Below are 68,706 nucleotides of genomic sequence, written 5' to 3'. Positions count from 1 at the left end.
TTTCACTTAAAAGCTCCAGTTTCATCATTGGCAACAAATACTGTCAGTTGATTTCTCTGAAGTGACAAGCTCACTTCATTGATTTTCAAAAAATTGTCTGCCAGTCCTTAAGTCTGAATCACCATAGTTTCAAGTAAATGTGGCGTTCCGTGAAAAAAAAAAAAACACAACTAGTTGAGCTGGCAAAGCAAGCAATGGCACAATTGCTCTTCCCAGAGGCAAACACTACAGTGTAATATCCAGCAGAAGTGTTTTATACATTATTATGGTTTTGTCATGTCTGCTCATTTTGTCATGTAGGATATTAAAAATTCGGGTACATTAGAAATGTGATTTAATCATGTTAATCATTTTAATTGCTTCCTCAAAGACATGCTTAAGTAAAATTAGCAAATTTTTTTTTTTTTTACTCTGGGTGCATATGGGGGTGAAGAATTCAATGGCTACTAGTAAACTTTAATGCCCCCCTCTGATTCATGCTCAGACACCAGCAGTTTTACCCATCACTGCTTTTGTACCAAGCAAATTGTGTCAGTAAAAAGGCAAATTATGTCTTCATACTTCAACATTTTAATTTCATTTTTATTTTAGATTAGAGTGTAGTTGATTTACAATGTTGTACTAGTTTCAGGTGCATAGCAAAGAGATTCAGTTATACGTATACCTATATCCACACTTTTTCAGATTCTTTTCCCATATAAGTTATTACAGAATACTGAGTAGAGTTCCCGGTGCTATACAGTAGGTCCTTGTTGGTTATCTCAAAATTACTTTCTTTATGAAAATAGTTTTGCCCTCCTAGATTCCTGAAAGGGTCTCAGGGACCCACTAGGGTTCCACAGACCTCACTTTGAGAACTGCTGGTTCAGTGGGAAGGGCTATGGTACTTAGAGCTGAAAACCAGCATTTTGAATATCCTGTTCTTCTCCCAAGCATTGCCAGTGACACGTAAGCCCTCTTGAAGGAGCAGCCTTGTGGAGATTTGACAACAGGGACAGGATGCCCAGGTGTCTTTCCTCTCCCATGGACAGGATTTCGAGTCCTCGCCCCCTCCTGATCACCCCCCACTGAAATTTTAATGTGGTACCTGCTGAACCCAACACTCCATGTTGGGTCTGATCAGCCTGGAGTAGAGCAGAATGATACCCCTGATACCAAATGTGACCTTTGTGAACAATCAAAGCCTTAGAAGCACAGTAGAGCAACTCTGAAAATTAAGAAAAGAAAAAAATCACTCTAATCTCATCACCTTGACAACCACTGTTAGGTTGTGGCCAAGGGTGACCTCAAACCATGTTGATTCATCCTGAATTTACCATTGATGAAAATCCCTGAGGCTTTTTTTGTCCTACTAGTGCTAAGCCATGTCATCCTGGCCCTTTCTAGCTGGGTCTGGGGCCCCAAGAAGAGGGCCTGACATTCAAATCTGTATACTTCATCCATATAGAGCTGCCCTGTAGACATCTTTTGGTGTCTGGAGTCCACTGGCTAAAGTTTTTACAGCTCTGTGTGATCTGCAGATGGGGGTCCCCATCATCCACGTCAACGACCTCTTTCATCAATTCTCCTATGGAAATGTGAATCTTGGATTATAACGTTTAACGGTGAAACCACACTCACGGATGACATATCTCTTCTAGATTTACTTCCTGTGGCTGATGTAATAAGTTACGAAGGATTTGGTGACTTCAACCATAGAAATTTATTTTCTCACAGTTCTGGAGGCCAGAAATCTGACATCGAGGTGTCGGCAGGGCTGCAGAGGCTCTTTGGGAGAATCTGTCCCTTGCCTTTTTTTGTGACAACAGGAGTTCCTTGGCATTTCCCCAATCTCTGCCTCTGTCTTCTCAGTGCCTTATCCTCTGTATGGGTCTGTCTAATCTCCCTCTGCCTTTCTGCCTTTCTCTCTTTCTCAAAAAAATAAATTTATTTATTTATTTATATTTTTGGCTGCTTTTGGTCTTTGTTGCTGTGCACGGGCTTTTCTCTAGTTGTGGCGAGCGGGGGCTACTCTTCATTGCAGTGCGTAGGCTTCTCATTGGGTGGCTTCCTTTCTGGCAGAGCACGGGCTCCAGGTGCCTGGGCTTCAGGAGTTGTGGCACTCGGGCTCAGTAGTTGTGGTGCATGGGTTTAGTCACTCTGCGGCATGTAGGATCTTCCCGGACCAGGGCTCGGACCCGTGTCCCCTGCATTGGCAGGCGGATTCTTAACCACTGCGCCACCAGGGAAGCCCTCTCTCCCTTTGTAAATTGACCCTCTTCGCCCATTTCCCCACTCCCCATCCCCTGCCTCTGACAACCACCAGTCTAGTCTCGGTTTCTATGAATTCATTTTTTTTAGATTCCACATATATGTGAAATCATAGAGTATTTGCCTTTCTCTGTCTGACTTATCTCACTTAGCATAATGCCCTCAAGGTCCATCCGTGTTGCTGCAAATGGCAGAATTTCCTTCCTTTTTATGGCTGACTAATACTCCACTGTGTATATACACCACATTTTCTTTATCCATTCACCCCTCAGTGAACATTTAGGTTGCTTCCATGTCTTGAATAATGTTGCAGTGAACATGGGGGTGCAGATAACTCTTCAAGATAGTTATTGCATTTCCTTCAGATAGATACCCAGAAGTGGAGTTGCTGGATCCTCTGATAGTTCTATTTTTTACTTTTCTGAGAATCCTCCATACTGCTCTCCATACTGGCTGTACCAATTTACATTCCCACCAACAGTGCGTGAGGGTTCCCTTTCTCCACAGCCTCACCAATACTTGTTACCTCTTGTCTTTGCCTTTCTCTTATAAAGATACTTGTGATGGCATTTAGGACCCCAAAAGATAATCCAGGATAAGCTCCTCCTCTGAAGATTTTTAATTTAATCACATCCTTTGTCCTATCAGATAATATCCACAGGTTCCAGGAATTAGGATGTGGACATATCTTTTCGGGGGCCACCATTCAGCCCACGATACCCTCTCACAGCAGATACTTATTTATGGCCGTAGTTCTCAACCACGGATGATTTTACCCCCCAGGGACATTTTGCTAGTGTCTGGAGACATTTTTGTTGTCACACGGAGGTGGAGGGATGCAGCTAGCATTTTGTTAATAGAAGCCAAGGATATTGCTAAATGCCCTACAACACACAGGACAGCCCTATAACAAAGAATTAGCCGGTCTGAAGTGTCACTAGTGTTGAGGTTGAGAAATTCTGATTTATAATAAATTATTATTATTATATTATACTCTCTCTAAGAAACCTCCACTGTCATCTCCATCTCTTTATCCAACTTTCTCATTATAGCCTTTATTATATGTGACACTAAATACATCTTATTCTCTTTTATTTTATTCTCTTCTCTTCTATTCATTTGTTTATCTCCCCCAACATGTCAACTCAATGAAAACAAAGATTTGTGCTCGTTTTGTTCACTGTTGTATCCTCAGCCCCTTGAACAGCACTCAGCACATAGTAAGCAATCTCAAAACATGTATTAATTAATTTATTAGTTAAATAAAGTGCAGGTATTTCCTTTACTGTACACCAGCCACAGTGCTGGGTTATCTCAGTTTGATGCTCACAAAAAACCCGTAAGATAAGGAGTATTATTCTCCCCCGTTTTTCAGATAAAGGTTAAGTAGCTTACTGAAGATCGCACAGCTCTTAAGAGGTCAAGACAGAGCCTTTTCTCAGGTGTCCAACCCCAGGGTATATTCCCTTGTGGAGGCAGGGTGCCAGGCTCTGGAACACAGAGATGAAGAAGACACAATCCCTGTCCCCAGAAGTCTCTAGTCCAGTGGGAGAAACAGACGAGTAAGCAGACAACTATGACATGAGTCATGCAGGGGGCTCTGAGGGCTAACACAACCTTGGGAAATCAGGGGAGACTTCTCGGAAGAGGTGACATCTCAGTCAAGTCCTGAGGGACCAGGATTCATTAGTCATGGCAGGTTCTAGGCTGGGGAGGCTGGGGCAACATGTGCCAATTTCTAGATGAGAGACAGGACTGGAAGCTGAAGGCAGAGTGGGGGCAGGGGCCACGGAGAAGGAGCTGCGAGGGATGAGACTCAGACGTTGGCAGGGGATGGGAGGAGACCTTGCAGGGTTTCGAGCACACCAACTGCAATGCTGACCATGAACTAGAAGGCATCACTGCAGTGGTCCAGGCAGGGAAGGACGCAGCCTGAATGGGCCAAGTGCCACGGGACAGAGAGAGGTGGGTGGAGATGAGACAGGGTTGTCTGGCAAAATCACTGGGACTTGGGGGCAGGACTCTTGGAAATTCTGAAAGAGGGGCAGACTTGCTGGCCCCTCAGTTTTGAGAATGGACATTTAGTAGAAGGAAATAATATGTAACAACCATCAGCCACGTGTTGCCGCTCCACCCGAACCCCAATCCACGGATGTTCACACTCACGGACACTAACGGGACAGGAAGACAATGCGAGGACGCATCCTCTACTGCCATCTGCGCCCTGGGGGCCACGGCCTTCCACAGGCCAGTCCGCATCCATGCCAGACCTTCAGCCCTGGGAATGTCTTGCTTTCATTCATCGCCTTGCAAAAGCGTCTACTCTGTTCCATTCCTTTAAAGGCCCCTGGCTCTCCTGGTGGTCATGGGAACGGAATAAACCAGCAGTTCTCAACCTTGTCCTACAACAACCCAACTAGGAACTAGGGTCTTCCATGTGCTGCTACCCACCTCGTGGAGAATGTGAGTCCTGCACAGACACGTCAGCTGCAGGTTACATGCCATTCCTGGTGCGCCTGCTACACCCCAGGACGTGCTGGGATTGACCACCCCTGGCATAGGAAGCTGCTGTGGGTGGACACCTGCACAGCCGTCCAGGAACTGCCCCAGGCTGTCGCTGTCCTTCCCTCCACTCTGCCCCTCCTCACTCCACCGCTGCTATGCTTTCAGCCAGCTCTGTTTTTTGTTTTTTGCAGTACGCGGGCCTCTCACTGTTGTGGCCTCTCCCGTTGCGAAGCACAGGCTCCAGACGCGCAGGCTCAGCGGCCATGGCTCACGGACCCAGCCGTTCCGCGGCATGTGGGATTCTGCCGGACCGGGACACGAACCCGTGTCCCCTGCATCGGCAGGCGGACTCTCAACCACTGCGCCACCAGGGAAGCCCTCCAGCTCTGTTTTTGATTCCTACCTATCCTCTAACCCAGGATCCCCTACAGGTACAGAGAATAGGTTGGCCCGGTATAAGAAAAATCCAAATTGTCCTGCACGTGTGTGGCAGGCCTTGGGTGGGCCTGGGAGACAAACTTGGCTCCACTTCAGGGGCTGCATCCTGGTCATCCTTACAGAGTTGCAGTGAGTCTGTGCATAGATGATGCTTACCAGGGTCTGTATCACCTGCGGGTGATGTAGCAGGACAGCACTGGGGGTGTTGCTAAGAAACGGTACCTGCAAGCTAGAAGTTAGATCTAGGTGTCACCGTTTCCTTTTCTCAACCACATAAAGTAACTGTGCTGGGTTTTAGAAGGTGGGGCTGGAGGGCTAAGACGTAAGGCAAACCCCACTTTGGGACTTCCCACAACCTGGCGCCTCTCACCTGGCCTGGCAGAGGCTGTCAGGAGGACCTAGGTGAAGCCACTTCCACCAAACATCCCCAGCTTGCAGACAGTACTGTCCTTGCCTTTCTCACGTTCACCAGTAGCTGCCGCTCGGTGTGAATGTGCAAAGGCTCCTTCACCAGCCTCCGACTGAGACATCTGCAGAGCCACTTCAGTGATTCAGTGATGGCCTCTCTAGACCGGGGTAGAGTTGCAGACCATCCCCAATTTCCGGAGCAGCCAGAAAGCCTGATTTTCATGTGAACATTTCTGAATTTTTAAGGACATAATTTAAACATATTTTTAAATTAAAAAAGGAAACAAGAACTAAAATTACACACCATGGGGCCAAAGGCTGTTTGGGCCAAACCACATATGTTTATGGGTCACGGTCATGGGCCACCGGCTCTGCATCTCCTTTGACCAAAATTCTGCTCTCTAGCCCATTACGTGGCTAATCGATGTCAACTCGTGCCTGGGTGGTAGTCACAAGTATCTCCAGAACATGACTTCCGCTGTCTGCAGGACACAAATCACCCCTACCCAGCAAAGCAGGTCTCCAGGACTTTCCCCAGTCACCCCGCCTTAGTTCCTGGTCACCACACAGCTCCGGGGACGGAGACCGGTCAGCAAGGAGGAAACTGCACTTATTTTTTCTTGGCTGCTTTCCTCTCCTGGTTTTTCTCCGCTGGCTACATTGTTATTAGGACCTCTCCTTTCGTTCACCACCCCATGAAGGTCACTGGTGGCAGGTCACCACTCTCATTGGCAAGGCTCAGGTCTCTGGGATGGCATTTGTCACCTCTGCCACCTTAGTGACCTTGTCAAGAGAGGACAGAGTGGAGTCTGAATGAGATGTGCAGTTTGTCACCACACCCTGGTGATCCTGAGCTTCTACCAATTAGAGGTAGAGGCAGATTAGTTCAAGTATCTGGGAGGGACTGGGAGACTCCAGTCTCTGCCCACCTCATCCACAGCACTGTCCCTGACTGACGTGACTGAAACAGAATCCAGGGTGGAGAGCTCTGCCTTCTCTCCATCACCCTGTGTTACCCCTGCCCTCGCATGGGCTCGTCCCATCCATCACCGCTTGGCTTCTTACCCGATAGAAAATTTTAACAACCCAGATTTTGGTGGCATCTACAGCTTTTGCAAGACTCCATTTATTTTAGCTTTTAGCCTTCCTGAGGCTATTCTTACAAATCCTGGCTTGGGACAGTCTTTCATTTATTTATTCAACCAAAAGTTTATTGAGCAACTACTATTTGCCAAGCACTGGGCAGTCATTAAGTTAAAACAGTGAAAAGTTACAGAAGCCTCTTCTACAAATAGTGCTGGAACAGCTGGACATCTGATCCAGCAATCACACTCCTTGATATTTACCCAAAGGATTTGAAAACGCACGTCCACACAAAAACCTGCACACGGAGGTTTACAGCAGCTTTATTCATAATTGCCAAAACTTGGGATCAACCAAGGTATCCTTCAGTAGGTGAATGGATAAATAAACTGTGGTCCATCAGACAACAGAGTATTATTCAGCGCTAAAAATAAATGAGATATCAAGCCATGAAAAGGCATAGAGGCATCTTGAATGTATAATCCTAAGTGAAAGAAGCCAATCTGAGAAGGCTACATACTTTATGATTCCAACTCTATGACATTCTGGCAAAGGCAAAACTATGGAGACAATAAAAAGATCAGTGGTTGCCGGGGGAAGGGAGGGTGGGGGAATGAATAGGCAAAGCACAGAGGAAATTTAAGGCAGTGAAAATACTCTGTATGATACTGTAATGATGGATACATGTCATTATACATTCGTCCGAACCCACAGAACATACTGTAAGGTCCGTTGGCCCGGGTGCAAGGAGGCCCGGGGGGGGGGGGGGGGTAAGAGAAAACATCGACCAGTATGAGGTAGGAGAGGCATTGGGACATAACGACCTCACCTGTTCTGGGAATCAACAAGAGACTCTAACTTCCTGCCCAGAAAACAATGGGGCTGACGGGAAGGGAAAGTGGGCTTACGCCCCACAACAGACCAACCAACACCTGGCCCTGCTGTATCCTCACCAAATAAGGAATTACCCTGTATAGCAAACCACCCCCTCCCCTTGCAAGCCGCCTTCTGCTTTTACCCCAATAAAAATTCCCCTCATCCAGTACTGGACGCGACTTCTCTGGCCCTTTTCTCGCCCGGGAGCGCTCCCTAATAAAGCTCACTTGAAGCTTTCCTTTGTTTCGCGGTGCCGTTTTTGTTAAGATCCGACCTTACATTTGGTGCCGAAACCCGGGAGGGGTACCAAGCCCCGCGGGCTGCCGCACGGACCGCTCCTCCCCTCCCCCAGGAGACAACCAGGGAACCTCTACTCAGCCACCCGATCCGGCAGAAAACGGGGTAAGTCCCCTCCCTTGTTCCCTCCGACCCTCAGAGTCCCTGCCCACCGGACTTTCTGTCCTTAATCGCGGCCGCGTCAGGGACTCCTCCGTCCTCTCTCCGGGCCTCGGGCAACTGTGGAGACGTCCCAATCGCCTGACCGCCCTCCGACCTGCCGTGAATTGGAGAATGAGACCAGGGACGCCTCTCTCCCTCTCCATTCACTCAAGGACAGACTGGGGTCATGGGAACCTCACAATCGAAACCAGATCCTAAGACGCCCCTGGGGTGTCTCTTAGCCAATTTTACAGCCCTCGATTTCTCCCAAGATCACCGCTGTCAGACGGCTTATTTTCTATTCCACTGTGGCCTGGCCACAATATCCTCTGGACAATCAATTCTGAAGGGACTTTCGATTTTAACATCCTCCGTGATTTAAATAATTACTGCCACAGGACGGGCAAATGGTCCGAGGTGTCCTATATTCAGGCCTTCTGGTACTTGCGCTTCCACCCCTATGTCTTAATTGCTCTACCTCCCAGATTCTCCTCGCAAAACAAACTTCTCCAACTCCCTCCGACGAAAACTCCTCCTCTCCTTTAACCGACCCCCCCTGCCCCGAATCTCTTGCTGTCCCCCTTTTACACCTCCCCCACCCTACCCCGAAGCGGTTCCCCCTTCCCCTGAAGCCGCTCCTCCCACTGCCCCCCCCCGCCACCGCCGTCAGCTCCTTTGCCCACATCCCTCCCCTCACCAATTAGCGCACACACGCGTTCGCATGATTCCCAGGATCCTAACCTCCTCTGTCCACTGAGGGAGGTAGCAGGGGCAGAAGGACTGGTCCGAGTCCACGTCCCCTTCTCCCTCCAAGATCTCTCTCAAATAGAAAAACGATTGGGTTCCTCCTCTGCTGACTCTTCCCGCTACATTAAGGAGTTCCGCTCTCTCTCTCTCAAGCTTATGATTTAACCTGGCATGATATCTTCGTGGTTCTGTCCTCTACCTTAACCCCAGACGAAAGGGAAAGAATTCACACTGCTGCCCGAAACCATGCAGATCAGGTCCACCTTACTGATAATTCTATGCCAGTCGGTGTAACCGCTGTACCGGGCACCGACCCAGGCTGGACTTATCAGGACGGCCAAGATGGCCGCCGTAAACGTGATCTCATGATTCAATGCCTCCTAGCTGGCATGCCGGCTGCTGCCCATAAGGTAGTCAATTTTGAAAAACTAAAAGAGATAACCTAAGAACCTAACGAAAATCCAGCTATCTTTCTCAATCGCCTTACAGAGGCCTTAACTCTCTACACCCGGCTGGATCCCGACACACCGGCAGGGGCAATGGTCCTAGTCACCCATTTTATTACCCAATCAGCCCCAGACATTCGGAAAAAATTAAAACGGGCAGAGGATGGCCCTCAAACCCCTATTCGAGACCTGGTAAAAATGGCCTTTAAAGTCTAAAATGGCCGTAAGGATTTGGCAGAATCCAGCCGACAGGCTCGGATGCACCAGAAGGTGGTTCTCCAAACCCAAGCTCTTGTGGCCGCCCTAAGGCCGGCCATCTCCCATGGATCACAGCATCCACGGGGTCTGCAGAAGGCAACCCCGCCAGGGGCCTGCTTCAAATGCGGAAAAGAAGGCCACTGGGCTCGCCAATGTCCCAATCCCCAACCTCCTTCTAAGTCCTGTCCCAGCTGCGGGCTAACGGGCCACTGGAAGAGTGACTGCCCTACGACTGGCCCTCCCTCAGCGTCTCCACGCGGGGGGCAGGCCAACCCTGCGGCATTGCCACTCGAACTGCTGGGATTGGCTGACGACTGACGGCGCCCGGACTCGAAGAACCCCATCACCCTCGCTGAGCCCAGGGTAACGCTACAGGTGGCGGGCAAGTCCATCTCATTTTTGGTGGACACGGGGGCCACCTAATCGGTTCTGCCTACCTATTCCGGGCCAGTTTCTCCTTCCCAGATCTCGGTTATGGGTATTGACGGCAAATCCTTCTCCCCATTTCAAACCGGTTTACTCCCATGTAATCTTGACGGGATGCCATTTACTCATTCCTTTTTAATCATGCCATTCTGCCCGGTTCCCCTCTTAGGCCAAGATATCCTCTCTTACTTAGGGGCCTCCCTCCAGCTGGTCAGACTTGACCCTAAAGTCCCCTCCTCCCAGCTCCTGCTTCCTCTTCTCGGTCTATCTCTAGAACCCTCTCCCTCCTGCCCTCCTTTTTCAACCACACCATACCCAATCAATCCCCAAATTTGGGATACTTCTAAGCCCATAATAGCAACACACCATTCCCCTGTTCTCATCCGCCTAAAGGACCCCTCCAAGTTTCCGTCAAGGCCCGAATTTCCCATCTCCGAGACTCACCTTAGGGGCCTACAACCTATTATCACCAGACTCCTAAATCAGGGACTTCTTATCCCCACTGACTCTCCCTGCAACACCCCCATCCTGCCTGTCCGCAAAGCCTCTGGAGATTATCGCCTGGTCCAGGACCTCCGAATAATCAATGAGGCCATAATTCCTCTCCACCCGGCAGTACCGAACCCATACACCTTGCTCTCCCATATTCCCCCATCCACAACCCACTTTACGGTTTTGGATCTCGAGGATGCCTTCTTCATTATCCCCCTACATCCCGACTCCTATTTCCTCTTCGCCTTTACCTGGACAGATCCGGATACTCATACTTCCAGCCAGCTCACCTGGACAGTTCTTGCCCAGGGCTTCCGCGACAGCTCTCATCTCTTTGATCAGGCGCTGGCACGGGACCTCACTGCCTGCTCCCTTACTCCCAGCATACTCCTCCAATATGTAGATGACCTCTTCCTTTGCAGCCCATCTCTTAACCTCTCTAGACAACATACTGCAGATCTCCTCAATTACCTTGGCTCTCGTGGTTATCGGGTCTCCCCAGCCAAGGCTCAGTTATCTGTATCTTCTGTAACCTACCTGGGGCTCCACCTTACCCCTACCACAAAAAGTCTAACAACCGACCGCACCCGGATTATCCGTGAACTCCAACGCAAACACCAACAGTCCACCTCCCCAATTCCCGATTGGTGGCAATCCCCCCTTTTTACCTGGCTAACACCAATCTTGGGCCCCCTACTTCTGATTTGTATCCTGTTTATGTTTGCTCCCTGTTTTCTTAGGTTCCTTCGCAGGCGCATGGAAGAAGTCTCTCGAGTAGCCACAAACCAGATGCTTCTCGGCCCTTACACCCTGCTTCCTACAGAACCCCCCACTGGCTCTCCTTAAATCCGTGCCCCCGACCCCCAACGACGTCCCCACTCATGCAGGAAGTAGCCAGAGACAAAACGTCACCCCAATCCATCAAAGATGTCGGGATGTAAGGTCCGTTGGCCCGGGTGAAAGGAGGCCCGGGAGGTAAGAGAAAACATCAACCAGTATGAGGTAGGAGAGGCATTGGGACATAACGACCTCACCTGTTCTGGGAATCAACAAGAGACTCTAACTTCCTGCCCAGAAAACAATGGGGCTGACGGGAAGGGAAAGTGGGCTTACGCCCCACAACAGACCAACCAACACCTGGCCCGGCTGTATCCTCACCAAATAAGGAATTACCCTATATAGCAAACCGCCCCCTCCCCTTGCAAGCCGCCTTCTGCTTTTACCCCAATAAAAATTCCCCTCATCCAGTACTGGACGCGACTTCTCTGGCCCCTTTCTCTTGGACCAGTGAACCTCGCCCGGGAGCGCTCCCTAATAAAGCTCACTTGAAGCTTTCCTTTGTTTCGCAGTGCCGTTTTTGTTAAGATCCGACCTTACACATACAACACCAAGAATGAACACTAAGGTAGCTATGGACTTTGGGTGATTATGTTGTGTCAATGTAGGCTCACCCTTGGTTAAAAAAAAAAAATTCTGGTGACTGATGTTGATAATGGGGGAGGCTATGCATGTGTGGGGCGGGGCAGGGGGGGTTGAGAAATCTCTGTGCCATCCTCCTGATATTCTTATAAACCTAAAACTGCTCTAAAAAAATTAAGTCTTAAAAAAAAGTTCAACAAGTTCCTTGATCCAATGACACTTTTATTCCACTGGAGGTGATAACTGGTAATTGAACAAGTATTATGTGCTCCGGAGACATTAAAACAGAGAGAGGATGCTGAGAATCCAGTAGGCAACTGCTTAGATAGAATACTAGGGAAGGTCTCCATGAAGAGGAGACATTCCAGCTGAAATCTATATAAAGAGAAAAGGCCACCCATGCCAAGATGTGGAGGAAAAGCTGTCTGGCAGAGGTAACAGCAGAGACCAAGGTCCTGAAGCAGGAAGGGGCTCAGCATGTGAGAGGAACAGAGAAAGTAGGTCAGTGTGGCTGGACCTGAGTGGACGTGGGGCTTCGTGATGTTGGAGGAGGGTAGGAGCCAGATGCCATGGGGCTTTTAGGTCAGGGTGAAGGCTGGCCCTTAATCCAAGCGCACCACAGGGCTCTGTGGAGGGGAGGGCTGAGGCCTGATTTTGATTTAGTCTGAGGTCAGTCTCTGTCAATCTCAACTTACTCGTGGGCCCTCTATGGTGCCACAAGCTTCTTGAAGGTGCCCCCACTTCCTTCCTCATGATAGCATTTACATAATCTGAATTGCATTTGAGAGCTTCCTGTGTCTCTCAGGAGCCCGAGCAGTGGTTTACCCCTAGTTCAGCCACCATGAACCAGTCATCCCCGGACCTCCCTTCCCCGCCTCCACTGGGCCTCAGTCTCCGCATCCACGAAGTGGGCGGGTAGAACCAAATGATGCATATGGCATTTCCGGTCCCATCACTCTAACTTTGGTTTGTGATTGGAAGAGGATGCAGCAGAAGTGGGATCCAGGAGAGAAACGAAAGTGAAAGATGGAAAACATTCCTCCAGCCTCCAGGAAAGTAGGCAGAGCTGGGGGTGGGGGGAGGGTAATGGGTGGGGGAGGGAGGTTTTTAGAAAGCTGGCCTGGCAGGGTCCCTGTGACCCAGACTTTCGCTTCTCCTAAACACCCCAGAACACCATGTGACGCAGCCTGGCCACAGAAGCAGCGGAAGGGGGAAGCTAGGGGCTCCCAGGGTTTCTCAAGGAGCAGAGAGCTGGCCAGAGGCTGAGCCCGAAGGGAGAGGGCCTGGGAGGGGCGGCAGGGGAGGCAGTCTCGGGAAGGCGAGGAGTGGAGGAGACAGCGGGGCGGTGGGGGCACAGGGAGCCCCTGTGGGAGGACCGTTGTCTCCGGAGTGTGGGCCAGGTGTCACCAGGGGAGGGGACAACGGTTAAGAAAAGACGACCAACCGGAGAGACCCGCAGGAAAGGAGGGGGAGGGGCAGAGACGAGGAAAGAGAAGGGTCGGCGGTGAGGAAGGGTGGAGGAAGGAAGAAGAGTTAGGGGTGGGAGGAGGGGAGAGGAGAGAATTAGGGAGCGGGAAGTAGAATCCGGGTAGCCCCAGAGGCCCCAGGGGTAGAGAAAGACAGGGAGAGGGGACAGGGGAGCAGAGGGGAAAAGGGAGAGGAAGGGGGGACCAAAAGGGGTGAGAAAGGAGAGAAGGGAGCAGAAGAGAAGAGGGAGGCCGCGGGGGAGGGCCGGAGGGCTGCGGACAGGGTGGGGGTCTGAGAAGCGCAGCGGGGGCCCAGGATGCCCGGGCTGCGCGCCCCAGTGGAGCCCCGAGAGTCTGGGGAGCGCCGGCCGCTGCTGGAGCGCAGGCCGCGGGAGCCCCGACGGTGGTGGCGGGCGGCGGTGGCCGCAGTGCTGCTCGTGGAGATGCTGGAGCGCGCCGCCTTCTTCGGCGTCGCGGGCAACCTGGTGCTCTACCTGAACAGCGCCGACTTCCACTGGACGGGCGAGCAGGCGTCCCGCGCCGCGCTGGTCTTCCTGGGCGCCTCCTACCTGCTGGCGCCCGTGGGCGGCTGGCTGGCCGACGTATACCTGGGCCGCCACCGCGCCATCGCGCTCAGCCTCCTGCTCTACCTGGCCGCCTCCGGCCTGCTGGCCGCCACCGCCTTCCTCGACGGCCGCAGGTCCTTCTGCGGCGAGATGCTCTCCCTGCCGCTGGGGCCCGCCTGCCCCTCGCACGGCTGCCTGCACACCTCGCCCACCCCCTACTGCGCCCCCACCCTCTACGCGGTGTTGCTGCTGCTCGCCCTGGCCGCCAGCTCCGTCAGGAGCAACCTCACCTCTTTCGGTGCCGACCAGGTGAGTGACAAGGGGGCCCGCCCCGTCGGGAGGCCCGGGGCGTGTGGAGGGAAAGCGATGGACCCGGGAGTCAAGAGGCCCTGGCTGCCAGCCAGCGTGACCCCTCTCTGGGCCCAGTTTCTTTATTTGAAAGACGCTGTGGGGTTGGGGGTGCGGACCCCTACAACAAAAACGATGGCACAATAGTGATAGCCATAGTTGGCCTTTGACTATGTGCCACTTTCAGTGTTTTAACTCATTTCGTCCTCTTAACTACTTAGAAGGTAGGTAGTATTTTTATGTCCATTTTATGGAGTAGGACACTGGAGTTTCAGGATGTTTATCGGCCTGGCTGAGGTCTCATAGACAGCAGGTCGAAGAGCAGGTTAGGGTAGCTGCACATCAGGCCCCACACCTTGGGCCCCATCTTTGTGTGTTGTAGGGATCTAGAGGCAGGCGGGAGCCTCTTCCTGCCAGCTGTGCCGGAGGTTGAGTCAGGCCCATGTGTTCAGATCCCAGCTCTGCCACTCACCAGCCAGAGGCACCTGGGCCAATACCTTAACTTCTGTGCCTTTTTCTGTACACTTTTGGACAGAACATGGCACATAGGAGAAATTCAATAGATATTTGTTAAATGAATGAGTAAATACTGTGTAATAACATGGCTATATTTTGATAGCTCTACTCAGTGGGCTATTAGACAGTAATTTTTAAAAATATGTAACGTGACTTGAACAAAACCACATACAGTGTTAGTGAGCAAAAGCAATGCGAAATTGCCTCCAGAGTATGAGTGCAGCCGCGTGAAAAGAGCAGGTGTCAACAGAGGGGGAACTGGAAAAAATTGTGACAGTAGTGTGACCAGGTGCCACTGGACTAGTACTTTTTCCCTAATTGCTTTAAAATGTTCTTTAATTGCATGTATTGCAATCAGAAAGGGGACATTTTGGAAGGAATATTGCATCCAGCTGGCATCCACGATGCGGCATCCAACACAATCTCCGGAGTCCTTACCAAGGAGTGACTCATCCAGCCTGTTCGGATTCCTTTGATGATGGGGGATTCAGTGCCCCCAGGACAGCCCCGTCCATTTCTCAGCCACCACTGACCTTCCTGCAGACCAGGAGACCCCCAATATCTGCCAGTGGGGATCTCTCACCCAATATCTGCCAGTGGGGATCTCTCACCCAATATCTGCCAGTGGGGATCTCTCAGCTTCCCTTAATTCTGCTCTTTCATTGACATCCCACTCCGCCCCCAGGTGCCCTTGACTTCACTGACCTCCAGAGGGCCTCAGCCATCTAATGCCTCCTGTCTGTCCCTCCTCTTGTGGCAGAACTGGTCTCTCAGAGGCTCGGCCACTGGGTAGCATGGACTCTGGGTGGGGCCAGGCCAGGCTGGAAGGCTGCCTGGGGGTCTGGCCTGATCCCTAGGACAGTTCAGAAACACTAAAATGATTTGAGACAGGGATGGAATCATTAGATTAGATTTTTTTTTAATTCTTTTCTTTTTTTTTAAACCCCACATTTGTTTATTTATTTTTATTTTTTGGCTGTGTTGGGTCTTCGTTTCTGTGCGAGGGCTTTCTCTAGTTGTGGCAAGCGGGGGCCACTCTTCATCGCGGTGCGCGGGCCTCTCACTATCGCGGCCTCTCTTGTTGCGGAGCACAGGCTCCAGACGCGCAGGCTCAGTAGTTGTGGCTCACGGGCCTAGTTGCTCCGCGGCATGTGGGATCTTCCCAGACCAGGGCTCGAACCCGTGTCCCCTGCATTAGCAGGCAGATTCTCAACCACTGAGCCACCAGGGAAGCCCCATTAGATTAGATTTGAGTTCTTTAAAATGGCTCTGGTTACAGGGTAGGCAGTGGATGGGGGTAACACGAGTGGGCACACCAGAGCAGCGAGGGGGATGCTGCAGAATTCGGGGGGGGCAGTCAGATGGGGAGTGCAGGTGGGAGGGGGTGGCACCATCTGGCGGACAGCCATACCCAGGAACTGAGTGTTTAACACACTTGCTGATTTCAGAAAGGGCCATCCATCATTCTCGACAAAATGGCTGTTTATTTTGGGAGAGCTCATTTATATCCTGAACGGGCTGCCTGGTCCTCCCCTTAGAGTTGCAATTGTCATATTCATTTATATCCAATTAATAAATGGAGTGCCTGCTCATAATGGGACTTATTCAATTTTCTGCTTGAAAGTCTACAGCAAGGATTTTCAGTGGGTGAGAATTCTCAGTGAGTGGACAGGCCCCTCCCTCCTCATCCCCAAGAGGACCCCTCAGAATCTCCAAGGGGATGCAGTTTTAAGCGCACCTGTGTGGACTAAAAGTTTACATTTGGAAAATGAACAAAATACCTAGTTACTTTTTTCCTAATGCAACTACAGAAATTAAAGCTTGATAAAATCTTAACTAATGGATATATGTATCTCTGGGTGGAAGGAGAATAATGGATTCTGAGATCTGGGGAGTTATTGAAACGGTGATGGGGTACAGAATCATTTATCTAAAAAGGTGACCTCCAGACATCACTGCTTTCAAAAAGTACAGATGCCCGGGCCCTGCCCCAGATCTGCTGAGTCAGAATCTGGGACCAGGGTCTAGGAGAGGTACCGGCAGCCAGTGCAGTTGATCCAAGCCAGCAGACCGGAAGGGGGCCTGGGGCCTGGCTGTTGCAGATTGATCCAAATCCTGGGTAAAGATTTTCAGCCCTACTGCCCTTGCTGGGGGACCCAAATTTTTTTTTTTCCATCAGGCCAGAACCCGCTCCTGGGGCCATGTCTGGGACCACTTCTGCTTTCCCTGATTATGCCAACTTTGTCTGACTGGGAGGCAAGTTGTGGTGGGAGCACAATGGAAAACTCCATTTGCATCTTCAAACTGCAGAGGAAATTTTCAATTAGACTTTAACTGTTCTTTCAGCAATATGCACAAATCATATTTAATAATGTGGACCAGACCTAAGACCTTGACTGGCGTTTTTCTGACTATGAAGGTGACGCCCAGTCTGGATTGCTCAAAGACAAAGGGATAAATCAGCTAGAAATGAACAAAGTGGCACCAGAGACATCTGTTGTGTGTACCGGCTGGTGACAATATAAAAGCAATGTGTGGGCTTCCCTGGTGGCACAGTGGTTGAGAGTCCGCCTGCCGATGCGGGGGACGCGGGCTTGTGCCCCGGTCCGGGAAGATCCCACATGCCGCGGAGCGGCTGGGCCCGTGAGCCATGGCCGCTGACCCTGCGCGTCCGGAGCCTGTGCTCCGCAACAGGAGAGGCCGCAACAGTGAGAGGCCCACGTACCGCAAAAAGAAAAAGAAAAAGAAAAAAGCAATGTGTGTCAAGGGCAGGAAGAAACAGCTGTGTCAAAATGTCCTGATCATTAACAGGTGACTCCCAAGAGAAGGGTTTATTCATTCATTCAACAAATATTATTGAGCATCTATTTAGTGATCAGGGTGAGGAGAGTGCCAGAACACCCACCCACTGATCCAAGAAGTGTCTCTGTGGGAAAGGGGGTGCAGGCACGCGGCAGGGTGCCCTCACACCTCCTTGGGCCTCACTCTCACCCTTGCCCGGCAGGTGATGGATCTTGGCCGCCATGCCAACCGCCGCTTCTTCAACTGGTTTTATTGGAGCATTAACGTGGGTGCCGTGCTGTCGTTGCTGGTGCTCGCCTTTATCCAACAGAACATCAGCTTCCTGCTGGGCTACAGCATCATCGTGGGCTGCGTGGGCCTGGCCTTCTTCATCTTCCTCTTTGCCACCCCCAGCTTCATTACCAAGCCCCCCACAGGCAGCCAAGTGTCCTCCATGCTCAAACTCGCTCTCCAAAACTGCTGTCCCAGGCGGTGGCGCCGACACTCTGCCAGGTAAGGGGAGGGCTCTGGGTGAAGGGGCCACGTGATCCAGTTTAAAGACGTTCTGGATCAGCTCCAGTGGTAGCCCTTTATGAGGACCAGCTCCCCAGTGGGCTAGAGCTGCCCGCCATGACTGAGGCTGCTGACAGAGGTCAGGGTGACGGTGGTGGTATTGGCAGTGCACTAACTGTAGAAAGCATGAGGATGCTATGGTCTTGACAGTGACGGTGGCGATACAGATAGGGATGGTGGTGTTACTAGCGACAATGAAGATAAATGCTGGCAATGGTGATAACCATGGCAGTAGAGTGGTGTTTATGAAGACGATCTACCAGTGAAGGTTGTTGGGCTAGCAGTCTACGCTACCTGGGTATTAAGTATAAGAAAGGCTAAGATGTCAGCCAAACTGGCTCCCTTTCCCATTAGCTGGCATTCAAGGGAGGAAGGTTCTGAATGGCCTTGCATGTGCACAATGGCTTCCTTTTGCCCCTCTCTTCCCTGAGTTAATTGCCTACTTATGCTAAGCAAACCTGTCTCCAGACCTTGGACCCAGTTACAGCTCCTGTCAGTGGGATCTAGACGGAAAAGGTATAGAACATGCTTTCCCCCAACCTGGTGCATTGCTGTAAGGTTTTGTTTGAATGGTCCATTGCTGCCTAACTGACTACCCCAGAACTTAATGGCTTAAGCAACCACCTTTTGTTACCCCTCAAAATCTTGTGGGTAACGGCTCAGCCGGACAGTTCTGCTTCTTATGATACCACGGCGGGCTGCAGTCACTGAGGACTTGAAAGGGCTAGAACATCCAAGACGGCTCACTTTCCCGGCCGGCAGTCGATGTTGTCTGTCGACGAGGACACCTCGGCTCCCCTTCGTGTGGCCTTGCCCCCCAGGTGGCCGGAGCCTCTCCCGGCAAGGTATCTGGGCTGCTAGAGGAGGGAGCATTCCAAGAGGGAATGTTCCAGAGGGCAAGAAGTGGAAGCTGTCGGTCCCTTGAAGGCCTTTCGGAGGTTTGGAGTCCCAAAGCATCACTTCCTCCTCCTTCTGTTGGTCAGTGCAGTCAGAGCCCAGCTCAGATTCAAGGGCAGGGCAGCTAAAATCCACCTGTTAGTGGAAGAACAACGTCACAGACGGTGGGGAGAAGCTGACGGTGGCTGTCACACCACACCGGTATCGTCCCTTTCGGAATCTCAAAGGATGAGGCAAGGCTCTTGGGCAAGTAGGGATTAGAAGCCTCTCAGGACAAAGGGCAAAGGGTAAATGTCTCCTGATAATGTTCCCTCCACCCCTACTGCTCCATCCCTTGTTCTGTAGGGAGAGGGCTCCCATGTTGCCTGTTGAGGAGGATGGACTTGGAGAGCGCACTGGGGGGACTGGAGTGTCTCAAATTGTGACAGCCTCTCTCTCTGAGTCAGGCGCGGACTGGGGCTTCCCTGGCTCCCATGGCACACCAACACTACAAGCCAAAAACTCCCCCAAGACTCTGCTCGCCATAGCCTCTGCTCTTCCTTACCCCAGGACCCGAGGCCACAGCTTAGGATGGTCTTGATCGCCAACTCTGCCACACGGATGACAGTGATAGTATTGACAGTGGCAGAAAAATAATGGTGATAGAATGAGAACCCCACGGAGGGGATGGCTTTGGTGATGGTGATGATGGCAAAAGGGATGCCGATGGTGGAGCGGAGGACATGAGGGTGGCGATTTCTGAGATGATGTCTGTGATAGGTGGTGATAGGGGAGTGGGATTAAAGTAGCGGATGATGGGGGAGGTGGGAAGGCGGCCACGGTGGTGGTGACGGGTGATGGTAGCAGCCATTTTATCTGCTGCCTCTAAGGCCCCTCAGAGACCCTCCAGGCGCCCAGCTGCTGCCTGATCAGAGGTCTCCCCAGGCTGGCCCTTCCCCGCAAGAGGACATCGCCAACTTCCGGGTGCTGGTGAAGATCTTGCCCGTCATGGTGACCTTGGTGCCCTACTGGATGGTATACTTCCAGGTCAGCACCCCCGCCCTTTCGCTCTGTGGGGACTCGCTCCCCAGGCCCCTCACTGGTCTCATCTCTCATGGTAGATGCTCAGGGTATGTGGAAAGGGGGACGGGCTCACAAAGTGAACTGCTACCACGTAGCAGCTGGGGTGGCGCCTGGCGCTAAGCCGTCCCAATAATTACACTCCGGGTGGTAGAGCACAAGGAACTCTGGAGACGGGTCTGAGGCCCAGTGACTGAATAAGTCACCCCATCTCTCCGGGCCTCAGTTTCCTGTTAGACTAGAGGCTCTAACAGTTCTGCAGCATTCAGACTCTCCGACTTGGCAACGGAGGCCCAGAGAAGGTGTGTTGGTTGCCCGAGGCCCCACAGCAAGTTAGGGGCAAGCTTCGTCCCCCGAGTGCTTTGCAACAGTGGCTCCCCACCCTGGCCACGCCTCAGAATCCCCTGCAGCGCTTTTAAAAAATACATATTCCCAGGTCCCACCGCAGACCACTGAAAGAGAATTGCTGGAGGAGTCTCCAGTGTAATAAACTTCTCAGGTGATGCTGACCCTTAGCCAGGTCTGAAAACCGCTGCTTCCCGCCCACTCCCCAAGGGGAAGGTTACTGTAGTGAATGTGTGTGCGGTGTGTGGAGGGTGGGCAGCAGCCTAACCCCGGCCTCTAATCCCCAGTCCACAAGGTCACTGCCTCCCACACACGCTCTGCAGGAACCTTGTTGCGAGCTGCAGAGGGTGAGGGTCATGCAGGGCCAGCCTGCTACTTGGGGGTGGCACAAAGGCAGAAGGTGTCTATGATGGGACGTGTGTGCCCATGGTTGATCCCTAGTCGTACCAGTTGTCAGAATACTGACATCCTTCCATACCAGTCAGCAAACAGCTGCTGCCCTGAGCAACCCAAGTACCCTCCTCTGGCCCCAGGCCCTCCTGCAGGATTCTCCCAGAGCCCCCTCCCTCACACAGCAGCTAATGGGATAACGGCCGGCATGGCGGGGAGCCCTGGAGCCTGCCTCTGCTGCTGTCCAGGGCCATTCTGGCGGGTCAGTGCCTACGCAGTCCCCGGTCGTGTCAACCTGTGGGGCTCAGCTTGGCCTCAGTGTCAGATGAGCGCTCCCTGCGGGGACAGCCATGCATTATCTTCCCCATGTCAACAAATATTTATCCACACTTACTCCGTGCCAGGCCCTGGAGACAAGAATGTGAGCCAGACCAGCTGGGCCTGGGCTCTGGAGCAAAGCTTCACGCACAGCCCTCAGGCCTGGGAACAGAGCAAAGGAAACTCCCGGGGAGGGAGCGGGGTGGGAAGGTCACTTTCCCCCTGAAGCGGGGCGAGGGGACAACTGCCCGGCTGCCCTGTGCTACTGCGGAGGAATGCCTGCCTTGGAGCTGGGAGCATCCTGGGATGGAAATGAGGCGGCCATCTCTGTTCCAGCCTCACCTCCAGCTCTCTCGGCAGATGCAGTCCACCTATGTCCTGCAAGGTCTTCACCTCCAAATCCCGGACATCTTCCCAGACTACCCTGCCAACAGATCCGCGGCTCTGAGGGCCCAGGGCAGTGGCTACAAGGTAAAAGACACACATGTGATCAGCCCCCACTTCAGGCCGGGCTGGGGGCTTCCTCTAAGAAAAGGAGGAAATGAAGCTGTCGCCACACTCCCGTCCCCCAGCGGCACGGCATCCTCGGGATACAGGAAACGCACCTGGAGGCCCAGACATCCTGCCAAAAGGCTCAGGTGCATACAAGACTTCAGGTCAGCTTCACTCCCACCCACTGCTGCTCTGATGCAGCCTCACGGCCCAGTTTGCACCCGGCCCTCAGGTCAGGCACATTCGGGGCATTCCCAGCTCTACCTTGCTCCCTCCCTCTGTGAGGCTCCTGGATGCTCAGATCTCTGCCTTTCACCAGGACTTACCAAACCAGTTCCTTGGCATTTCAGAGACTCTTAAAATCAAAGACCTTCAGAGCTGGCAGATAAATGACATACTTGCTACTAGACCTCCCTTCCTTGCCCATGGCAGGCATCACTAATCTATCATGGCATTCTTTCATGCTGAGCCCATGAACATTCCAGGCAGCCACTACCAACCGACAGAAGTTGAAGGAACCTATTTGCCATCCCTGATCTAATCCATCCCCTAGTTACACAGCCGAGGAGCGTGTATTCAGGGGAGGGGAAAGGACTGACTCTGGGTCACCCAGGGACAGTCTGGATGGAGTCCAGGTCTCCGGACTCCAGCCCAGAGCTCCTTCTGCTCTGCTAGCCTGCCTCTCTTGGTTCCTTCTTTCCCAGATCCCAGAAGCCTGGCTCCTCCTGGCCAACGTCGTGGTGTTGCTGATCCTGGTGCCTGTGAAGGACCACCTGCTCGATCCTTTACTGCTGCGCTGCAAGCTGCTTCCCTCGGCTCTGCAGAAGATGGCGCTGGGGATGTTCTTTGGTTTCACCTCGGTCGTTGTGGCAGGTATGTCGGCCTGAGTGGAGGGCCTTGGGGAGGGGGCTGGCCTTTGTCTGGGGCTGGGGGGAGGCTGGCTCCACCAGGGGCCGATGCTGAAGCTGTGGGCCTGGGCCAAGTACACCCTCCACCCGTGGGTGCCAGTCTTGGCTTCTGGAAGGTGTGAGCTGAAAGAGACCCTCCTCCTTGAGTCCAGCCTCCCCTCGTTTTGACAGATGAGGGAACTCGGGCCAAGAGAGGAAAAAAAGATTTTCCCCGGTGGGATGTAAGCTTTCTGAAGGCAGGGGATTTTTTTTCTTTTTTATTCACTGCTGTGAATAATGCACATGGGTGCTCAAAAAATGTGTTGAATGCATTTTCCAAAGACACACAGCCATTTAGCAGTTGGGGGACATTTTTCCAAAAGTATCTATTATTTATTCTCTTCCCTCTTCCATTTCAAAAGGATCTGAAGCCTCTCATAAGAAAGAAGCTCTGGTAAAGAAGCCTTGCATGCTACTGCACAAACCTCAGCCCTTTTCACTTTGCGACTTAATGATCCTGAAGTTACTTAGTGTCTTTGAGCTTCATCTTTAAAATGGGGAGAGTAATTCATTCAGACCCTGTGCAGAGGCCAGGCTCCACCCTCATGGAATGTGGTCTAGCAGGAGTGTTGTGAGGATTAAACAAGATGAAGTCAGTAAAGCACCCAGCACCATGCCTGGAACACAAGTAGGAGCCAGAGGAATTAAAACTCAATAAGCAGTATTGTGTTGCAAGTATGAAAACCATACTAGATTCTTTTTCAGCTACATGCTTTCGTGCATTTTGTCCTATTTCATCCTCACAATAATCCTGGGGTTTTGATTCCTACTTCTTGCATAAGGGAACTGGGTCTCAGAGAGGTTAAGTGATCGGCCCAAGATCACACAGCTAGCCAGTGGCAGGACCAGGATTGGAACCCAAGTCACCTAATTCCATATCTGGTGTTCATTCCACTAGAGCACAGCTGTCTCCTAAGCAATGAAGGGGAAGGAGATAAACTAAACTTGAAAGCCAGGTTAGAAACGCTATTGTAATACTTGACGCTGCAGTAGAGGAGGCATATGATATCATGGGAACGGGGCTGGCTTTGAAACTAGACACGCTGGGGAGCAAATACAGCCCCAGTTACTTATCAGCTGTGTGACTCAGGGCTGATTGCTTAACCTAAACTTCTCTTTCTTACTTATAAGAATGCATATTAAATGCCTCGCCTATAACAGGCTCTCGGTTAACGAGAGCTGTTACGGTTATTGAGTGCAAAACCTAGTTCTGAGCTTCCTAGCAGCCAAGGCAAAAAGGGAAGGGATGGAGGGCCAGTGTTCTTTTCCTTACATGCTGCCTAATCAATGACTGGCTACTTAGTGAATACCCACTACATGCCAAGCTCTGTCATGGGGCTAAGCTGCCTACAGTGGGCCTGACTGTAGCCCCTCTCCCCACCACCAGGAGTCCTGGAGATGGAGCGCTTAGAGTACATCGGTCACAACCAGACGGTGTCCCAGCAGATTGGGCAGAACACATATTATGCAGCACCACTGTCCATCTGGTGGCAGACCCCTCAGTACCTGCTCATCGGGATCAGTGAGATTTTTGCCAGCATCCCAGGTATCCTGGACCCCTCCCCTGCTCTCGCATGGGTGATGGGCTCTGCCTGGTGGTACCTCGAAGTCAGAGGTCTCACGGGCACAGCCTCTGGAGCTTGTCTGCACGGAGGAAGGCAGGGTTTTCTGAGCGGGGCTGCAATCACCCCGTGGGGACTTATCAGCACTGGTTTGTGGAAGGTACTGCGACAGGCAGTGGGGATTAGAGGTGAAAAAGACATTCCCCATACCACCTGTCCCCACAGTCCCCCTGGTGCCATGTTCCCCACCCTCTGTGACTTTGCGGTTGCTGTTCCCTCTGCCTTCCCATTTCCCAGATTGGAAGTGAACTCCCATTTCCCCTTCAATTCCCAGTCTAACTGCCCTCTCCTCCATGAGGCCCTCTCCAAGGCCTCTGGGCAAAGGGGTTCCTCTCTGTCTTCCCTTTGTCCATGTGGCCCGGGGCAGAGGGAATGGGGCGGGGGAGACACTGGGAGATTTCTGAGGTTGAATCAAAATGATTTGATGATGGGGCTTCCCTGGTGGCGCAGTGGTTGAGAGTCCGCCTGCCGATGCAGGGGACGCGGATTCGTGCCCCGGTCCGGGAAGATCCCACATGCCGCGGAGCGGCTGGGCCCGTGAGCCATGGCCGCTGAGCCTGCGCGTCTGGAGCCGGTGCTCCACAACGGGAGAGGCCACGACAGTGAGAGGCCCGCGTACCGCCAAAAAAAAAAAAAAAAAAAAAAGATTTGATGATGATGCTGAAGGTGGGCAGAGAGGGTGGGCAAGAGAGAGGATGAGGACGGGGCTTCTGTCACTGAAATGGGAGGCCCAGGAGGAAGGGGAAGAGGGGTGACGGAGCAGTGTGGGAGCATCCAGGTGGAGGTGTTCAGGGGGGATGAGCAGGGCAGAGGCAAGGGGTCACCCAGGGGAAGCCAGGAGGGAGGCTTGGCTGGGGGAGGGGAGGGCTGTGGCCCAGCAGGCTCTGCGCCTCCACCAGCCCCTTGGGTCGTCCTTCCTCCCTCTCTGCAGGCCTGGAGTTTGCATACTCAGAGGCCCCGCGTTCCATGCAAGGCGCCATGATGGGCATCTTCTTCTGCCTGTCTGGGGTGGGCTCGCTGTTAGGCTCCAGCCTGGTGGCACTACTGTCACTGCCGGGGGGCTGGCTGCACTGCCCGGAGGATTCTGGTGAGTGTGGGGGGCCTCCCCGGGAATGGGACATGGGTGGAGAGCGACTTGGAAAGGTGATGCCAACTGCCAAGTGCTTTGACCCCAGGCAGATGGAAATGGCACGCTAGACTCAGTACGGGGCACTCGCCCAAACCTGGCCCAGCGCCCACAGCGTGGTCCTGTCCTGAGCCTCAGGTACCCTAACCGTCCAAAAGGAATCAGTGAACTCAGGAGACCTCCAAGGCACCTTCCTGCTTCCGGAACTCTGCCATTCTGGCTAAGGGTCACCTCTCTCTGTGGTACTTATGTTTTAAGCCCCTGAAAGAACAGCAAGCTACCAGGGCATTGTAGACGCCACAGGAGACACCCAGGGCAGCCCGATGCTAGTGGGCTATCTGCCCTGTGTTTTCAGACCCCACCCGCTGCCCACTTTGGCTTCAGCTGCCATCGCTGGGGGAGCCCCGCCCTGACCCGAATGCCAACCCCTCCTTTCCCCAGGGAACATCAACAAATGTCGGATGGACCTCTATTTCTTCCTGCTGGCCGGCATTCAGGCTGCCACAGCCTTGCTGTATATCGGGATCGCTGGTCGCTATGAGAGGGTGGCCCAGGGCCCAGCCTCCCAAAGCTGTCCCAGGAGGGACAGTGGATGAACACGGCCGCCACTCCCCGCTTGCCTCTCTCCCCCAACAGACAGCCGCAGGCCCAGATGGGGTTTCCTTCTCAGTTTATTCTGTACCCAACGTTAGGATGAAATGGTTCTCATAAATATGGGCCATGAGCCCTTCCTCACGACCATGGTCCATGACAAGGGGCAGGGCAGAGGGGGCCTGGGTGGGAGTCCTTGCGAGGGACCAGGCAGGGGACTCGCATCAACAAGCACCAGAGGATGAACAGGAGGCTGCCCAGGCTAGAGGCCGACGGCGCCGGGCCAGGCAGGCCGGGAAGGGTCAGGAGCTGCCCCGGATCCGCTCCATGTAGCTGCGCAGCTCCTCGGGGTCCTTCAGCCCCATGTCCTCACACACCCAACGGATGTCCTCCTCGCCTGCCACCAGGATGGACTGCACGGCAGGGGCCCCCCCGGACTCCTCGGGCAGCTGGGCTGGGGGTGCTGGCGCAAACGTCACAAACTCTACTCGCTTCCGCCGCCCCCCCGCTTCCTTCCTGGCCAGGGTGCTCGAGGAGCTGGGGGTGCCCCCGGCAGGGGCCTGGGCCAGGGTCAGGGCCTCCCCTCCTCCCCCACTCTCGCAGGGGCAGCCCCCCTCCCCCTTGGGCAGGCCAGAGGACTGCCGATCCAGCTGGCGGCTCAGGTCCTCCTGGTCAGTGCCCAGCCAGACCCAGTTGTGGGGCTGGGGGGCGGCAGGGGCGGCAGCACTGTCAGGGGGCTCCTTGCGCTGGTAGCGCAGCATGAAGACCACACCGTTGACCAGGAAGATGAGGATGGCCAGACAGAAGATGCCCAGCAGGGCGTACATGCCCAGCTCTAGTTCGGTGACCCGCTGCGGGGCGGGGACCATCTCCTCGTCGTCTTCCGCCTCCTCCCTAGCTTCTGCCTTCTCCTTCCCGGCCTCCTCTGCTGCCTGCTCAAACTTGCGCCTCACATCCCCGCCGCCCCCCACACTGCCTGCCGCCCGCCGTTCTCCACCCACGCTGGCCTCTGGGGCAGCTGAGCTCTGAGCGGGGCTGGATGGGAGGGCAGGGGCTGGGGTGGGAGCGGGGGACAGCCCTAGCCAGGCGGTGCCAGAGGCCAGGGGCACACGGTGGCGGCCCCGGCGGCAGGGCTCAGGCGGGTGCAGAGCCACATGCAGGGGCAGCCCCTTGACGCCCGCCCCACTCACCACCACCCCGAGTTGGGCGCCCCGCTCATAGGCTGGTAGCACAGTGCCGGGCTCCTCGGCCGAGACGGACAGTCCCAGGTCACGGTGGTTGTAGAGCTCAGCGGGGGCCAGGGTGTGGTCAGAGAAGGACAGCCATAGGGAGAGGGCCACCTCCTGTCGGGCACACAGACACAGGCAGAGACACGCCAGGGCACGCACGCATGCACACAGAGACCACTCCCACAGAGACAGGCCACACGGAGGAGGAGAGACCAGAGAGAAAACAGACACAGGCAGAGGGACAAAACACGGGGAGAGAGGGGACATGTGTCAATCACCTGTCTTCCACTCAGCCCCGGGGTCTGAGTCATCGGGAGGGTCCTCAGTTAGAGCCATCTAATAACCTCCCACTGCCACACTCCAGCCAGTCACTGCTTGATCACCTCCAGCCGCAGAGAGCTCACTACCTTACAGGGAGTCAGTCCTCATCCCGAAAACCCTAAGGTGAAGGGTGGAGGTACCTCCCATCCCCCTGTTATCAACCCCCAGCTGGAGATGTTGATCTCATCCCCCTGACCCCCCAGCTGTCACCTGCTTTGGGGCAGGAAGGGCTGACTGTGCCCAGCACGTGGCTGTGACCTCCCCGGGGTGGGCAGTGCCCCGGCTTAGGGCCAGTGAGATGCCCATCACTGGCTGCACCCCCAGCTCCAGCACCGAGACCTTGTCATCCGTCACAGCCAGCACCTGCTCCCCCAGGATGGAGTCAGACAGCGGGGAGCGCACCTGAGGGTGAGAGGGAGTTGGAAGTGTGTGGCGGGGCCCTCGTACACAGACAGCTTCCGCCCTCTGAGAACCCAGCACCCTTACAAAGGGATCTGGTTTGTGCTCCCAGCATCTGCACAGGCTTTCCCACCCGTAGCACCTCAAGACCTGGCTCCCACATACCCAACCTCAGCCCTTCATACTTTGAGGACTTCCTCCGTTACACGGGCCGCCCTATTCTGACCCAATCCCCAACCCCCCTGGGTTCATACCTCCCCAGGTACACCCTGGGCCTTCCGACACTCTTCACACCTGCCCATTAACATTATGGGAGTCACCTACACCCTTTTCAGGCCGTCTGCTCACCTCGATGGAGGTGACGCCGGGCTCCCGGCCCACCAGGACGCGGCCTCCCTCCAGCGAGGCGACACTCGGGTCCTGCACGCGGGCGTGCGGCGCCACGAGGTGGGACACGTCCAGCAGCCAGTCGGGGCCGAGCAGGTGGGTGAGGCGGCGGCCGCCGTCCAGCGGGTGGGCCGCGAAAGGGACGAGGAAGCGCACGCCGGCGCGCTGGTACTGCAGGCGGCAGCCGCGGACGCGCCGCTCGGCCTCCTCCGCCCTTGCCTCCTCGGGCTCCAGCACCCTGCGGGGAGCGGCGGCCCGGGGGCGGGGCGTCAGCGCGGGCCCCGCCCCTAGCCGGCCGAGGGCCCCGCCCAAGGGAGGCCCCCGGCTCCTAGTGGGCGCGCGTTCCCCAAGCCCCGCTCGCAGCCGCACCTCCGTGGTCAGGTCCTTCCACCCGCAGGCGCCGCGCCCCAGTCCCATTCCTGACTGGTGCCTTTGCCTATGCATCGAGCCGCTCTCGCCCTCCTCTTACTCCTAATTGGAACTCTGGTTATGCGTGACGAGACCCTCTCTTATGGGGGAGACCCACGGTGCTCACTCTCTGGAGGACCTGGGAGCTCAGATTCCAGAGGCCTGAGGCCACCTCGTCCTTGCGCTCTGGTGGGATCCCCTCAATATTTACTAAGTGCCATCTTAGGCTCTGAGGACACAGCAGGGAACAAAACAGACAAAATCCCCTCCTTCAAGGGCTTACATTCTAGGGAAGGAGTGTGGAGGGTAGTCAGACCACAAACAAGATCAATCAGATCACGTGGTATGTTAGAAAGTGATACGTACTATAGAGAAATAAGGCAGGGAAGGAGGAGAGGAGTGGAGGTCGGCAATCGCAAACAGCGGTCAGAAGCTGGGTGATGATGGGCGGGCAGGGGGAGAAGCAACCGCAGGCAATGGGGCAGTTTTTCAGACCCCAGCTCGGGCTTATGGCTGTGTCCCCTGCACCCTCAGTCCCAGAGCGACTTCGCCAAGGCCTGCCAGCTTCCCCAGGGCTCCACCTACCCTTCCGCTGGGCCAGGCACCCTCCAGCCTCGGACCTGCTCAAGGGTGGTGTCGGTGAGTTCGATGTGCAGGGGCAGAAGCGGGGCCCACACGGTCAGCCGCAGCGAGGCCCGCAGCCGGCGCCACCAGAAGTCCACCCGCACCCCCCGAGCACCCCGGCTCTCCTTGCCAGCCACAAACACAGTGTCACAGGCCTCGGACACCTGTGGGAGGGCAGAAGACGGGGGGGTGGGCTCAGCCACCCGGGACAGGTATGGACCGGGGGGGCATCTCTTGACCCCCATACCGTAAGAAAGGGGTACGGTTGAAATTCATTCTGTATCTTTCTGTAATGCGTGTCCTCAGATTAAGATTTCCCCATGCGGTCAAGATCCATTCCCCTGGCAGGAACGGCCCTTCCCTGCGTTCACCTGGGGCTCAGTTGGGGGAACTGGCTATTTGCACAGGACAAAATCTTTCTCCTGGCAGAGGGTTTGAATCCACAACTCTGGCTCCTCGTTAGTGCTGGCCCCTGGCTTTGGTGCCGGAGCCACCAGGTACGAGTGGGTAGGCAGAGGCTGAGGGCAAGGCAGACCTATCCCTCCGTGAACCCTCAGGTAGGAACCACTGACACAGAGGCAAAGTGCTGGCACAGGTAGCCAAAGACACCTCCACTCAGGCAGCCAGAATTTAGGAAATGCAGGCCCTGGGCTGCCCCTCTTAGGGGAATTCAAAATGGGGAATGTTGCCCTGCCTTTTTTTTTTAACCTCATGGGTCATTATGAAAGGCTCCAATAATAATAGTTGTCTTTACTTGTACCATTCGATAATGATTATATTGTATTAGGATTATGACAGCAGCCCCTGCTCTCTGCTGGATACTGTCTCAGGGTGCTTTTAATTCTTACAACATCCCTAAAATAGATTCCCATTTTAAAGCTTGGGAAACGGAGGCTCAGAGAGGTTGAGACGTGTCCACAATCACACAGCTAGCTGATAAACAAAGATGGGTTTCAAATGAAAACATTCCCACCATAAAGTACATGCTCTTAACTCTCCCACGTCAGTTCATTTGCCAGTGCAGTAAGAACATGAAAGTGCCTAAGTTGGGGGTTTGGGGGTTGCACAGCTCCCACTTGACTCTGGAGAGAGTTGGTGGGACCAAAGCTGTGGTTCCCCTCATGAGGTTACTGGTGTCAAGAAGAAGCTGTTCTCTTCGGGACCTGAGTGGGGAAGGAGGAACGCTGTGTGCGCCACGTGTACACAAACGCATACGTGCCACTCACCTGCAGGACCTGTGTGTTGGCTGACTCGCAGCCGATGTGCTCTGTCACCTCCACCAGAGCTCCGCCACTGTCCACGGTGACAAGGCGCACAGGGACGTGCCGCGGCACTCCAGTCAACGGCGCCGTGTTCACCAGCTCCTCAGCCTGGGGGTGCAGGAGGAGCTCAGCCCCAAGCTCTTCACCTCACTTGGCCCCCAGCCTGGCTGGGAAGAGCTGGGGACCCCTTACCTTGGCCAGTGGGACGAGGGCTCTTATGTCCCGCTCCGACACCAGGATCTCCCACACCATTTTGTCCTTCTCCGCTTCGGGGGCCTGGCCTGGGTACTCCAGCTGCCATGTGACAGGGCGAGTGACTGCCACGCCCCCACTAGTGCCATTCTCCACCAAAAAGTCCACCCACAGGAACTCGGACAGTTCAAGGGGGCTGCTGGCCAGAAGAGAGAGAATCTGAGTGCTTGAGAGCGGCCAGGCACTGTTGTGAGCACTTCCTGTATTCATGAGGTAGGTCCTACGATTATCCCCATTTTACAGATGAGGAAACTGAGGTCTGGAGGTTATGTAACTCGCCCAAGGTCACACAGCAAAAAGTGGTAGGGCTGGGATTAAACCCAAGCATCCTGGCTCCAGAGCCCAAGTTCTTATCCACTCAAGATCCATGGAGCCACTTTACCAACCCCTAGAATGCTTGCTGGCTCTCCTGCCTTCCTGGGCCCCCTGCACTCAGGCCTCTGTCTTCCACAGCCATTGGGGTGGCATGAAGCACCAATGTCAATTTCGACCAAGTAGGAAGATTCACTTCCCAGTCCCAGAACTGCCACTTGACACCCTGAATAATAAATTACCTCACGGAACCAGCCTAGACGCTTGCTGGGTGGTACCTTATTTTCACAAACCCTAAGGGATGCATCATTATTCCCATTTCACAAGTGAGGAAACAGAGGCTCTGGTGGGGTAGGGCGGGGGCGTGCTTAACTGGCTTGCCCAAGTTATTTATCCAAAAAGTGTCAGAACTAGGATTCAAACAGGGGCTACAAAGCACATGGCCTTGACCCAGACTCAGGGCATGAATAAGAAGAGTTCATAAATGTCAAGAACTGCAACTGGGCTTTTGGGGGAACATTAATGGCCGGGAGAAAAGGGACCCATCTGCTGGTAGTGGGAGGCAGGGTAGCGGCAGTGAGGGTTGTGACTGGGCGGCCAGGATAGATTGTCATCATCTGGATTAAGACTCACAGACACTCACTGTACCTGGCACGTACCTGGGGATGGGGAAATAGTAGCTGAATGAACGAAAGATATATCTGCGTTGTGCTGCTTTCTCGAAGGAGTCTGCTCTTGTGCCTGCCTACATGGGAATATGGGGGCCGGCAGCCCCCTCCCCTCGGGCCCCCTAGATCTGCCCACTAGCACTCTAGTACCGTCCCTCCCCGCTCTACCCTTCGTGGGAGGGAAGTACCCACCTGGAGTCTGGCCCCGCGGGCCTGTCCTGGTGGCAGGTGATGAGCGTGGTGTGGTGCTTGGAGCCCTTGAAGCGGTCCAGCTTGGCAGTCCAGAGGGCTGGCTGGGCTGGGCGGGCAGCTGTCACATGCAGCCCCTTCTTTACCTTGATCCTGGGGAAGGGGACACAGGTCCAGTTTGTCAGGGGGGTGCTGAAGTGTGGACTGGATCAGAGCGGGAAGATAAGGGACTCCAGTGTGAATCTCCTCCTCGCCATCCTCTGACCCAGAAGGACCTCATCTCATTGCAGGTCCTGCCACACAGCTCTCCCCCATTCAAAGACCACTTACGACTCCCCACTGCCCACAAGGTCAAGTCTTAGCCTGGCATCCGAGGCCCTCCAGGTTCCGGTCCAGCTTCTTTGGCTGTGACATCTCTCCACGCACTCTTAGCTTTAGCTGCACCCGAAGTACACGAGCACGATGCCCTTCACGCCTCTACGCCTTTGCTCAGGCTGTACCTTCAGCCTGGTCTGCCCTTCCTTCCTTCACCTGCTCATTCTTCAAGTGTCCAGCAACACAGATACCACTTCCTTTAGAAAGCTCTCCCTGTGGCAGGATGAATTTCCCCTGCCTCCATCCCCCTAAGCCCAGCCCCTGCAGCACTTTGTACCTTCATCAGAGCATATAATCCAGTCCCTGCCCATCCACTCCCCTTCCCTACCACTAGGGGTCCCTTAGTGCCAGAGGGGGATGGGGCCTTGCTCTTTTCTGAAGGTCCAGAGTGGAGACACAGGGCATATTTCAAGTGTCTAGGGAGATCTAACGATGATATGAGTGAGAGAGGAGGGCGTGAGAGACAGGGAGATGCGACGGGCACCTGTGAGACACAGGGATGGGACACACACAGACCCGATTATGGGGTAGGCAAGTCACGCTCTGCAAAACCTTGGCAGTAGTAAGATTGGGGTGGGGGGGACTTCCCTGGTGGCGCAGTGGTTAAGAATCTGCCTGCCAATGCAGGGACACGGGTTCGAGCCCTGGTCTGGGAAGATCCCGCATGCCACGGAGCAACTAAGCCCGTGTGTCACAACTACTGAGCCTGCTCTCTAGAGCCCCATGAGCCACAACTACTGAGCCTGCGCACCACAACTACTGAAGCCTGCGCACCTAGAGCCCGTGCTCCGCAACAAGAGAAGCCACCTCAACGAGAAGCCCGCGCACCGCAACGAAGAGTAGCCCCCGCTCACCACAACTAGAGAAAGCCCGCACACAGCAACAAAGACCCAACGCTGCCAAAAATTAATTAATTAATTTAAAAAAAAAAAAAAAAGATTGGGGTGGGGGATGGCTGGGGGTGGGGCACTTCCTGAAGAAACGGACACAAAAGTGGGGCCTTCCTATGGGGAGGAGCCAGCTCTGTCCAAAGGCTAAGGACCCATGGTGAGGGTGGTAAGAGGGAAAAGACGCAGATGAATGGGACTAGGGCAAATACCTCTGCGGGGCATCCGAGCATTAACCACTCCCAGGCACTGCACTTTCCAGTTTTTAAGCCCTCTCCAGTTTCCCCTCCCTGGAGCCGCAACTGCCCTGTGGGTAACGTTAGCCCACTGGACAAAGGAGTCTCAGGGAAGCACCAGGGGAGGGGAGCTTCCTCCTTCTGATTCCAAGTACAGGGCCGTGCCCAGTCGCCGGGTCCTGCCTGCTGCCAGGGCAATCACAGTGCTTGGCCTGGAGTGGGTATGGCGGACCCATGTTTTGCAGAGGTCAAGGATTCCACTGAAGACCCCAAGAGGAAGAGGTACCTGCGCAGTCTTCCTGCAGAGGTTCCGGCCTCTGACCCGCCCCCAGGGGCCCAGTGCTCACCGCAGGGTCAGGACGCTGGCTGTGAAATTGTGTTGAAGCAGGAGGGTGGCACTGAAGAGCTGGCCGGGCCGCACGGGCATGTCAGGCACCCGCAGAGTCACTGCCTCATCCAGGGGCACCTCTTGGTACTGTGGGGGGTCCACGGGGCGCAGCTCCACGTCGCCCACTGGGAGGGCCTGCTCTCCAGGGTCCTCCTCCCTGCCGGGGCCACAGCCCCCAGGGCCCTTGGCTGCCGGCTCCAGTGTGTAGGCCAGCTCGGCCCGCGTGGCCGAACCCTGGGAGAACCAGTGGGAGGGGAACTCCAGCTCCACCACACAGGCGCCCAGGGACGGCTGCAAAGACACAACGGCCATGGTCAGCGTGGTGGGGGAGGGGAGTCCCAGCACCCAGGGCGGGAAACCCAGAGCTGCAGGGGTCCCTGAGAGCAGGGCCAGCGCGGGCCACAGGCGCATGCCACGTGACACAGCCAACTGGCAACGCGACCGAGGCTAGGTCTCAGAACGCGTCCACTGGCCGTTCTTCCACCTTTGGGAGCAGTCTCATTCCACAGGGAACCAACCCCAACGCCTGCCCCTAATCATGCTCCAGGACGGCCCTGACGAGCACTCAGAATCCTCAGGCTTCTCAGAATCCCACAGCCCACAGAACACCTCTCTCCAGTGGAATCCTGTGCTAGACTGCAAAAGAGCAGAAATTCCAATAATAAAAGAAATGCGAACAATAATACAACACTCACTGAGGGATTGCTCTCGTGCCAGGCACTGGGCCAAAAGCTATTCTTGCACCCATCTCATTTATTCTCCATTCCAACTCAATATGAGGTAAAAATTGTTATCATCGCATTTTACTGATGAGGAAACTGAGCCTCAGAGAGGTTACGTTACTTGCCCAAAGTCACATACAATGGACTGAACTCCTTAAGGGGGCCTAAATAAGAGGGACCCGCGAAAGCCAGCAGAGCAGGAATGGAGTCAGGTGGTCCGTGACCTCCAAACCTCCCAGGAGTGGTGAGCCCTCTCTTCCCTACTCCGGGACCACGCTCTGGTGGACACAGCAGCAGGGCCAGCCCAGGTGCGGCCCTCACACTCACCTGGAAGCGGCAGGCTTGGTGAGCAGTGCCTGCAGGGTGTGTGGCGTGGAGCCGGGCACAAGGCAGGCTGCCAGGCCCCGGGGGCCAATCCTGCCCTTTGAGGTGGAAGAGGACGCGGGCGTGGGGCTCCGCTGGAGTCACAGCCGCTTCCACTGACACGGCCCGCACGTCCCACGGGACTGGTCGTTGGTGTGGCTCAGTGACCCGAGGGGGGACCACCTGGAGGAAAAACGGGGGTGCTCAACAAAGCAAGGGGTGGGGAGAAGCAAAAACTCAGGCTGGCAGGAGAGAGCCTTTATGGGCCTCCTTTTCCCCCCCTCTGGAAAATGGGGAGCTCAGCTAGGGCTGAGCGACACACAGCAGACCTTGGCTCTGAGTCCGGTTAGCCCAGGAGACTCTGGTGGCCCCTCCTTACCTGCTGAGTGGCGAAGGGTGGGTAGGAGGCCCGGAGAAGTGGCTGGGCCCTGGGCCAGGGCTGCAGGAGCAGAAAGGTCTCAGATCGGGAGGCCAGAGAGGAGTTGGCAGGTGGATAGTGGCCCACCTGCTGCACACGGAAGTGCTCGGGGGCATCCAGGAGCTCCAGGGCCGCCGGCAGGTAGACTGGGTCCAGGGGGTCCTGGTCACAGTCCACTGAAGAGGGAGAAGGGGGAGGGATGGTGACAGCTTTAAGGCAGGCAGGGGCTGAACTCAGCTTTGTCCCGGGGCACAGCAGTGGTGGGCGATGGAGGAAGAAAAGGGTTGTAAATGTCCCATCCTCCCAGGGTGTCGGGGGGAGTCTCCCCATTTCACAGATGAGGTAACTGGGACCAGGATTTGAATCTACACCCAGGACTGACTGCCAGCTTCTGAGTCATTCCTTCTTCTGCCTTCCACAGACCCAGGCCTTCCTCATGCCAGTAGAACCTTCCCAATGTGTCCTCCTCCCCCATTCCTGCCCCTTACCTACCTGCCTCTGACACCAAGGCATTTGTGGGGTACAGACCTCCCCAGACAGGGTCTATGTAGTAAAAGATGGTGATGAGGTGAGCTTTGTAGAAGTAGAGACCCTTTCTCAGCCCCTGGGTCCTCGGCCAGACTTGGCTGGGCATCTACTCCCCCTCCCTCTGCATCATCACCACGGCAACCTTGCACTGGTTTCCCGAACTTGCTGCCTTCTACCCCATCCCAACTGGGTATTGGAGTGCAAGTCTACAATGGGGGAGGGAGGCGGGAACCATAAGCCTGGGGAGAGAGTCAAAGTATTCAACCAACAGGCAGAAGGGCAAAGGACCCCTAAGACCATATTTGGTTTGTATCAACTGACTGTTAGTTAGCCCTAAAAATAATAGTTAACATTTTTTGACAGAAAGCTATATGTTGGCTACTATTTTAAATACTTTACACGTATTAACTCTTTCGGGTTTTGTAATAGCTCTGAGAACTAGGTTCTATTAATATTAATCCCATTTTATGGTTGTAGAAAATGAAGCTGAGAGGTTCAGGGACTTGCCTGGGGTCCCACAGCAGGAACGTGATGGAGCTGGGAGTCAGAGCCCAGGCACCAACCGTTACACACCCTGCCTCTCCACCCTCCACCTCTCTCCACCCTGGGCTGCTTTCCCACCGTGCACCCTGTGGGCTTCATTCCCTAGAGTGTGGGTCTCTCCTCCCCTGCTGGGCAGCGCCTCCCTCCAGGGTCAAGAGTCAGTCACCTTCTTAAGGAAGCCCCCCTTGATTGCTTGCCCTCCCACCAGTCCCCTCAGTCTTCTGCACCCCTGAATTAGTTATCTTCCTGTCTGTCAGCTGGGGGCCTTGTCTTACTCATCCCAGCATCCCCCATCCCTGGAGAGGATGTTCTGGGAGTCTGGAGACCTGTGTTTAAGTCCTAACTCTTCCTCGATTAGCCTTGGGTCAGTCATTTAACATCCTGGAGCCTCAGTTTCCTCACCTGTAGAACGAGCGAGCATTTAGTGACACGGTGGACAGGGGAGGGCTTTGTAAACTGCGGTGCGCTGTCCGGAGGAGGGATTATTGCTGCTGCATAATAGATGCGACAAGGCTTTCCTCTTCTCTGTGTGAGGGGTTATTAGGGCTCCTGCTGGATCCCCTGGGGAGGGGAGCAGGTGGCTGAAAGCAGCCCTAGAGCCAGTTCACTCTCAGCCCCACTGCTGGGCTGGGGGACTTGATGGTTTCAACCTCCTTCCGGGCCCTCCCCAGCAAGGATCATGTGGCCGAGAAGCTCCACTCCCCGCGACCCCCGCCCCCAAGTGTAACAGGTGAGTGACTATGGCTCCCTGGGGGCAGACCCTGGCTTCTGGTCCTTCTCCTACTCCATACTCCACTGCCTGGATAATTACAAGATGCTCTGTGGCCTGACTCCCACGGACTCGCATCACTCAGAGCTCAGCTCTCTGGTGGGGGGAGGGGGCAGAGAATGCCTCGCTCTCTGTGGCATCATCCTCCACCTAGCAGCCTCAGCCCACGACAAGGGCAGTCGGCCTCCCACGCAGGGGCACAGGGGAGGCGCTGCCCCTTCCTCCAGTGATCCCCATACTCCCGAAGGCACCGATGAAGTAATTCCAAGGTCAAAGAGCTCCTTGGGGCAGGGGGAAGGTGGCTGCGGATCTCGCAGGTCCTGGGCAAAGGGGCTGCTTCCCGTTCCGTGGGGGCTGGGTTGATGGTTGCGGGGAGGAGGCCAGGAGCCACGGGGCTACAGCTCTCTGTACCGCAGATTAGGGAGCTGGTGCGTGCGGGACAGGGGGCAGCCAGGTTAGACGTCGCGACTGGAAGGGAAACTCGTGGAAGGTGCGGGGACACGGCGAGGATGGGGGGAAGACGGTGAGAGCCCGGGGACCCCGCTGGCCTTGGGTCAGGAAGAAGTTGCCAGGTTACGCAAGTGAGGAAAGCCAGAGGCGCGAGGCTGGGGGCCAGATCCCAGGGGAAAGACCTCTCCAACCCTCAGGGCACGCTGCGGGGCGACCCGGCTAGGGGTTTAGTCCCAGAACTCGCGGGTTCCCGGCTCCCGAGCATCCCTCGCGCTCGGCCTCTGCTCGGGCCCGGCTGCCCCTCGCCCCGCCCCGCCCCTCCCCTCCCGCTGACCTCTCACGACGTCCAGGACGAGGGCCACCAGCAGGCAGAGACAGGGGCCGCAGGGCCCCCGGGGAGCCGCTGCCACGCGCCCCGCCATCCAGACGTTCATCCTTCCCACTCAAGGGCGGGACTAGGCGGGCGGTTCAGGTGGCCGCGGTCCTCCCGGCATCTCCCGGCCCGACCGGGCCGGCTGGGTCCCCGCCGCCCCCCAATCCGCGGGCCCGCCCGCCCCGCGGCTGCAGTTCCCAGACAATGGAGCGGGAGCTAGAGCTGGAGCAGGAGGGTGGGAGGGAGCGAACGCGGCTCACGGGCTGCCCCTCAGCCCTGCCGGGTCCTAGTGCCCTACGGATGCCGAAAGCCCCAAGCGCCCCTGTGCTAGAGGTCGGGCAGAAGGCCACTTCCCCGGGGACTGATTTGCCTCTGCCAAAAGGGACACGACGATGTGTTCGCTCCCTTTCGGAAGCTCCTGACCAATGAGGAAAAAGCACCTCCTCTGCCTCACCCCCACCCCACAAGCAGCTCTCCTATAAAGGCATCTGACTCTTGAACCAGAACCAGAATTGGGGGGGGGGGGGGGGGCGGGACGTAGAGAACCGAGCTCGGGGGTGGAGAGGGGATGAGAGGGGCCAGGAGGGCCAGGTGACAACTGCTCTGACAGAGGAAGAGCCCCAGATGCAGGCAGCCCCATCCCTGGGAGAAACCTGTGGGTCTATGAAGAGGGAGGGCTGCTCTCTTTGCCGAGGGAAGGCCTGCCTCCCAGGTCCGGCCTCTGGGCGCAGCCTTGCCCGCCAGGCAGCGTTGGGAGAGGTCCAGAGCGGGGAACCTGGCTGCACGTTAGCCTTTCCTGGGCGGCTTAAAAAGGAAAAACCACACCCAGGCCCCTCCCCGAAATGCCTGATCCAATCTATGCCCCGGGTTGAGAACCGCGGCGCAGAACTCCTGTCTGGCGGGGAAGCAAGGAGGGCAGGCAAGCGTCTCTCTGGCTGGGGGCCAGCCTTCGCCACCCTGCACACAGGGCTGCACGGGGTACCCTCCTCCCCCTCCCCCACAAGCACACTATTGCCACAGAGCTGGTCAGTCCTGCAAGTTTGGTAATGGGGGCGCGTGCCCTCCTCATCCCTCACACCCCTGGAGGGAAGGGTGACTGGTACCAGCCTTCTTCCGCACTCCCTTCCGTTCTCCCGGCTTCGCACTACCTGACACCTGCAGGGAGAAGTCGTGAAAACTGAGCAGCTCCACAGAAATGGGTTTAGCTGGAGAGAGGGAACAATCAAAGCAAGCCAGACTTTGAGCAAATACATCTGATCCGGAACTAGATAATAAAATAGCGTGCACTTTATTTGAAACCAACCAAGCGCTGATAAAAATATATTTCACTGCAGCTGTGATTCCATATCCAACGTCAACAGTAAGAACTGGGCATTTCCCGACTCTTCACACCACACGTGGGGCCTGGCAGAGGAGGCCACCCACCTCCACCAAAGCCTCGAAGGAAGCATGAGCGCCCTGGTGGGGAGGGTGCAGCCCCAGAGCACGAGAAGGGAAGGGGCTGTGAGGTGCATCTCTGCTGTCTGCTCTGCGCTCCTCCTAGGCGACTGGTCAGCGAACTCCCTGGTGGCAGCGACGGAGAGAGGGATGGAGAACCGCCCAAGCTGCGCAGACAGGAAGATGAACCCTCCTTCCTCCTTCAGGGTCTCTGAAATCCCCACAGGGGATCTCATGGCCACTGCAGGGTCCTACTTGCAGGCACAAGCCTACGAAGCAGTCATCTTTTGCTCTGGCTGAAGAGAAATCCAGATTCTGAGAGGAACCACTTTCCTCTTGACACAAAGCAGCTACAGGGCAGCTTCCTACATACAGTACGGCAGCAGGCAAGCAGAGGGCCCCACTGGCTCGGATTAAGGCACTTGTAACAGATTCAATGTACATCCCGGCCCACTTCCCTTCCCCTCAGGCCCCAAATGCCCTGCCTCTTCCCCACGCTGGGCAATGAAGGGGAAAGGAGCATGCCCTGAGGGACTGTGGTTTGGTTGGAGTACAGGGCTAGAAGGAGAAAACAAGCAGGAAGGAAGCTGGGGACTTGGCAGGGGAGGAGCTAGAGAAGGACAGGAGAGCAAGAGCGTCGGAGGAAGGCAAGGCAGCCGCTGAGTCACGGGAGGCCCCTGGCAGTGATCAGAGGTGTCTGCCCGAGAGGAGGTGCAGAAGCTGGCGGGAGGCCCCCCACCTTCTCCTGGCTGAGACAGGGGGGAGCAGAGAAAGGGTGAGGAGAACCAACCCCAGACAGAGAACCACAGAGGACAGGGCCCCTGAGGACCAGTGGGGGGGTGGTCTTTCTCTCTCTCTCCGCTAAGGGGGCTGGTGCAGAGACAGCGTTCGGAGACAGAGCAAGAAAGGGGCAGGGGGCTGGGAGGAGGGCTGTGCGACCCAGAAGCAGCTCGGCTCTTTGGTATGACGAAGGTGGCAGCGTCCGGCGTCCTTCTCACTCCTCCTCCACACTCCGGGGCCCCTTGGCCGCTCGCCTCTGCCGCCAGCGCAGCTCTTCCACCTGGCGCTCCAGCCCCCGCACCTTGGCCTCCAGCTGGGCCCCCGAGGCCCGGGTGCCAGTGAGCCGGCTCAGCAGGGCGTAGAGCGTCAGCAAGGCCAGGAGGAGCAAGGCCCGGGTGGAAGGGTCGGGCACTGACCTCACCAGGGCCACAAAAGCGGCCAGGAAGAGGGCAAGCTTCAGGCCCCACAGGATCCGCCCCAGCAAGGCCAAGACCAAGCCGAGGAGCAGGGACAGCAGCCAATAGGCAACCAGGGCCCCCGCTCCCCACAGCAGGAAGGTCTGGACTTGGCCGGGGCTGAGCTTCAGGCCCTGGGTGAGGTGATCTCCTGGAAGGGGAGAGAGTCACAGAATCAGCCAACCTGGTGCCGTGGAAGGAGAGGTTTGGTCAAGAACCAAAAGCGGGAGGAGCCACACCCCCTCGCCAAGGAAAACTCCTTTCCCACGGGGTCATGGAGCTTAAATCTCAGCTCCGGTCCCAGCTGACTGTGGGTAGACTACTTCCCTTGGTTGAGGGAAGTAGTCAGGAAGGAGGTTGGTTCCCTTGGTTCCCTTCCTGCATCTATGAAATGGGAGTAACTCTCTGGGCTGTGGGTGACAGTTAGATGAGATGTTATGGCTTAGCACGAGGCGGCAGTTAGCAGCCTGCTCTTATGCTCGTCTCTGGGGAGACCTGGGAGACGCTGAGCAGCCGGGGAAAAGTCTAGACCCTGAAAAGATAAATGCCCACAAACAGGAAGGGACAGGCTAAGCTCCAGCTGACCTAACCATTCTCTGCCACTCACCTTCTAGCCCCAAGGCATTCAGCAGCTGTGCGGCAACCCCAGACAGAGTGAAGAAGGCCACAGAGATGGCCGATGAGACTGCCCACATCACCTGAGCCAAGGTCTGTGGGAAGAGCAGAGCATGGGTTGAGTCCGTGATTACTGACGCTCTTCTCTTCTGAGTCTCACCACCGCTGCCCACGAACATCTCCACCTGCCTCTCAGCCTGGCGGAGGGGTCCCTTCCACAGCCACCTTCCAGTGCATGGGGATGGACGGCGGGCCATTTCTCCTTCCTGTCTGAACTGGAACCCCGGACACTTGGGCCCTAATTCAACTGATATGCTGAAATACTTTGGCGGTAGTATGAACGTGGGCATGTGGGGGTGACCATCCAATCCCTGGAGTAGTCACTCTGTAAAACTGGGGTCCTCCTAGCCTCCCAGGCGATCATGAAGGTGTGTGAAGTAACAGCGGTGGAGGGCTAGGATGTTTCAGTGAAAAAGAAGTCAGTCAGCTCTTCTGTATTATGCATTTTATAAATGATTGTTTCAGCCGTTTAGGACGACCTATCTAAAGTATGCACCAGGAGGCTTGGGATGCCATTAGGCAGAAGGGACAGCCCTGCCTAAGAGCCCTGAGTCATCCTCACCGCCACCTCTGAAGGTGAAAGAATGAACTCAGGTCTTGATATTTTGCCAATTTAAGCCTCTAGGTCAGATTTAGACCAAAGCCAGACTCTATAGTCACCGGTGACGTAGGTTGATAAAGATGGCTCATTTCCCAACCTTTCTGGCAAGAAAGGGCAGGAATAAGGCAAAGATGCGGGTGGAGCTAAAGGCCCCGGGGTAGGAATGAAACAATGAGAGTGCAAAAGGCCGGGGCTGTCTGGCTTCATTCTGTGGAACCGGGGGCTCTCTCCATGAACAACGGCTCCTCTGTCCTCAATGCGTGTAGCCACAGCAGGGAACACCTTCCTTACCTCAGAAACTAGGTGCGTGGTTTCTGGCCCAATCCAGGCATCCAAGGTTCCCCGCACAGATCGACCTATCTGGCTCAGGAGATCAACTGGGGCCTCCCTCTTCTGCTGGCCTGGTGGCATGAAGTCTCGATGGGACTGGGATGACGCTGAGTGGAGGAGGACGAGGGCCGCTAGGAACATCAGGATGGCTGTGAACACACGCTTGCCCCGTGGTGAGGCGCTGCCTGAGCCTGCCATGGCTGGGTCTGCCAGAGAAGAAGCACGGGGTGAGCGGAGGGCCCGAACCGGCCGAGAAACCCACTGTCCCGAGCGTGACGGGCCCCAGCGCCCCCCTCCGCCCCTCCCTGTTAGCCGACAAAGGCAGAACTCAGACGGGCACAACCATCTCATTCACGGGTTCCTCTCTCACGTTCTTTACCACTTGCGTATTAACTAGCCAGCAAGTATCAGTCAGTGCCTAAGGTGGATGAGAAGATCTCTCTAAGGCTTATTCCAGTTCTAAAACCATGAAGGCCTGCCTCTGTGTCTTAGGTGCTTTGGGCATAAGAAAAAAAAAGTATAAGACTATATGGTTTTGGGCTTCCCTGGCGGCGCAGTGGTTAAGAATCCACCTGCCGATGCAGGGGACACAGGTTCGAGCCCTGGTCCGGGAAGATCCCACATGCCGCGGAGCAACTAAGCCCGTGTGCCACAAGTACTGAGCCTGCGCTCTAGAGCCCACGAGCCACAACCACTGAAGCCCGTGCGCCTAGAGCCCGTGCTCTGCAACAAGAGAAGCCACAACAATGAGACGCCCTGGCACCGCAACAGAGTAGCCCCCGCTCGCCGTAACTAGAGAAAGCCCACGCGCAGCAACGAAGACCCAAACACAGCCAAAAATAAAAACAAATAAATAAATAAATAAATTTATTAAAAAGAAAAAGACTATACAGCTTTGTCCTCAAGGAGGTTATAATCTACTTAAGATAAAAATGATATTTATATTTTAAAAAACCTTAAAAAATAGCACTCGAATAGGATTACCGCTATGTAACGATGTAAAGAAAAGGGCTCAGTTAGGTGCTCAAATAAGAACCCACTGCACATAGGCCATTCGCTCTGCAGGACCATCACGTGAGGTGGGCGTTATCCTCCTCGCCGCTAAGGGGAGAGAGGAGAAGAAACTGAGACTTAGGAATTAAGCATTTGCCCAAGGACAAAGGCCAGGAGTTAAACCCAAGCTTCTGCTTCCAAAACGCAGAAGTGAAGGCGGCTTCTCATTGGAATCACCTGGAAGCTTCACGAAGTTCTGATACCTCTGCCCCAAGCCCCGAGCTTCTGATGTCACCATCTGGGTGTGGCCTGGGCTTCGACCTGCAAAAGCGCCCCAGGGGATTCCACTGTGCAAAGTTGAGACCCACTGATACAGAGATGACCTCAACTCCCCAGCCCCAACATAGGCAAGAAGTTAAAGCACAACTTTTACGGAAAGATATTATTATCATTAACAGCAATTTAACCACGCGCCACCTATCTCATTTAATCCTCACAACAACCCATCAGTTAGGTATTGTTCGTATCCCCCATTTTCCTGATGAAGAAACTGAGGGAGGATAAGTAGTAAGCGGGAGAGCCAGGATTTGAATCCAGGTGCATCTGACATCAGACCCGCTCACACACAGCACTGCGTTGTATCCTCTCCAACTTCAGTCTCAGAAGCGACTTGGAAAGTCCTACAATAGATTATTCATGAGCTAAAATAGACTTGACATCTACCAATCCACTCCATGAATTACTGGTGACAATTCACCTAACCACTCCGTGCTCTGATCTCATCTGTAATGTGATACTGTAGGCAAATTAAGACCCAACAAGTATCGACTCACTGAAGTACGCTGGATTCGGCCAAGAAAAACGTTTTCAGTTCCAACTTCTATTTGCCACCACGCTTGAGAAAAGTCAAATGGCACCAGCAAATCCCATTCTCTTCCAGGCTCAGAAATGAACCTGCAGTTCCAGGGTGTTTCTGTGATTCAGACCTGATGAGCAGAGAGGCGAAGCCATGTCGCTGAGGTAGGAGCAGCCAGGTGTTTGAAGTTTTTGTAGTTACCAGGGCACTACGGGAGTCGGCCAGAAATCTGGAGCCATCAGGATGGAGGAGAGCGAAGAGAAGATATTCCCATTCTTGTTTAGTGGGGAGCAGGGTCCAAGAAGGGGTTATAAAAATATCACTCGGGGCACTTTCTGGCCCAGAAACAGCTGCTCTAAGTCCCTCCTGAGGCCTGTAGGTAAAGCAGGGCCGCAAAACATGCAGTTCATAGGGAACGACCTCAGGCTGGGAAGCCTTCTACTCTTTTTGGCACAAATCGAGAACCAGATGGTTCCTGCCTGCCAGTGGTCAGAGATGAGGAAAGCATAGGTCAGTTCCTGGTCTATCTGGGTCATGACCACACTGGGGACATAAAGAGCAGGGTTGCTATATTGGGTTGGATTCTATATCCGAGGACCTCCACCAGGAGGGATCAGATGTCGTGTCCTCCTTTCTGGAAGGTCAGGGTGACATGAGCTGCTGCCCCCTTGGCAGACGTCTGCATCCTTTGCCAGCCTCTACTTTCAGGCGGCCATTTGCTCCAGGCGACGGGAGCTGGGGGACCTTGAAATAAACTCTCCACGGGGAGGCTGGCATTGCAATGCCAGCTGACCTTCCAAAGGGCACCGGAAACCAAATCTAACAGGATTCTGGAGTGTGCCCTTTGCAGATAAGAGAGCAGATTACTGGCTCGTCCCTTTCATCCAATTGTTTTCTTTAACAGGATTCTTTCTCATTTCTTTTTTTTTTTAACATTTTTATTGGAGTATAATTGCTTTACAATGGTATGTTAGTTTCTGCTTTACAACATCCTTCTCATTCTTCAGCCCTCCTCCCACGAGGAGGCCACCCACCAGAAGATGACCCACCTGCTGGGTTCATACGTCATGGCTCTACAGCGAGACGTATGAGGTGGTGGAGTCTAACCCACCACCATTACGCCTCCTCACTTCAGCCCGATCAAATACTTCTTTTTTTTTTTTTTTGCGATACGCGGGCCTCTCACTGTTGTGGCTCTCTCGTTGCGGAGCACGGGCTCCGGACGCGCAGGCTCAGCAGCCATGGCTCACGGGCCCAGCCGCTCCGCGGCATGTGGGATCTTCCCGGACCGGGGCACGAACCCGTGTCCCCTGCATCGGCAGGCGGACTCTCAACCACTGCGCCACCAGGGAAGCCCTGATCAAATACTTTTAACAAAGAGAAGCCATGGTAGTCAGGAGCCGAAGCAGTCTTGAGCTCTGAGAGGAAGGAGGTCTTAAACGTCTTCACCCCCTGCAATGCCTGACCTCAGAAAAATAACAGGCACTCAACAACCACAACAAACTGTGTGTGTGTGGTGTGTACAGTGTGTGGTGTGTATAGTGTGTGTGTTGCTTTATAATTTACAAAGTGCTTGTTCTTTCACCATCTCATTTAACTCTTATAAGAATCGTATAAGATACTGCTACTCTCCACGTTTTACTCAGAAAACAATGGCTTGGAGAGATCAAGTGACTTGTTAAAGTACACGCATCGGGACTGGGACTTGACTCCAGAACCCAGGATCTAAACCTTGCCCTTTCGCTCCTTCCACACCTCCACTCTGCCTCAGTAAGACATGGTCCCTGCCCTCAAGGTGCTTAAAGTCCTGCCCCCAAATCAACAATCACAAAGTTAGAGGACTAACTATCCAGACTCCCACGAGGAGGCCACCCACCAGAAGATGACCCACCTGCTGGGCTCACACGTCATGGCTCTACAGCGAGACGTATGAGGACAGCAAAAAATTGGGACTAGACCGGCCACTTTTGCAACGGGACTCAGGAAGGGACGGGCTGAGCCGGGGAAACTGAACTGTGGTAGTGAGGAGCCACATATGTTTAGCTGTGGTTTGCTAAGAGGGTGGGGTGGGGGGCGGTCCCCACACCCCCTGCCAAGGCTCCTTCCTCCCGGTAGCTTCCTCTTGCGCTATGAATCACAACGTGGCAGGAGGAGCAGCTGACTTAGTACCCTCTGCCGGCTCTGATTTCCCCATCATTGAGGGACTTGCCCCTTTGGAGCAGCGGTTCTCGACTCTGGTTGCCCATCAGAAGGGCCTGAGCCGGTTTAAGGTAGAGGGTCTGCCCCACCCCACCCCAGGGCTTCCTTACTCGGACCCTCCCCAGAGAGGGGCTCAGGCTTTTGTTTTTAGAGCTCCCCGGGGATTTCTGATGCATAACGGGACAGCTGCCACAAATGGTCAGCAGCACAAGGAAAAGTCTACTTTGGGCAAAGCCCCCAGAGTGCAGCATTGGGCAGAGGACTCTAGACTTCCTTCTGTCCCAAGCTCAATTCTGCCACACACTAAAAGCCACTACCTTCTGTCTTATCACTTAACCTGTCTGAGTTTCAGTCTCCTCAAATGTAAAATGGGGTTAAGCAAGGTTAAGAGTTACTGCAAGGAGTTAACATGTTTCTGCAAGAACTTTGTAAACTGTAAACATCTATAGGAACGTTGCAGTACACAAATTGCCAATATACCACTCACTGCATTGTAGCATCATTTACCAGTTTCTATGCCTGGCTCCCCCATTAGACTTCGAGCACCTCCTCGTCAGACTTAGCTTTTCTTGGAATCTCCAGCGCCTAGCACAGAACAATGACTAATAAATGCTTGTTAAATGAGTATTAGAAGCCCGCCAAGAAGCGGTGAGGGTGGCAATGGAGAGCCATGGAGAGGTGCGGAGAGGAGGCTATTTTAAAGTTGATCCAAATATGCAGCGGCCACCCGAAAAGCACACGTGCGTGGAAAGGAAGCTGCTAGACCGGGTGAAGCTGCCCCTGAGAAGAATGAAGTCAGCGTCCCAGCAGGTGGGGGCAGCCCCCCGCTAAACCCCTGACAGCTGCTGCTGCCCAGCAACTGTTTGGGGGCCGGGCGACGGGCAAAGGGGCAGCCTCCCAGGTGCACGACGCCTTCCCCAGAACCCAGCCTCCCCGAGACAGGGTGTCAGTGGCGTGCATGTGCTATTTCGAACCGCGTGTCCGCTGCCAAGTTTGCTGGGTGGCGTCACCGGCAAGGGATGCGGCGCGGCCCAGGGATTCGGGGTACCCCAAAGGGCTCGGAGCGGGGCCGCGGGAGGCTGGGCCGTGGGCGGGAGTCGGAGGCGAGGGGCTCAGCGTTGGCCTCGTCCCCCGGCCTGACAACCACCCGGCCTTGACCGGACCTCGGGGCAGCGCTAGGAACTCTTCTCCCCGGAAACGCGCGCCTCCCCTGTTACCTACTAACGACGCCCCCTGTTGCATAGCAACGAGGATCCGAGTCCCCAGTTAATCTCCCCGCCGCGCGACGTCGGAGCCCTCTCTACTGGTGCTCGCCAGGCCTCGCGGCTCCGCCCTGGTCCCGCCTGTAGCGGCCGCCGCCGCAACCCAGTCCCGGGTACAGCCCCGGAGCCCCGGTCTCGGGTCGCACTCACCGGGCTCCGGCCACAGCTGTTCTTCACGTGCAACTTCACTAAAACGCGCCACTAAAGCCGCGCCTCAATACTGGGGCGTTGGTTTATCGTCTGCGCACGCGCGAGGCGGGATGCGCCCACGGACCGGCAGGCCTCCCTCACAACCCAAACCTGGTGCCGGTCAGCGCATGCGCCCTACCCTCTGATTACCTTTTTTTCCCAAGCATTCCCACGGAGAGAAGAATGGGGTCGGAAGTTCGAGCTGGGAACGGAAGTCTCTGGCAGGAAAGGGGAAAGAGGTGTCTATCTCTGGGCTATAGCGTGGGTAAACTGGATCTTTGGATTTGGAGTGGAAGCTTATCCGCCTCTAAAAAGCCCCTTGGCATTTCGGGGAATGTAGTTCTCCAGCTACGTGGTGCCTCCTGGGGCATTGTGGGAAATGTAGTTCTAAAGGCGCCTCAGAGCACCTGGTCTTTTGAGAAACTTTTCGCGCTAAAAAAGCACAAAGGGAAAGGGTGTTAGAGGAGCAGTAAGAGAGGCACAACCGGGAAAATGCATCCTTTCGTTCTGAGAGCATTTCCACACCCAAACTCTGCAGATGGCTCCTAAATGTTCTCCGAATTTTAGAAAGGGAAGGGAACCTACTCCCAGACCCATTTCTCTCTCTCTCTATATATAAAGGCAGCATTATGAGGGGGAACGCCAGGGGATTTGGAATGAAGTGATCTTTGGTCTGCTTTGTGATTCTAGCAGGTCACTTCATCTCTCTGGATCTCCTTGTTTCAACTTTGCTATTGTTAGAAAACTATAGGCTCGAAATGGAGTCACATTGCTAGGACAAGCCCCCAAACCGGGGATTAATACCTGACCTAGCTGAACTTTCAACCTCCCCCAGAAATGTAGTCTTAACTAGTCGGTCAGGAATTTTTTGGTCAGCACCAATGAGGCAATCTGTCACATGGGCTCTCTCTTGCCCCCAAAGGAAGATGAGATAATCTGCTATATAGACGCCTTTCATTCCCCATCTCCTTTTCACTGTTTATGACTTCCATGTCCTGCCTTTAAATCCCCTTCCCTTACTGTAGCCCTTTGGAGAGGTGGAATGCTGCCTGATTCATGAACCTTTTATAGCTAATTAGATCTTTGAAATGTACTGGGTTGAATTTTGTTTTTTAACTGTATAAAGTACTAGAAGGTCCTAAAAATACCTCTTCAATGCACAGTAGGTGTGGCGATTCAATGAAGTAAGGGGGGTGAACATGTTTTTAAAAACATCCAAGTAGCTGTCCAAATGCTTCTATCACATTGGTTGCCATAGGTAGGCTCCCCTTTGATGTTAAAACAGTTCCTGAAACTCAACACTCTAAAATAGAGCGTTTTTCCCCCTCCCTCCCTGAATCAGCTAATTCAGCCTTCGATAGCTCTGAGGAACTGACCCCAAGAGGTAGTGGGAGAGGCCAGTATATCTGTGACTTTGGCTAAATGGTATATGCAGTCCAGCATATGTCTCAGCAGAAGGTTACTGCTAGCCATGAGGAACAGGTATCTCAGTTCAAGATTTTAGGGCTTTTCTAAGTATGGGAAGATGCAAGAGTTTGGGTTCATAAAAAATTTTCCTGTCATATTTAACTACCTAAGGGCCTGTTTTCTCAAAGCACAGAGTGGCGCATCCTGTCCTTCACCCTGAATTCCTTTCAGGGTGTACTGTAGGTCAGCAAGTATAGCGGCTAAGGACCAGTAGTGGACTAGTCCCTAGTAGCCTTGTGGAACGGGATGGTGAGTGGCATTCCTTGTTTTACAGTGCCCCCCTGTGGTCATAAATGTAACCAAGGTTTGGGAGGCATTTCATAACCAATTTGTCCCATGGGGCCAGTAAGGCTTATTTCTAGGTCAGGCGAGGATTTCGTGGATATGCCGCCTAATGTGAAATTACTGGACTAGACCCTGTTAATTGTAGCCGTAGAAGTATCTGAACCACCTGTATTACTAGTCTGTTATGGTTCAGGAAATGATTCTCTCTTCTTGCTTCTTCCCATATCTAGTTACACTGTTACCATCATTTATACAACTATATATTTGGTCAACTGTTTCAAGTTGCTTAGTCATTATTTTTGTTGGAGGCTCAATTACACATTGGGTAATACAAGAAATAACAATCTGGTAGAATAAGCAGAGTACAAGTAGTATAGCTAGCAGCATTAATAAAGTCTGAAGTAGGAATTTAAACTAAAAACTTTCATTAGGTGCAGCCCCTGGTCATCTGACCCAGTCTGTTCCATACCAGTCACTATATTTAAGGGGAATGATAAATTGGCATTGTTCATAAGGTACTCAGCCCAATTTCCCAATGTTATTGATCTTATTATCCTTAGTATAATTTAGTTGTTCCCAACATAAGGGGGCTTTTAAATTTAAACGACTGTAGCCTGGTGTTAACCATAAAAATCCATCCCATAACTGAGGGACAGTCTCTCCCAATAAGCAGGAGGTTATGGTTTTTGACTGAAATTTAGCTCATTGTTCCAATTGAGCTTGAGTGAGTAACCTTTAAAAAAAATTTGTATTTGATGGCCAGGGTCAGAGCAGGTATGATTGATTGGCCAAGTGAGGGGGTCTCATCTAGTAATATCAATAGTGGCCTGAATGGAGCTATAACTTCTTTCTTCTAGAAAAAATTTCCTAAGGGCCATTCAATCAGAGCCTTGGAGTGGAGAAATCCACCAAGGTAAACCAGAAGTACTGGACACAGGTAATTGACCATAAACCCAACAATTGGATTGATTTTTAAACTCTGCATAGGAGTTATGTACCGGTTGTAGAAACCAAGAAGACATTGTAACTGATCAGGCCCATCATCTTGGAATAGCTGTCTACTTCTGGTGGTGTCTTTTTTTCCTGGTGCGGGTGTAGTTTCTCCTCTGAGTGTCGTTTTAAGTTGATATTGAGGTCAGCAGTCCTCTCTATAGACCAGTCTGGTACAGAGGCCCTTTTTTTTTTTTTTTTTTTTTCCTGGTACGCGGGCCTCTCACCGTTGTGGCCTCTCCCATTGCGGAGCACAGGCTCCGGACGCACAGGCTCAGCGGCCATGGCTCACGGGCCCAGCCGCTCCACGGCATGTGGGATCTTCCCGGACCGGGGCACGAACCCGTGTCCCCTGCATCGGCAGGCGGACCCTCAACCACTGTGCCACCAGGGAAGCCCCCCAGAGGCCCTTTTTAAAGTGGGAGATAATGAATCCAAGAGTCAATTCCCTTCAGTTTCACTGCACATAAGCTAGTTAAGAGTACCTGATAAGGATCCTTTCATCTAGGTTGGAGAGAATTCTTTAAATGATGTCTTTTCCAGTATGCACAATCTCCTGGTTGCAGGTCATGCAACCTTTTAAAAGTTCAATTAAACCTTACAATAATGCAACTTAGTAAAAAGGAGCCATCTAGGAAGTGAGTCTTCGGCAGTAAATACCGAAACTCAAAGACCACTAACAGCACTAGAACTTAATATCCACAAAGGTATTACTGAAACATAATTCTTATCTCCAAAACCACCTTCATCTCTACCAAATATAGCCAAATTAAGACTAATTTGCTTGCAAAATGAGTCTGGTTTCAGTAAACTTGGCCTGATTATTTACATAAGTATAATTGATCATATATGCTCAAATAAATTGGCTTTGTTGGAACTTTTCATAAGGAATCTCAGATTTGAACTTTAAAAGTCCTCTCAAGGCCAGGAAAGACATGCCAAGGACTTGCCATCAGATTCTGTTTGGAATACCTATAAATTTGGGTGAATCTCTTTCTTCTTGAGGTACAAAATATCTTGAGGTCCTTGCGTCTGCCAGGAAGTGGCTTTCTTTATTCACCTGATAAGGCTGTTGGGGACCCTGTATACAAGATACCAGACTGTTTTTTCAAGGGATTTATGGCTCCATAAAGTCAATCTTAGTTCCTTAAAACTGTCTGGTCATATCTGAGCCTATGCACATCTCTCTCTATTATGACATTCCAATCAAAGCCTTGATAGGATAATGAATGTTTCCAATTGTGTGCTGTTATAAGGAGAGTAGATTCTTATTGAACTTATGCAAATAACCATATTGCCATGAAAATAAGAATACTAAGAGTTTCCAAATTCTGGAGGGATCAGGTAGAGAGAAAAGATAAATGTTTCAGTTCTGCTTACAAAGGTATAATTTACCAAATTGCTGTAAGTCACAGCTTAAGGGGAAAGGTTTGCGTATATCTGGAAAACAAAGATTAAAAGTCAATAATATTTCAGACAAAAAGTCACACTTGTTGATCTTGATACTTCATAGTTTTATGAAGCCATGAGGTTTTCCATTCGAATTCTTTACTTTCTTACCCAATTCAGCAGTATAATCTAAAAGTTATCAGAACCCTGTACTTATCAGAAAGTCCTTTCTATGAATCTTCTTGAAAATGAAGCATTTTTGCAAAAGCATCAGAGCAAAACAGTAATTATCTATAAATGACAAGAGACTTTAAAAGGCATAGTTAAAGACCTGATTATGATGCAATTGTCAGAGAAATTTAGTTATTTTTGTGACATAGAATATTGAAATAATAACTAGAATTATGACTGATAACATATTATGACTGATAAAATTATTAATGTTATAATGTAACATTATATCTACATTCAAATTTTAGAAATTTCATATAATTTCTAGAACATTTATGTTAATAACAATTACCCATAAACTATAACCTAAGAAGGTTGACAGATTGTTTAAAAGGTAGAGAAACTTTACATTCTGCTATCGAAAGCAGATCAATATTCCAAGAAAACTTTGCCCCTCTTAACAGAGAAAACCAAATTCTAATTTTGTACCAGCTTATTTTTAATATTAAAACTCATTCAACCAATTAAATTCATTCCAGTGTTCACCAGTCCTTATCACATACAAAACTCTTTTCCTAGATAACCTTCTATAACTTTCTTTTATACCTTCAGATTTTGTCCTATGCTTTACCTTTCTCTCTCTCTCTCTCTCTCTCTAACTTCTTTTTAGGACAAAATTACTTCCTTTTCCCTTAACAAAATTCATTTCCATTCCCTAAACCTTCTTTTTCCTTTACACACAAATATATTTTCCTTATTAATTTTTGGAAGTTTTAATTATATATTTTAATTATGTTCTTTAACCTTTAAAAACCTTAATTTCTAGTAAAAGCTAAGAGGTAAGCAATTATGAACTGTCTCTTAATTAGCATTCTGTAGAATGGCAAACTTATTAACTCTATTTATAATTTCTAAAAACATGTGCTTTCTTATTTTAAAAAGTCTCAATTAATAGTTCTAAATATTATTAGTTTCTCTGTAGAGGGAAGCCTATGTTACTGTTTCAGTATCTTATTTTATTTGTAAAGGATCTAGATAGTCAATAAACTTCTAGATACTCAATAAACTTTAACTTAACTTAGCAAAACTCTAAAGTTTCAAGTTACCAAAAACCTGGAGAAACTATTTTTAAGAAGACATACGATAAAACGTAATTTTTCCTAAAGAGTTCATCTAAAAATTCTTACCTCATTTACATTTAATTGACTTGTAAAAATCTTACTACGGCAAGTTATTTTTCTTGCTGACAAATTTTGTAATAGAGATAATAAGATCTTATTTGACTTTTAGTAAACCTACCTACAATAAAAATATTACACTTAATGCTGATTACTTTAAAGACATCTCAAGTTACCAAGTTACCATTATTAATTAAACCAACAAACTTAAACTAACTTAATACCAAATATTAATTTAATACTGAATATTTCCCAGATCACATGAACCTGAAATCCATTTGGGTTAATTTATATTTCTGAGAATTTATATAAGTGCTTAATTTCACTTAAGCCAATTAAATAGAACTCATTTACAAATTAACGTTGGCAATATCACCTGCAGGTAGAAACATATCATATCTATAACATACACACAAACATGTAGACAACACAGAGATCTCAAAGCTTCACTTAAAATTTAGTCATGAATTGGATATTACAATATAAAGCTCATTTGTTTATATAACAGAATAAGCTGTTTACTTGCTTGAGTTTAAAAAGGCCTCTTTTCCATTTTTTCGTCTCCAGTCTCAGGAATTGGAGATGGTCTAGATAGGTGAGAGTTCCTGAGAGCCCTGGTAGAACATTTACATCTCAAAGGCACAGGGAGAGAAATGCAAGCTCCTCCTAGAAGGACTTTTGTTCCGTTAGGTTCAGAATTTTGAAAAGATGTTTTATCAAACCGATTTCTCTAACAATGCAAAAACCAGTTTTGGAATGTTAAAAGAGCCCCATCTTGGCCATTTCAGGGTGGGATTTCCTTTAGGTCCCAATTAAGTAAGTATTTGCAAAAGTGTAAGTTCTGTGAATACATGAACCTGACTGGGGTGTTGGAGGTTGGCTGTTTGATGCTCCTCTTTTCTTCTTTTGGGAAACTCTATCCCACATTTTAAAGTTGGTTTGTCGGGATAAAATTACTACTGAAAACTGTATGGTGAGCCCAGGTGCTGTTTGTTAGCTTAATTCCTCTAAGGTGTCACCTTAGGGTCATTTCAGCTCTTTTACCTGTCTCAGTTTCTCCTTCTAGCGATCTAAAACCCCCGCAGGTGCTCGGAGCACCGGACGGCCAATCCTTATGTGTGCATCCCTGGATGAGTGACTTTTTAAATTAATGAGTGGGAGACTTCCCTGGCGGTCCAGTGGTTAAGACTCCGTGCTTCCACTGAAGGGGCCACGGGTTCGATCCCTGGTCAAGGAACTAAGATCCCACATGCTAGAAAGTGCGGCCAAAATTAGAAAAAAAATAAAAACAACAAGAACAACAGAGAACAAAAAAGACCCCAAAAACCTATAAGAAAAAAAAATAACATAAATTAATGAGTGGGTTTCCCTATGGGGCTGCAGTACAGTATGAGGACTCACCTCCCCCTCTCCCATAAATTTCTCAGTTGCCTGAGAAAGCTGAAACCAGCTGGGAAGAGCTATGTCTCTTATCTTTGGAGCTGAAAGCTCTCATATGCTATCTTCACTTTTATTCTGACAAACCCTGTTAAAGTTTATGAAGCTGATTTGAGGAAAGATATCAGGTCAGCCTCCCACCCAGTCACCCAGTCCAATCGCACTGAAAGACTCCTCAGCCGGTGTCTTTCAGCAACTGAGCAAAATCTTCCCAGTGTCTCTCAACTGGGGAATAAGGCACCTCTTCTTGAACCTAAGTTGAAGGATAACCCGCTCCTCATACCAAGTTTAACAACCTCTGAATTAAACTCGGGATTGTCAACCAAGATGAGAGATCTGAGCTTAGGAGAGACTCAGATAAATTCATCTGGACACACCAAGGAGGCGGACGGGCGCAAGGGGCCCTTGCTGGTACCAAGGGTCTGGATCCTAGAGTTTACACAAAGGAGAGAAGTCTGCTCTGGGTTTCTCCCCTCATGGTCACCAAAACTCAACTGACAAAAAAGTGCACAACATACGAGCTGTGAGTTGAGTTTTATGCATTGTCTTACTGAGGACTAGAGCCCGGGAGACAGCCTCTCCAATAGCTCTGAGGAACTGCTCCAAAGAGGTAGGAAGAGAGGCCAGTATATGTGTGATTTTGGCCAAGGAGTATGTACAATCCAACATCTCAGTAGAAGGTTACTGCTAGTCACGAGGAACAGATATCTCTGTTCATGATTTTTTTTTTTAATGTTTGGGATTTCATTTTAATTAATTAATTTGGCTGCACTGGGTCTTAGTTGCAGCACAGGGGATGCCGTGTGCAGGATCTTTGTTGTGGCATGCGGGATCTTTAGTTGCGGCATGCGGGATCTAGTTCCCCGACCAGGGATTGAACCCAGGCCCCCTGCGTTGGGAGCGTGGAGTCTTAACCACTGGACCACCAGGGAAGTCCGTTTCAGTTCACGATTTTAGTGCTTTTCTAAAGTATAGGAAGATGCAAGAATTGGGGTCATAAAAATTCTCCTGTTACATCTAAGGGCCTGTTTTGTGCATTTTTCCAAAGCACAGCGTGCCTCATCCTGTTCTTTGTCCTGAATTCCTTTCAGGGTGTACTGTAGGGCTGTGATTATAGTGGCTAATGATTTAATCCTTATAGGACTGGATGATAAGTGACATTCTTTGTTGCACACAGACTACACATGAGTAGCAATCAGTCTGTCCGCATGTCAGATTGTTTCTTTCCTTCAGGTGTTTCTCAGACACATCCATCTTCCTCTGGACCTTCATCACTTCCTGCCTTGGCTAAGGGTCTCTTTCTTCCAGAACAGGCTCTGGTAGCATCCTGGGCAACACCTTCCAGCCTTTCTCACAGTTGCAACTTCACATTTGCTTGTGAGATCGTTTTTGATTTGTAGGACTACCAATCTCATGTCACTTGGATTTTCCTGTGCAGGAGATATAACTTTTTTTTTTCTTATGACAAGTTAATTTCTTTTCAACTCTCTTTTCCATCTGAGTGGTAGGAACACTCTTAGACAGTTCAGGGTTCTTCCCACCCTTGTTTTACAGGTTGTACACACCTTTTGGAAAATTAACATAGGGCCAAAGGGTGGAGGGGAAGAATTCACCTAATCCTCTTAGTTGTTTGAGCTGCATTGTCCTGGTTAATCCTCTGTCAGTTGTCCACACAGGTTGCAACTAAATCTTCCTGAGAAATGGAGCTTCTGGGTTTTTGACCAATGTGTACCTTTGCTTCCCAAGGAGCAGCAGCCTTGGCCTGGGGGAGCAGGGCATAGAGTTCCAGTCTCAAGAACCCACTGACAGCTATGCATATATCCCATTCCCCCACCTCTTTCCTTCCCAGCCTTAGGTAATCTTTATCTCCTTTGTGGGGAGATTGAGACTGGGGGCAGTGGGGAGGAACCTGAGATCATGTTCTCGCCTGTAATAGTTACTCCAAAATCAATTGCCCCGAATCCTTTCTATTCCCTGAGGGGCTTGTTTTGAAACTCAGAGCTTTGAAATGACTCCCCATTTCCTCCATCTTCTGTCACAGCCATAAGCTCCCCAGCACAGGGACACCTCTGGTTTTGCTCAGAGTGCTATCCCCAGTATCAAGTACAGAGCCTGACTAGCACATAGTGGATACTCAATAGATTTGTCCAACAAATGAATTATTGGGTCTTTCTCTCTCCCCCTCCAACCCATCCAGTTAATGTCTTCCAGAGGAATCTTCTGGAAATGTGGTTATCACTCCATAGCTGATCTGCTGTCCGGCTGTGAACCCAATCAAGTCTAACCACCTCAGGTTCAAGGTCCCCTCTAAACGGATCCATTTTATTTCCTACCACATCCAAGTACTTAAGATGCCTGGCCTGTCACGCAGCCTGTTATTCAACCAACAATAGTTATGACGTTCCTGCTCTGTGTTGGGCACCGTGTTAGACTCTGAGAAACAACAGTGACCGGAACAATCATGGTTTCTGCCATCACGGACTTTATGGCCTAGCGGAGAACCCAGACAGCAAACAGATACTTGTACATAATTAAATAATTAAATGATTATAGCTATCCAGAGTGGCTCAGGGGAGAATTACAGGGCACCGTGACTAAAATTCAGTCAGGGGTCAAGAAAGACGCTCCAGAGGAAGTACCATTTAAGGTGTGATTGAGTTTACTTTGGAGCGGATGGGAGGGGAGGGAAAGAAGAGAGGGAGTTGAGGAAAGTGTTCTGGGCAAACATAACTGGAACCAGCCAGAGTGGGTAAGTTTGAGGACTTAAAAGGCCAGTGTGGATGAGCAGAAGGTGAGGACTTGCCCAAAATCACACAGCAAATTGGTAGTAGAGGCAAGACCAGAACAGTTTCTTGGCCAGTGTGACTTTCTCTACCCATCTGCACCTGCGCCTACTTCACTGGGTCTTTCAAAGCGTATTCCGGAAACACTTGCCCGAGAATCAAGTGGGGCACGCACTGACAACGCATACTCTCTAAAGTAGACCCCAGGAAGATGCATTTTAAGAAGTTCGTTAAGAAATTCTCGCATACACCAAATTTTGCAAGACTACGGTCTCACGGTCCCCGCCAGCTCCGGTCCCAAAAGGGCGTCGCTGAATTGATTGGCTTTAAAGTCCCACTGCATCATGGGAAATGTAGTTTCGGATCTCCTTTCCTAGCCCCTGGGAGCGCTTTACGGAACGAGCCGAGAGGGCCCGGAAATAGCCGAGTAGTTCCTGGCTCGCCCTTTCCTGCCCGATTGCATTCTGGGAAAGGGCAGCTTCCGTTAAGTGCCCGAGGCTGAGGCGCGCGGCCGGTCGCGGTCCCACGTGAAGCCCTAAGCGAGCGTCGCTCGGCGGGGCTGCTCCCCGCTCTTAGCGGAGCGTGCCGGAAGCAGCGGGGAACCGGAAGTGGCCCGCGGAGGCTCGGAAGCTGATCCCGGAGCCCGGTGTGAAGAGCCTTGGAACGCAGCGACGGCGCCATGTCCCTGATCTGCTCTAGTGAGTATCGGCTGCGGCCGATCTCGGGTCGCAGGAGGCCGGAGAGCCGAGCGGGAGGATATACGGGCCGCTGCGACGCCGGGGTTGGGGCGGAGGTGAAAATGGGGCTCCCGGGAGGCAGGGCGGCGGCCTGTCAGCCCGGGGGTCCTCCTTCTTAAGTGTGAGGTGCATTTGCGCTGCGCTTCACAGTTTACATAACGCCTCAAGCGTATTGTCGCAGGCAGCACTGAGGCCACCCATCTCGTTTGCGCAGTGGAACTGAGGCCTGGATAGAGGGGAGCAGGTGCAGGGGAAACAGGAAACCCTAGGGCTTGTGCAGGATCCGCCCCCGCTGGCGCAGGGATGCGGGCCTCAGTTTCCCCATCTGCAAAATGAAGCCCTCGTCACTGGATGTTGTCTGAGGCGCCTCGCTTGGGTAGGCAGAACTTCTGCAATTTGCAGAAGTTGCACAGTAGGTTAGAGGCAGTGACAGGGCTGGAAGCCAGGTCTCTGTTGGTTTACAGCGCGCTTGCAAGACTGTGATCTCGTTATATGCTCATAAGAATTCTCCAAGGCAGAAATAAACATCTGGTTTTACAGATAAGGATGTACGGCTCAAGGAGAATATGGCTTTTGTAGAACAGTACAGCTAGTAAGTGGCAGAGCTGCATGAGGGAGCCAGGTTCTCTGACCCTGAGTCCATGCTCTTTTCAAATGCCTTGTCCTGTCTTTCCTTTAGGTGTTTTATTGAGGCGTGCAGATGTTTTGCATTCTCATTGTTCATCCGGGTATTAGTCTCTCATTTTTTTCTCTCTTGGCTTCCTAACTCTCAAGCCCTTTACTCTTCTCAGAACCTCTCCATAAATCCAATACAAAGGGAAGAAGGAGCGAAAGGAAATGTGACTAGAAAAAGGAACCTTACACCTTAAAGAAATGACGGTGTGCAAAGTATTTTCACATTCATTGTTTGAACCTTGAGAAAGCTCTTTTCTGTTTTTCCCAGCTCCATCCTTCCTGTCATTTGCCCATCGGTTAGATGTTTACTGAGTGCCCGCTGGGCATCGGCATTGTTCTGGCAGGCAGAGACCAGCTATAATCCCTATCCTCAAGGGGTGTAAACGATAGCTCTGTTGGGGGTTGTTGTGAGGATGAGTTAATCGGTGGAGAATGTTTACAGTCGCCCTTGGCACCTAGTAAACACCACGTAAATGCTTTTTGTTATCCTAGCACTCGGTACATCGCTTCGTAATTTCTTTGTTTGAGAATCCATCTAGGCTCTAGTTTGAGATTTGAATGGCTTCGTGTGTATCTCTCTGTCCTGCGGTATAATGGGTGCCTAATCATTGTTCAAAAATGAGATGGGCGGGGACTGTTGACTGCTCTCTAGGTGCCTGGCTTCAGTAGTCCTGTAATAATTATTTATTGACTATCTGCCTGTCAGGAGACTGATGGAGAAGCTAGTTAGGTGGCTGGAAAATGTTCTGGGTACAGTCCGAAACTGGCTTGGTGTCACGTCTTGATTCCTCTTAGCGGAGTGTAGGGACGCGTGGTCTTGTGGCGGCCAGCAGTAGGTGGAGCATCCCTGCGGCCCTTTCACCAGCCCAGGCTCACTGCCTGCCCTTTCTCCGCAGTCTCCAGTGAGGTCCCAGAGCACCCGTGTGTGTCCCCTGTCTCTAATCACGTCTACGAGCGGCGGCTCATTGAGAAGTACATTGCAGAGAATGGCACGGATCCCATCAACAACCAGCCTCTGTCCGAGGAGCAGCTCATTGATATCAAAGGTGCCTGCTGGTGGCCTCAGTCCAGGGCCGTCCTAGCCCAGAGCCTGGGAGGGTGGGAGGGGGTGCCTGCGCACTCAGGGAGAGGACGGTGGTCTGTTAGTGCAGGCCGAAGGGGAAAGAGCGGGGGGTGGGGGTAGAGCACCCTGGGTCATGGGCTTTCACATACACCTTCCCTCTCTTGGCAGTTGCTCACCCAATCCGGCCCAAGCCTCCCTCAGCCACCAGCATCCCAGCCATTCTGAAAGCCTTGCAGGATGAATGGGTAAGTCCCTGGAAGAGAACTGGTATCTTACCCACTTGAAAAGAAGGGATCACTGGGGCCTCCCTGGTGGCGCAGTGGTTGAGAGTCCGCCCGCCGACGCAGGGGACGCGGGTTCGTGCCCCGGTCCGGGAGGATCCCACGTGCCGCGGAGCGGCTGGGCCCGTGAGCCATGGCCGCTGAGCCTGCGCGTCCGGAGCCTGTGCTCCGCAACGGGAGAGGCCACAACAGTGAGAGACCCGCGTACCGCAAAAAAAAAAAAAAAAAAGAAGGGATCACTGGATTAGGACGTGGGGGTGGGAGGGATGGAGCATTACTTTCTCTTTTGAGGGGAGGGTGAGAGCAGAAGAGGAGCCTGCTTCTTGACCTCACACAGATCTGGGCTCCACGCTTGTTCCATTGCCCACTTGCCTTGTCCCTGGGCAAGTTGCTCGTATCCAAGTCCTGCTTTTCCTGACCGTATGACATGGATTAGTGCCTGTCTCTCAGGGTTTCGGGAGAATTAGAATAAGATTAGAGTATAAACTTCATGATGTCAGGGGCTCATTTTACTCATCAATAGAGCCCCAGCACTGAGAGCAGCGCCAGGTACATAGTAGGTGCTCCAAAATGTGAATGAACGACTACATCTTGAGGATTGTCTGGCGTAGTGCCTGACACAGTGAGGGCAATCAATAAATAGCAGCTGTAGCATTTTTATTTCCTTTGACAAGGTGACGGCACGACATCTGAGATGTGCCGATAAATTAGAGAAGATGGGGATGGGAAAGAGTTGGCTCCCACTCCTGTCTGTGTGCCCAGGGTTTGGCGTGCGTAGGAGCTCGGGGGCATCTCCCAAAGCGTTCAGAGTCACTCAGATCTTGCTCGGGTCACCAGTACTGGTCTACTTATCAAGGGCTGACTCTTCTGCTGGGTGCTCCTCGCGCCTCCCTGCCCCCTCAGTGGCGTCTCCCTCTCCCAGGACGCAGTCATGCTCCACAGCTTCACCCTGCGCCAGCAGCTGCAGACCACCCGCCAAGAGCTGTCCCACGCTCTGTACCAGCACGATGCCGCCTGCCGTGTCATCGCCCGTCTCACCAAGGAAGTCACTGCTGCCCGAGAAGGTAGAGCCTCTCGCCTGCCATGCCCCACTCTGGGCTGGGCCTGTTTTATAATAGCCCGTTTCTGACATTGTCTTCTCTCCCAGCTCTGGCTACCCTGAAACCGCAGGCTGGTCTCATCGTGCCCCAGGCTGTGCCGAGCTCCCAGCCGAGTGTTGTGGTGAGTGTCCCCCCAGCCTTGCCAGCAGCCCGCGCGCACGTGTGTGTGTGTGTATGTGTGTGCGCACACGCGCGCGGTGGCTCACACAGCCCTCCTCTGCAAGGCTCTCTGGCATTTCTGTGCTCGTCTCACCTTCACCTTTCTGCTCTTCAGGGTGCAGGCGAGCCGATGGATTTGGGCGAGCTGGTGGGAATGACCCCCGAGATTATTCAGAAGGTATGTCGTGCTCTCACTTGGTGGGAAGGCTGGTGGGTCCTCCCTTTTCACTGTCTGCCTGGAGTCCAATATAAATAAAAATCCCATCCATTTGGAGATGAAGTCGAGTGGTTCAGAGCACAGACTCCTACTAGGCTGCCTGGCTTTGTGTTTTGATGTCACCAGTTATAAGCTTTATGACCTTGGGCTGACTTAACCAGTCCTGTGTCTAATTTGCCTTCTAAAGTGAGGATATTGGTACCTGCTTTATAGACTTGTGGGAATTTTAAAGGTTTTGATTACTGTTAAGTACCGTTTGTCGCTCTCATTAGGGTTCTTTGCAGATACTAAAACATTTTGTTACACGTTTTCATTTTTTTCCTTTTGAGGGAGACAGGACAGGAGTGATCACTTTCATTTTACAAATGAAGAATCTGTAAAGAATGTGAGGTTCAGATTCAAAGGCACAGCTCCCAAGAGGCAGAGCTGGCCCCTGAGTCCAAGTCCAGTGCTCTGTTATACTCAGGGGATCCTCCTTAGTACGAGTTGATAGTGTGTGTCTTTTCCAAGCCGTTCAGGTTGTCAGCATGCATCTCAGCTCTCATCTTAGTGGCGCAGGCGTGGTCTGGGAACCGTGCCATCTATCGCCTCTGTGGCCTTGGGCAAGTGACTTCACTTCTCTGAGGCTCAGTTTCCTACTCTGTGAAATAGGGTCATCAGCACCCACTTCATAAGGTTGGAATGAAAGTAAACAGAGATCATGCGCAGAAGCCTGTAGCGCAGAGCTTGGCAGGTGATGAGTTCTTGGTGATGCTCGTGAAAGCATAGATGTGACCAGCATTCACCGTGTTGTTTTCCTGGCAAAATAATTTGTCTCACGTTGAGCCTATTCCCCTCTGTCTTCCCCAGCTTCAAGACAAGGCCACTGTGCTAACCACAGAGCGGAAGAAGGTGAGTCCTCCCAGGGCCAGGGGCGGGAGCTGGCCTGGAGGACGTGGCTGGCCCCTTAGGAGGAGGGGGGATGGCCGAGTCCTGCACTCACTGCCTCTTTTCTTGGGGGGCTTTTTCTTTCTCTCAGAGAGGGAAGACTGTGCCTGAGGAGCTGGTGAAGCCGGAAGAGCTCAGCAAATACCGGCAGGTGGCATCCCACGTGGTGAGTGGCGGAGTCCTGCAGACTTGGAGACACGGCCCTCCCAGGCTGTTTCTGGGGTGGGGCAGGTCAGCATGGCCTCTGGCTCTGCCCCATTTCTAGTCTTGGCCGCTGAGTTGTCAGGCTTCTCTTCCTGCCCAGCTCTGGCTTTCCCAGTAGCCAATGAGGGACTGACTGCATCCAGGCAGAAGTCCAAGTGCAGTGGATGAGGAACAGGAGTCACTTATGTTCCTGGGGGCCGGGGCCGGGGCAGTTGGGTGGCTTTGTGGCCTGCCTTGATTCGGCCGTGACTGGGTTTGATGTGGCTCTCTCTGCACAGGGGTTGCACAGTGCTAGCATTCCCGGGATCCTTGCCCTGGACCTCTGCCCCTCCGACACCAACAAGATCCTCACTGGTGAGAGCGGGCCTGGGGACAAAAGTACTTCTTCAGCAGAGGGACTTGGGTGGGCCTGACGCATTTTTGGATCTCATTTTGGTCCTCCTCAGGTGGGGCAGATAAAAATGTCGTCGTCTTCGACAAGAGTTCTGAGCAAATCCTGGCCACTCTCAAAGGCCATACCAAGAAAGTCACCAGCGTGGTATTTCACCCTTCCCAGGTAAGGGCTCTCCTAGCACCCTCAGCCCTCATTCCTGAGCCCTGTTTCAGTGGTTTAGGGGCCCAGGACCAGACCCCCACCCCGTTGCCTCCTTGGTGAAGTGAAACGGGCCTGAGAAGGAGTGCCGACTCTCCAGCTCTGGCGGTTAGGGGCTGGGCTTGGGGTCGTGGGGTTGCCCTCTGCTCTGCGTCAGAGCTCCTGAAGCGTGGCCTTCACACCGGGGGGGGGGAGAAAGGAATTGTGTAGTTTGAAAAGCATATTCGTTGAAATGTTTTATGTTAGGAAAAGGGAAAAAACCCTACAGTGTTTATAACACAGCCTGTAGTAAATAAAGCTCAACAGAACCTTGCCTCATGTATCTGAGGAGGACAGATGGGTCTGTATTCCTACGGTCCTCCAGGCTGAGGGTGAAAACTTGACGTTAACCGCTGCAAGGGGTGTGGGTTAAAACAGGTGGAGAGCTGCTGGTTTAGAGGGTAAGCAGCTCGTTTGACCAGATTAATGACATGACGGGACTTGAGTTTTCACATCTAGGACAGTTTGGGACTGTAGAACAAGTGGCTGGATGGATCAGCTCTTCCCAGAGTCTTTTCTCTGTACCTTTAAGGAAATTAGAAATAGAAAAATAACATGGTGAGCTTTTCACTAAACGAGATATGTTCCAATTGAAGCGCTGTTTTCCTGCTTCCTGTGAGTTAATGTCATTTCCCTCGTGCAAGTGCGTTGATGGAAGATGGTAGCTGGTTTTACCTTATAGTTTTAACATCCTAACTAACCAAAATAATTGGTTGGTGACACCATGTAAGTTTTTCTGGGAATTAACTTGCCCCCGGAATCCTTAAGTGTGGGATGCACTGGAACATGCCCTTGCAGCCCCTTCCGGGCCTGGCACTGTTCAGACCTGTGCCACCCCAGACTATTTAAGTAAACTGAAATTTAAAATTCAGTTTCTCAATTGCACTAGCCACATTTCTCTCTGGTCCTGGAAAAGGGTTGTGGGAAATTTCCCTCTGGTGCAGTTATCCTTTTTACCACTAGATGGCGGGGCCTCCTGCCGTTGGCCAAAGGCTGCTTAATTTCCCATTCTAATAGCGTTTACCCTGGGGCCCTCTTAGGCATCGTAGGGGCGGATGGGTGGTTCCAGGCAGGGCAGGGCTGTGGCTGTCCCCAGCCCTCTTCGCGGGCCTCTCACTGTCGTGGCCTCTCCCGTTGCGGAGCACAGGCTCAGCGGCCATGGCTCACGGGCCCAGCCGCTCCGCGGCATGTGGGATCCTCCCGGACTGGGGCACGAACCCGCGTCCCATGCATCGGCAGGCGGACTCTCAACCACTGCGCTACCAGGGAAGCCCCCCAGCCCTCTTTTGTAAGATGGTTGTGGTCCATCTCTTCTCTGTCTCTGATCATCTGTCTCCTTGCGTTCCTTTTAGGAGCTGGTGTTTTCCGCCTCCCCAGATGCCACTATCAGGATTTGGTCTGTTCCGAACACCTCTTGTGTACAGGTTGTTCGGGCCCATGAGAGTGCTGTGACAGGCCTCAGCCTCCACGCCACTGGTGACTATCTCCTGAGCTCCTCTGATGACCAGGTGTGGTCCCAGCCAGGGACCCAAAGAGGCTCCTGGTCCCCAAACTCCTATATCCTGGGAGGAGGGAACATCTTACCAACCACAGCCGGTTCTACAGAACCCCAAGGAGAATGTTCCCTCTACCAAGAGGGGCTGGCCTTGCCAGGGTCTGCCGGCCTAGAGTCTTTGCCTTCCTGAGGGGCCACCAGAACCTGGGGACCCACTGTCTTACTGGTTCCGTTGTCTCTGTGTTTTCAGTACTGGGCCTTCTCTGACATCCAGACAGGACGTGTGCTCACCAAGGTGACCGATGAAACTTCTGGCTGCTGTAAGTTGCCTCAGAAGTGCTGGGCTCTTCATTTGCTGTGTTTTGTGTATTTTAATGTTTTATTTAGTCATTTGCCCATTTGTTCTAAAAACACACTTAACCACCAGTACCTGCTGAGTGCCAGGTGTGGTGCCAGCCCGGTGAGCAGTGGGAAGAGTGAGGAGCCTGCCTTGGCTGCACTTAGTCTTAGTCTCCCCTGGTGCGCTCTGACGCACGGCCGTCTCCCCTCTCCGCAGCCCTCACCTGTGCGCAGTTCCACCCTGACGGACTCATTTTCGGGACCGGAACCATGGACTCTCAGATCAAGATCTGGGACTTGAAGGTAGGACGTGGTGACCGCCATCTGCGGCCCAGGGCTGGAGCTCTTGGAACTGTGCAGTGTGATGAAGTGTTTATGGCACCTGGCCCCAGGGGTGTCCCAGGAGTGGACAGTGGCTCTGTGTGTGTGTGTGTGTGTGTGTGTGTGTGTGAGACACAGTAGGTGTGGTCGGGGGGCCCCAGGCTGGGCACCACCCCTGCTATTCCTGCTGGTTGTCCTCCCTGAAGGATGGAAGAGGACATCTCAGAAGTAGGACTTCGATGAGCTCCATTTTCTCCCCCTGACCAGTGGGTGACATTGTACTCCCTGCCCCCCAACTGTAGGAGCGCACCAACGTGGCCAACTTCCCTGGCCACTCGGGCCCCATCACCAGCATCGCCTTCTCCGAGAACGGCTACTACCTGGCTACGGCGGCTGATGACTCCTCTGTCAAGCTCTGGGATCTGCGCAAACTTAAGAACTTTAAGACGTTGCAGCTGGATAACAACTTTGAGGTGCGCCCCCTCCCTCCCCCCAGCTCTCTTGGTCGCCTCTCCTCCTCATTTGTTGGTTATTCACTGAATTACTCTAAACTGCCTCTGTTTATCCCCAGTTGCTCATAGTTGCTGCTCTCATGTGACCTCTCTCCTGATTCTGGCAGGTAAAGTCACTGATCTTTGACCAGAGCGGAACTTACCTGGCCCTTGGGGGCACGGATGTCCAGATCTACATCTGCAAACAGTGGACGGAGATTCTTCACTTTACAGGTAGAGGCTGGCCCTGGGATGCTGAGGTCTCTGGGTGCCCTGGCCCAGAGGAAAGTGGGAAGATCTCACTGTGTTAGGAATTTCTAGGGGTAGGCTTGCATTTGCCAAGGCCGCTTTTAATCGCTATCGGAGGCAATAGAGTTTAATGGCTAAGACAGTGAACTCAAAGAGTCAGACTGCTTGGCTTTAAATGCTGGCTCTACCACTTGAATCTGTGTGACACTGGGTAAGTTACTTAACCTCTCTGGAGAATGATAATAGTACAGCTGATCCTTCACAGATTCAGCCAACTGTGGGTCGAAAATAGAGCAAAACTCGAATTGGCCACACCCTGGCAACTGTTAACAGAACATTTATCTTATATTTACAGCTATTTACATAGAATTTGTGTTGTGTTGGGAATTAGAAATTATTTAGAGATGATTTAAAGTATGTAGGAGAATGTGTGTAGGTTATATGCAAATACTACACCAATTTATATAAAGGGCTTGAGCGTCTGAGGATTTTGGTGTCTGCAGGAGTTCCTGGAACCAGCACCCCTCAGATACCAGGGGAGGACTATACACACCCAGTGGGGTTGTTGTGAGGTTTAGCTGAGTTTATATATACATACATGTATTTAGATGAGTTTGTATAAATAAATAAAATACGAATGTGCATAACGTATAAACGTATAAATACAGAATAGCAATACACATAAATGTATGTGTTTAGAACAGTGTCTGGCACGTAGGAAGGATGTGCTACTGTATCATTCAATACTGTGTCTTAGTCCACGGTGGATTAGAGCAATAAATAAGGCAGACCCAGTGTTTGCACTAACGGAATTTCTGGTCAGCTTGGGAAGGCAGATGTAGAGTGACTTCACCAGTGATGACTCAGGTGTGGTGCTGAGTACTAGCGAAGACGGGCATGAAATGCTGAGACAGCGGGTAGCAGGGCTGGCAGCCTCACCGTCGTGTGGCCCCGGGTGTGTGGCTGGCCCTTCTGGAGCTGTAGCTTCTCCATCTTTCAGTGGCGTTTTGACACTGTGGATTGTGCCAGCTGGCGCTGTGGAGGCGCCTGCGCGGTGACAGGGTGCCTCTTGCACCCTCAGGAGCTGAGTGAACGGCAGCTGCTGTTGTCTTTGTTCATGAAGTTCTTGTCCTCATTAGCAGGTTGTGAGCAGGGCACAAGCACCTTCTCCCACCCCAGATTCTACTCGGTGTGTGTGTCCCAGAGGTGGCCAGGCCTGACTGTGTGGCCCACGAGTTTTAACCTTCACTGGGCCCTGGTGCTTTGGTTTGGAGCAGAGTTAGGTGGAGTGGAGGGCTGGAAGCACAGGGTGGCTTTGTAGCGGGGAGCTGGTGGGCCGGCTGTGATCCTAGGAATTTGCACTGATGCCCATGAACTGCCTGAGCCCACCGAGGAGGGTTGCCCAGCCTCTTCTGCCTCTGCCCCAGCCCTGCCCTGCGCCAGGGGCCCAAGTTTCCTGAAGTTAACCCCATGAGCTAGAACCAGCTGATAGAATATTCCAGTTACACACAGGGAGTCAGAACTAAATACATACCCACCAGCCTAGCTCCCAGTCAGTTCTCGGACTTGAACCGAGCCGCGCAGAGCCGAATTGTAGCTGCTCCTAAAGCTTAGGTGGGGGAGACTGGCGTTCCACTCGGCCCAGCCACAAAAACCTGAGTGCCTGCCGTGGGCCAGCACCGAGTAAGGCCCTGGAGCTCAGTGCCGTGCGGGTCAGACTAGAGACCTGGCCTCGGGGATTGACAGGCCACGGGGAGGTCCATACGGGCAGAGGCCCGCAGGATGAGGAACACTGACGGGGGAGGACTGGATGGGTTGGGAGCGAATCATCAGGGGTCAGTGCTGAGACCCCGAGGAAGAAAAGCCTCCTCACTGTTGTCTCTTGTCTCTCCCCACAGAGCATAGCGGCCTGACCACGGGGGTGGCCTTTGGGCACCACGCCAAGTTCATTGCTTCAACAGGCATGGACAGGAGCCTCAAGTTCTACAGCCTGTAGGCCCTGGCCCTCCTGACAGGAGCTGGGCCTCATCTCAGTAGTGGGGTAGTGTTAGGGGTGGGGGGTGGGGACAGGGGAAAAGAGACTACTGGGGGGTGGGGGGTGTATGGGGCGGGACATTCGCATCATTTCCCTCTGGTCCGGGCAGCGGGCTGAGAGCCGCGGTGGCATGGACCACCCTCATCCGTGCAGCCTCCGGGCCCGCTGGGAGCAGCCGTGGGGCAGAGTCGGGGTGAGGCTGAGCCACGGGAACTGTGAAGGGGCTGGGCCAAGGGCTCAGGCAGGTTTTTGTAAGCAGTGATCTAGTTTTCATTAAAAAAAGAAAACACCAAACACAGCCACCTTCCTCTGTGTGTCTGTAGCAGGGAAAGTCAAGGGGAGGGGCACCAAGTAGGACTCTGACCACCAGGATGCCCGT

General features: G+C 52.8%; 4 protein-coding genes across 5 annotated transcripts; 2 read left to right on the top strand and 2 right to left on the bottom strand.

Moving 5' to 3' along the window:
* The first annotated feature begins 13,508 nt into the window (after positions 1-13,508).
* On the top strand, positions 13,509-25,917 carry SLC15A3 (solute carrier family 15 member 3). Its single transcript, XM_065881616.1, has 8 exons — positions 13,509-14,127; positions 17,687-17,976; positions 19,812-19,959; positions 21,406-21,516; positions 22,242-22,410; positions 23,872-24,030; positions 25,038-25,193; positions 25,674-25,917. The coding sequence occupies exons 1-8, from the start codon at positions 13,570-13,572 to the stop codon at positions 25,826-25,828; spliced, it is 1,746 nt and encodes a 581-aa protein (XP_065737688.1). The 5' UTR covers positions 13,509-13,569; the 3' UTR covers positions 25,829-25,917.
* TMEM132A (transmembrane protein 132A) lies at positions 25,886-38,129 on the bottom strand. Of its 2 annotated transcripts, none has more exons than XM_065881615.1 (11): positions 37,888-38,129; positions 35,225-35,439; positions 34,810-35,028; positions 33,720-34,051; positions 31,878-32,027; positions 30,646-30,841; positions 30,418-30,561; positions 29,153-29,355; positions 28,121-28,397; positions 27,584-27,775; positions 25,886-27,166 (listed from the first exon to the last, which is right to left on the bottom strand). In XM_065881615.1, exons 1-11 carry the CDS (start codon positions 37,985-37,987, stop codon positions 26,126-26,128), a joined length of 3,069 nt encoding a protein of 1,022 aa, XP_065737687.1. In that variant the 5' UTR covers positions 37,988-38,129; the 3' UTR covers positions 25,886-26,125. The 2 variants fall into 2 exon arrangements, with proteins under 2 accessions (XP_065737687.1, XP_065737686.1); XM_065881614.1 differs by having other exon boundaries at positions 26,126-27,166; positions 30,646-30,844; positions 37,888-37,987.
* A 2,228-nt stretch (positions 38,130-40,357) lies between these two features.
* On the bottom strand, positions 40,358-42,402 carry TMEM109 (transmembrane protein 109). Its single transcript, XM_065883195.1, has 3 exons — positions 42,166-42,402; positions 41,206-41,308; positions 40,358-40,749 (listed from the first exon to the last, which is right to left on the bottom strand). The coding sequence occupies exons 1-3, from the start codon at positions 42,400-42,402 to the stop codon at positions 40,358-40,360; spliced, it is 732 nt and encodes a 243-aa protein (XP_065739267.1).
* Positions 42,403-58,034: 15,632 nt separating this feature from the next.
* On the top strand, positions 58,035-68,291 carry PRPF19 (pre-mRNA processing factor 19). The gene is made up of 16 exons (XM_065881946.1): positions 58,035-58,101; positions 59,712-59,861; positions 60,047-60,123; positions 61,082-61,223; positions 61,307-61,380; positions 61,534-61,596; positions 62,485-62,526; positions 62,654-62,728; positions 63,045-63,120; positions 63,213-63,322; positions 64,750-64,905; positions 65,143-65,212; positions 65,449-65,534; positions 65,855-66,025; positions 66,172-66,277; positions 68,191-68,291. Exons 1-16 carry the CDS (start codon positions 58,083-58,085, stop codon positions 68,286-68,288), a joined length of 1,515 nt encoding a protein of 504 aa, XP_065738018.1. The 5' UTR covers positions 58,035-58,082; the 3' UTR covers positions 68,289-68,291.
* The last annotated feature ends 415 nt before the right edge of the window (positions 68,292-68,706 follow it).

This window comes from Phocoena phocoena, chromosome 8, assembly GCF_963924675.1.
Source record: "Phocoena phocoena chromosome 8, mPhoPho1.1, whole genome shotgun sequence".
NCBI classification, from domain to species: domain Eukaryota; kingdom Metazoa; phylum Chordata; class Mammalia; order Artiodactyla; family Phocoenidae; genus Phocoena; species Phocoena phocoena.
This window is presented reverse-complemented; position numbering and strand designations above follow the sequence as displayed.

Coding starts and splice junctions, on each gene's coding strand:
- SLC15A3 (XM_065881616.1), top strand. CDS start 13,570: ATGCCCGGGCTGCGCGCCCCAGTGGAGCCCCGAGAGTCTGGGGAGCGC. Junction 14,128..17,686: donor CCTCTTTCGGTGCCGACCAG/GTGAGTGACAAG, acceptor CTTGCCCGGCAG/GTGATGGATCTTGGCCGCCA. Junction 25,194..25,673: donor GCACTGCCCGGAGGATTCTG/GTGAGTGTGGGG, acceptor TCCTTTCCCCAG/GGAACATCAACAAATGTCGG.
- TMEM132A (XM_065881614.1), bottom strand. CDS start 37,987: ATGAACGTCTGGATGGCGGGGCGCGTGGCAGCGGCTCCCCGGGGGCCC. Junction 29,356..30,417: donor CCAACACACAGGTCCTGCAG/GTGAGTGGCACG, acceptor GCCCTCCCACAG/GTGTCCGAGGCCTGTGACAC. Junction 27,776..28,120: donor CCGGCGTCACCTCCATCGAG/GTGAGCAGACGG, acceptor TCTCACCCTCAG/GTGCGCTCCCCGCTGTCTGA.
- TMEM109 (XM_065883195.1), bottom strand. CDS start 42,402: ATGGCAGGCTCAGGCAGCGCCTCACCACGGGGCAAGCGTGTGTTCACA. Junction 41,309..42,165: donor CCACGCACCTAGTTTCTGAG/GTAAGGAAGGTG, acceptor CTCTTCCCACAG/ACCTTGGCTCAGGTGATGTG. Junction 40,750..41,205: donor GAATGCCTTGGGGCTAGAAG/GTGAGTGGCAGA, acceptor CTCCCCTTCCAG/GAGATCACCTCACCCAGGGC.
- PRPF19 (XM_065881946.1), top strand. Junction 63,121..63,212: donor CACCAACAAGATCCTCACTG/GTGAGAGCGGGC, acceptor GGTCCTCCTCAG/GTGGGGCAGATAAAAATGTC. Junction 66,026..66,171: donor AGCTGGATAACAACTTTGAG/GTGCGCCCCCTC, acceptor TGATTCTGGCAG/GTAAAGTCACTGATCTTTGA.